The sequence below is a fragment of the Capsicum annuum genome, chromosome 2, assembly GCF_002878395.1.
Source record: "Capsicum annuum cultivar UCD-10X-F1 chromosome 2, UCD10Xv1.1, whole genome shotgun sequence".
Taxonomy (NCBI): Eukaryota; Viridiplantae; Streptophyta; class Magnoliopsida; order Solanales; family Solanaceae; genus Capsicum; species Capsicum annuum.
The window spans coordinates 125,494,283-125,558,076 of record NC_061112.1 but is presented as its reverse complement, the minus strand read 5'-3'; the positions used below and the strand labels follow the sequence as shown (position 1 = coordinate 125,558,076).

Genomic DNA, 63,794 nt, shown 5'->3' with positions numbered 1-63,794 from the left:
TTTTTTTTTTCATTTTTTACTTCTTCTTTTTTCAGATTTTTATTTTTTATATTTTTACTCTTCTATCTCTATTTTTTATTTTTAAAAGATAAATATCTATATCACATATACATATTCAAAAAATATACAAAATAAAAATAAGTACAGATCTCTATATGTATTTACGATAAAAAACATACATATATATCTTCATATGTACTCCTCCATCCCAAATTCCGTCCCAAATTGATATGACACATTGATTAAGAAAAATAATTAATAACATGGCTAGTTTACTATAGTGCCCTATTAAATGATGTTTACATTTTAATTTGAAGAAAAAGTAATTAATGCAAAGAGTAAAACATGAAAAAAAAATTATCTCTTCTCGATTAATGAAAAAGGACAAGTAAAATGGAAAATCAAATTAGAAAATTTAGGACGGAGGGAGTATTTACAAAAATACATATCTGACTCACATGTATATATAAACACATAGGATATGTATCATGCATTTTTTTATTACCTATATGTATATGTATACAGTTATCCTTTTGTTATATAGAGATTTTGTGTCCTATATATTTATATATACATATGAGTGAGATATGTATTTTCGTAAATACATATGCAGATACATATGTATGTTTTGTACTGTAAATATATATCAGATCTGTATGGCGATGTATTTTTTATATTTTTTGAATATGTGTATATGATATACATATTTGTCTTTTCAAAATAAAAGTTAGAGATAAAAGAGTAAAAAAAACGAAAAAAACAAGAATTGAAAAACAAAAAAAACAAAAAAAGAGAAGTGAAAAAGAAAAAAAAATTGAATTTGAGCAGCTTGAAAAATCGATTTTGATCACTATATTGTTCGATCAGTTCAATTTACTATTGTATTACTTTTTTTCGAAATTCGTTTACAAAATATTCAAAAACAATTTAACAAAATAAATTATTGAATTGTACAACGTAACAGAAAATTAATTTTGATCACTTTAACAAAAAATCATTATTGGCTCAAAATATTCAAAAATAATTTAACGAAAAATTGATTTTGATCACTATATTTGAACGAAACATTAGTAATGGCTAAAAAAAATTGAACGAAATAACAGTAATGATTAAAAAACAATTCAGAACAATTTTTTTTTTGAATAATTTCAAATAACTGATGAAATTCATATAAGAAAACAATATTACGATTAAATACCTTCAACAAAAATAGTTGTTTAATTTGAATTTTCGAAGACAAAAGAAGTTTCAGTTGAATTTGATTTTGAGAAATTTGAATTTTGATTTCAGTTGGTAACAAATAACGGTTATCATGTTAATTCAGAGGTTTTAATGGAAAAGAAATCTCCACATTTAATTCATAGTTAATTATACCATATTTAACTCAACTGATTTGAGTTAAATATGGACTGTAAAATGGTTTGTATATGTATTTTTATAGTAACGGTTTGTTCAAATATAAAATACAAGTTATTAGATTAAGTAATTATAAAAGTATTGTTATGAATCTCATAATTATGGTCTTAGTTTAAGAAAAAATTACTTTCTATGTTTAAAAAACATTTTATCATTTATTATAATTTTTTTTGTTTATTATTTTAAAAAATAAATTATGTATGCAATTTAGACGTATTATAAGTATTTTAAAATATACTATATTTATTATATTAGAAATCTAGTAAATCATGTATTTAAAAAGAATTATGAGTGCAATATAAATTTATTATAAATAAATATTACTATATCTAAGAAAAATAATTTTACATAGATGGTAATGTTTTTTATTTAATTTTTGAGTTAATACATAAAAATGACTCTAAACTCAACACCAAATTATAACTTTGACCTTAAACTTTAATAGTGCACAAATAGGACCTTTAACTATTCAAAACCTGAATAAATATGGCCACCGATTTTGCAACCCTATGCGTGAGTCTCACTCGCGCCTACGTGGAAAGGTAATCCAATCACACGGTACCACGTCGTTAAAAGGGCTGACTTGGAGAGAGGTCATATTTGTGCAGTTTTGAATAGTTAAAGGTACATATTTGTGTACTGTTAAAGTTTTGTTTTTTATATTAAAACGACGTCGTTTTTATTATTATTATTGTTGTTGTTGTTGTTATCATTATTATAATAATTTTTTTATTTATTTCTATAGTAGCAGCACCTAACTTTTTTTAAATTTTAAAAAATTATTCTTATTATTTATTTATTTATTTATTTATTTATTTCTATAGCAGCAACATCTAGCTTTTTTTAATTAAAAAAAACAGCCACTAGCAGGGATCGAACTCGCATAGTAGACTGAAATAAGCGCCCAAGAAGAGCAAATAGCACCTCTAGGCTATCTAAGTGCCTTGTTTCATAAGGTTAACATTAATATACGTACATAAATATACATTTTCTATCTTATATATATACAATGTAATTTTTTTACCGAGGGGGTTCGGGTGAACCCCATGGCAACCACGTAGGTCCGCCCCTCGTTAATTTAATAACATTTTAATAACGTTAATTTAATAACATTTTAATTACGTTAATTTGAAAAACGTTAGTTTAATATACTACTACTACTATCCTTAATAACATTAATTTAATAACGTTTTATTAAAATTATAATTTTTTTTATTATTAGTATAGTTTCCTCTTTAATTTAATATTTAAATAAATAATATTTAGATATATTATATAACTTAAATTCGTCCTCTTCTTTATAATATATATACATACCCCGCTTGATTTTTTCGTATGAGGCTAACCCGCCTAATTAATAAATCTTCAATATTGCTCATTTTATGCAGTGACAAAAAAAATTAGATATCATTTTCATTTTTGAGCCAAAAGTAATGAAAAATAATAGTGAAGAGTCATTTCAATGTTATATTTGTGCAATTTTAAATAGTTAAAGGTCATATTTGTGCACTGTCAAAGTTTTAGATTATGTATTATGTCCTTAGATTTTAAGCTGGACGCGCCCAATTTTGTGTGTTGATTATGTATTATGTCCTTAGATTTTAAGCTGGACGCGCCTAATTTTGTGTGTTGAATACGCATTTTGCCCCATAGAATTGAAGGTTATATTTGTGCAATTTTAAATAATTAAAGATCATATTTGTGTACTGTCAAAACTTAAATCAAATTATAATTTAGTGTAAGTTTTAGATCATTTTTATATATTAGCTTTAATTTTTCCTTTCCTTAATGCCCGCTGATCATGGATTGATCTGTCGCGCCATCAGTGTCCAAGTCAACAAGCAGGTCCTCCATTTCTCTCTCTCTCACACACACAGAAACAAAGATAAATTGAGCATTTTGTGTATGATTATATTGTAATTGGGTGCTGTAACTTTGTCTGTTTAGTGTATTTGTTAGATTTATTTTACAGGTTTAAATGGTAATTAATTAGTTTCCGTTAAGAGTTATTGTATCTTCTCATTGCGTTGTTGCGAATATGTGTTGTGCGTCTGTTTAATATTTGAATGTTATACAAGGTGTAAAAGAGCTTGTTTAATTACTTTAGGCATATTATCAAACACCTTAGCTACATCAATGTAAGTAAAAGAGGCTGAATTAGACTTCAGATGTAAGTTTGAGCATTTGACATTTTAAAAGAGGCTGAAAGTATCGAGAGATGAGCATTTGAGTAGATTAAGCGAAGTTCTAAAAAATAACAAGAGATGGATGAATTTTAGCTCATCAAAGTTTGATTTATATAGACTTCAGATGAGTATTTAGGCAAAATATCTGATAAAAAAGTAGCATATCTTAGGTCAAAATGAGTACGGGAGTCTAGCCTAGTTTAATTGACTAAATTAGTGCGCTATACCAGTTCATCCGCTTGATGGACAGTACAGCGCACTAGTTTAATGCATTCAGTAGTAGAAAAACAGATGAACTGGTATAGCGCACTAATTTAATACATTAACGTTAGAAAATGAGAACTTAATTAGATACGAGACTCCCTAATAAAAGATTCATAGTCCCTTTGTAATTTAAAACTTTGTAATTGTCAGTGTAGGCACTGAATGTGCAGTTGTCAATTTCATTAAGGGGACTTTGCTATACAGAAACTTGACAAGGGTTCACTATTTGTTTGGCATTGCAGAATGGGTACAATAGCAGCACGACTCAGTCCTGTACGTTCCTCTAAAGTCTAAAACTCAAACTGTCCATATTCCTCAAATTATGAGTATCATCAATTCACATTCTTCATTTAGCAATATCTGTTGTTTTCATTTGTTAATGGACTTGTGTAATAATGTTAATGTAGTATCTATGGAGGCGAACGCCTATAAATTTACAACACCGGCGTTTTTCTACTTCCAGCTTTGGGAGAGGTAACAATTATTTGATTTTTCTACTTCTTCAATGAGAGTGATTTTCTTAAAGATCTTTTAGATGTTATTAATTACTGAGATAAATAAATGAGCAGTTTAGAAGAGATATCAGGAAAAAATGTTATTCCTGATTTATTCTATAAATTGGGAATCTTATTACTTCTTTAGTGTTTCTCTATCTGTTACTAGTTTTTTTTTTTTAATTTTTGGTTTCAATTTGTACAATGAAGTTGTGGAGGACGCAGATTAGGGTAGAAGGCTAGTGGGTAGGAGTTCGTCCGTAACAGCAGGGAAGAGTGCTTTGTCTGCGTCTGGAGTTTCTTGTTCGTGGTGTTTTGGTGTCTATGATTTCGAATAGATAGTTTATAGTATTATCTTGTGATTGTCTTGTTTCCTGTATTAGCTAGCAATGTGTTATCTCATTTTATCGTGTGTTTTTATGTTTTTTGTTTGTTATACTGTTATTTGTCCTAAGCCGGGGGTCTATCGGAAACAGTCTCTCTACTTCATCTGAGGTAGTGGTATGGACTGTGTACACATTACCCTCCCCAGACACCACATAGTGGGAATACACTGTTGTTGTTGTAATTTGTACAATTATCTTTTAAGGGAACTTGCTATTCCCTCTTGTGGTTTCATAACACTGGAATGCTTTGATATTTATTTTTATGTGATTTTCTAGATGAACAGTCAATAGAACAAGAGGCTGAAAGAAAAGTAGGATGGCTCTTAAAATTAATTTTTGCTGGGACTGCTACTGTTATTGGGTATCAAATTTTCCCATACATGGGTAAGGTCTCATTTTTATGGTTACAAGAATAAACTGCACCATATTTGATTTCCTGCCTCGTCTGATTTTGCGTTGGCATATTAATGTCTGATTTAAATAGGAGACAATCTGATGCAGCAGTCTGTCTCACTTCTAGAAGTCAAGGATCCCTTATTTAAAAGAATGGGTGCGTCCAGATTAGCTCGTTTTGCTATAGATGGTAAGCTTGTGTCACAGTACTTGGAAATTGAGTTGTTCTGTATATGCAATTCTTTAATGGGTTGAAGTATATGTTGGCAATTCGGTGCACAATGTCAGGAATTTGGTGTTATTAGTTATGTGTGTGAATATCTTTGTTTTAAGAGCAGTAAGGAGCAATCACTATATGTTTTAAGGCTGGTGGAAAGATATAAGCAGCAAAGAAGAACTATAGTTGGTATCTGAAAGCCAAAATAACAATTCTGTGAGTTATGAATCCAGTGAACCTAGGTTGATCACCCTTTTTATAATATTAGCAGCTCATTTAAATTTAATTGATAATGTTAACCTCCTGCGCGTTCTCTTTTATATTAATAATCTACACATTGGAGAACTATGTGGAGCCGAGTCTCTTGCATCTGGACGCCTTCCCAATTCTTTGTGATTTATTTACTGCATAACATTCCTTTGAAACTTTAGCCAATGGAACTCCGTACTGATTACTTGTACAAAATAAGGAAATACGTTTCATTGTCCTAATATAAGATGAGACTACTCACGTACCTTAGATTTTAGTATCATAGTTAACCTGTACTTTGATTGTTGTTCCTTTTCCTGGTACTATGACGAGGCAGCTGTATTTCTTGAATAGAATTTTTTTGGTCTTTATATATCTGAAACATTATACAGCTAAATAGGTGTCTTATAGATTTGACCATGTCATAGATTATTTGTATAACAGGTGTTCATACAGTTCTTGTTCGCCCCTGCTGTTTTGGGGCATGACATAACTGACTAACAACATAGTTTACAGTTTTTGCTCTAAGTGCAATAGTTGAAGTTTGTAGTCAAAACACGACAGTTGTTTGAACTAATCATGAGACTTTAAGATTCTTATTGGTGAATCTTTTTCACTTTGATTTTTTGTTTCCTAGATGAAAGAAGGATGAAAATAGTTGAGATTGGTGGGGCTCAAAAGCTTCTGAACATGTTAGAGTCTGCCAGAGATGATCGCACGAGGAAGGAATCCTTGAAGGCTCTTTTTGCAATATCAAAATCAGGTCAGGACTCAAATTTATCTGCAAATTAAATCCATGAGGATTCCCCTTTGATTCTGCACATCCAGCCTCCTCCCTCCGTCCGAGGCCTGCAGGTCATTTTTTGCCCCCGAATCACTACTCCATGGATGCATTTTTCTGAAATGTGTTATTTATGTTATTTGGATGTAAGTCTCTTTGGAGAGCATTGTTAGGCTATCAGGGAAGCCAAATATCACAAAGAGTTGTCCACATTTATGAGATTGAACTTCCTTTCTGTTGTGTTTTAAATCAATCATTCATTTCTTTAACACCATATAGGCAAATGAATTATACTGTGCATGCATCATCCCGGCGAAGAGGGTAATTAATATTTGTGTTACATCTTCAAATTCAAGAGAGGGCTTTCCTCTTATCTCTAAAATTATAGACATCGAAGCAATCGAGAAAATAAGAGTTTATATCATACCACCAGCTTGGTGCTATTTTCCTGAACGTAGCTACAGCTTTAATAGACATAAATCATCTAGCTGTTCGAGAATGTTACCCTACTTCACATTGTAAAGATATGTTAACAAGAGTAGTCTGCTTACTGGTTGAACTTCTCAGTAGTTCTTCTACCTATTGGCTAGACCCAAGAATTCTGTGATTGAACAATCTCTGGGCATTTCCACAACCACACATGCTTCTGTGCTATACTCTAATTTATGCTTGATGTTTACTTGGAAAAACATCGTCTTAAATGCCTTTAATTATACCGCCAAACTGTTGAAGCACAAAGTAAATAGACAAAATCAGCTGGACAAGAAATCTTCTGTAATTTTGAGTACTTGGCAGGTCCTCCTTTTATCAGTGAAGCTCTTAGGATAGATAAATTAGGAACTACTTTTGTCAGACAAACCTCGGATACTGCTTGGATTAGTTACATAGTGTCCGTGACTGACTATCCTGTATTTTATTGAGACACAGTGATTAATATTTCTAGCCTTCCTGAGTCAAAAAATAAGAGCTTCTTTTGCAATAGGTTTGTAAGTATACAAGATAGCAGTAAGCTTCTTGTTTATTCAACAATGGAGGAAGTACAGAGTTTGATAGTGTTTGTAGAAGAAGGGAAGGAAGAGAACTGAGAGAAGAAGAAGATGAGAGAGAAGAGTAACTGCTTGTATTGAATGAATAGAACAATGTACATTGTTATGTATATATACTAGCTTGTGATATGCCTAACTAACTCAACTAGCCGTTAACTACTTTGTAACTAACTATTAGAACAGTTATAACTGAAAGCTGGAACCAAGTCTACTTTGTTTTCTGTTTGAGTTCACTACTTCTTCAATGTCTTCAACACTCCCCCTCAAGCTAGGAAGGTGTGAAGATGTCACAGATTCCTAGCTTGATATTGAGATGAGTTTGTTGACCTCTTGTCAGTTCTTTAGTTAGCATGTGTGCAGGTTGATCTTGAGTAGCAATGTAGTGTGTCTTGATCATTCCTTGGACTATTTTTTCCCTTATAAAGAAACAGTCAATATCAATATGCTTTGACCTCTCATGATATATTGGATTAGCAGCTATTTGTAGTGCAGACTTGCTATCACTGAACACATCCATAGGTAGCATTGCTTCACTTCCAATTTCCTTCATCAGACCTAGAATCCATTCCAGTTCAGTTGTCACTGCTGCAAGACTTCTGAACTCTGCCTCAGCTGAGCTCTTAGAGACGTTGTTTTGTTTCTTTGATTTCTATCCTGACTCTCCAATCTTCACAAAGTAACCAGTTACAGACCTTCTAGTTTGAGGACAAACTGCCCAGTCTACATCACAGTAGGCACTCACTTTATTATCTGAACCACTAGACAACAACACACCTGGATTTGGTTGTCCTTTCACATACTTTACTACTCTGAGTGTTGCCTCCATGTGTGATCTTTTAGGATCTTGAAGAAACTGACTGAGTGTTTGAACACAAAAGGCTATGTCTGTCCTTGTCATAGTTAGGTACAACAGCTTTCCAATCCATTTTTGATAAACACCTTGGTTTGCTAGTGGATCCTTAGCAGTCTGTCCATGCTTAACATGCTCATCAAACTGTCTAGATGTTAGCTTGGTGTTGTAGTCCATAAGAGTGGCTGCAGGCTTGGCTGCTGTTAAGCCTAGCTCAGATAGTAACTCTAAAGCATATTTTCTCTGATGCATCAGTATTCCTTTGTCAGTCCTTGCAAATTCTATTCCTAGGAAGTATCTCAGCTCACCTAGATCCTTCATCTTGAAGTTTTGGTGTAAAATTGTCTTGGTCTCTTTTATCAGCTTTAGACTATCTCCTGTGATCAATATGTCTTCAACATATACTAGTACAAGAATGATGCCTTCTGTTGTCTTCCTGATATACAAAGATGGATCATACTGACTCTGAATGAAGTGAGATCTTACCAAAATCTCTGATAGCTTGGTGTTCCATTGCCTTGGTGCTTGTTTAAGACCATATAAGGATTTGAGTAGTCTACATACTGCATTCTCCCCCTGACTAGCAAATCTCTGAGGTAGATCCATGTACACTTCATCATAAAGATCACCATTTAGGAAAGCATTGTAGACATCCATTTGTTGGACACACCAGTGATTTCTAGCTGCTTCAGCAAGTACAGTTCTTACTGTCTTCATTTTCACTGCTGGAGAAAATGTTTCTTGGTAATCAATGCCTTCTCTTTGTCTATAAACCCTTTGCTACTAGTCTTGCTTTAAACCTCTCAACTTCACCTTAGGCCTTATACTTCACTTTATATATTCATTTGCAACCAATAGCCTTCTTTCCTTCAGGCAAGGTAACAACCTTCCAGGTGTTGTTAGAATTCAATGTTTCTATTTTATTCTTCATTGCTTACACCCATCTAGGGTCTTTGCAGGCTTCAGAATAGCTTGTAGGTTCAGCAACACATGAAGTCTTCATCACATAGCTCTTGTATGACTGAGAAAGCCTATCATAAGACACATGATTTGCAAGAGCATGAGGTACCTTCTTTGTGTTTTTGGAAACAAAGTCATTCACTTTCTTTCTCTAGTTGACTTTCTTTGATCCTGAGATGCAACTGCTTGAGATGCAGCTTGTGTAGTGGTAGGAATGCTCTGGAGTTGTTGCTCTTGTTGAGTAGCCCCTTGACTTCTACTTGACCTCCTTTAGTATACCTTTGTTATGGATTGTCTAAGAGTAGGTTCCCTTGGTGGTAGTTGCTCTTGCTGACTGTCTGAGGTAGTAGTCCTTTGGGATGAGACCTGTATAGGAATCTGCGTGACCTCAGTAGTTACTGGATACTGATCTTCTAAAGGGAACACATGTTGAGGTGCCTGAGGCTGCTTCTTGAGTTCCTTAAAAGGAAATATATCTTCCCTCTCTACATATAGAAAAAATGTTAGTAGATAAATCATATAGGACCTATCCCTTCTGAGTGCTAGAGTACCCCATCATGATGCATGTCCTTGTTCTAGACATGAGCTTATCATGTTCATTCAGTACTTTGACATAGCTCAGGCATCCCACTACTCTGAGATGATCACAATTTGGTTGCTTACCATACAATTTTTCATAAGAACTCACAAACTGAATGACTAGACTAGGCAACCTATTGATGATATATACTGCAGTTAGAACACAATAACCCCAGAACCTTATTGGAATTTCAGCCTGAAATCTGATAGCTCTTGTCACTTCTAGGATATGTCTGTGTTTTCTCTCAGCAACACCATTTTGCTGAGGAGAATATGGACATGTAGTTTGATGAACTATGCCATGTTCCTGGAACAACTCTTTACATATTGAGTTTACAAACTCAGTACCATTATCAGTCCTCACTACTTTGATAGCCTTGTCAAGCTGAGTTTTGACATATACAAGAAAGTGTTGAATCTGAACACGCACATCAGACTTAAGTTTTAACAGAAATATCCAAGTGTACCTTGAAAAATCATCAACCACTGTTACAAAATATCTATTTCGATTCATAGTTGGTACTTTGTAAGGTCCCCAAACATCCATGTGTACAAGATCAAAACAACATGTATTTTGACTGTTAGTAGATAGAAAACGTAACCTAGTTTGTTTAGCACTAGGACAGATACTACATTGCTTTATTCTATCTTCTATTACTTGAACTTCTTGAGATATAATCTTTTCTGCACACTGGTTGATGCATGTCCCAACCTTTGATGCCACAGATCTACTTCAGTTTTAGTTCTTTCCACAGCTAGTTTACTAGATGCTTTAGTTGCTACTGCAACCTCTTTCCTTGGCTGATCTCTAAGCACATATAGTCCTCCATCAAGCTTACCAATCCCCCTCACCTTTCCAGTACAAAGATCCTGGAAAACACAGAAATCAGGAAAGAACTTCACTGAGCAATTCCACTCCTTAGTTACTTGTGACACTGATAGAAGGTTACATGTAAACTGTGGAATGTGATAGACATTTGTGATGTTATTTCCTTCTGACAGGCAACTAGTTCCCACATGAGTGTCCATTGTAGTGTCACCATTTGGTAGATATACCTTCTTTGGTTTTGCCAACTCTGTAACACTCTTGTTAAGTAACAGGTTTGAGTTTCCAACCATATGGTTAGTAGCACTAGTATCTATAATCCCTTTTCTGAGAATCAAAAGAGGCTAGACAAGCAGAAATACCTGCACTTGTTACATTTGCAGACTCACAAGGTGTGTTAACAGAGTTGTTTTTGTTGATCATTTGCAAGATTTGACCATATTGTTCCTTGGTGAATGCAACATTTCCCATCTGACTCAACTGCTCTAGCCGACTATCAGACACCAGAGACTGTCCTACGTCCTTACTAGACCACTTCTGCATAGAATGAGAGTACTGACCTGCACACTGATCATAGCCACCCTGATCCATTAAAGACACATTGTAAGTTGTGTTTTTCCCTTTATGTTTGAACTTCTTCTTAGCCTTGTAATCTTGAGGATAGCCTACTATCTTCTAGCAGTTTTCCTTAGAGTGCCCCTTCAGTTTGCAGAAATCACATTGCAGATTGAAATTTTTCTTGAACTTCTGATTGTTGTTTCCACCTGGACCATTTCTTGCATACATGGCTATCTTAAGGTTCTTGGCATTAACTGCAGGATTCATTCCCAAGATTCCAGCCTGACTTGCAACAGATTTTTGACTTTCATCACTTATGATCATTGCATAAGCTTGGTTCACATTTGGGAGAGGGGTCATAAGCAAGATTTGACTTCTTGCTTGTGTGTAGGTCTCATTCAGACCCATAAGAAACTGAAATAGTTTCAGTTTCTGCAGATGCAGTACATATTCTTTTGATTTCTCACATTCACACCCAGGTACAGGCACAAGAGCCTCAAATTCTTCCCACAAATCCTTTAGTTTTGAAAAATACACAGACACTGAGGCAGTTCCTTGAGACAATGTGATATCTGTGTGCAGATTAAAGGTTCTTGCCCCATCAACTTTGTTAAACCTTTCAGATAGCTCATTCCAAACTACCCTAGCTACAGATGCATACATGATTCCACCAAGTAACTCTTTATAAACTGAATTCATGATCCAAGAAAGTACAATTGCATTCTCTTTCCTAGTGACTACTCAACTCATTTGAGAACTTATCTTTAGAGCATGTTCCATCTACCATGCCCAACTTATTTCTCCCTAGTAAGGCTATATGCATGGATCTAAACCAGACTGAATAGTTCTCAATTCCTGTCAATTGAAAAGAGATGATTTGTATGCCATGTACATCAGAAGGGCTTAGAAAGAGAGGATGATTGTAGTCCAATAAATTGGGAGTAACTCTGGATGCTTCAGCAGCATCAACAACAACATTTTGATTCACCATTATTGCAGATTTGTAAACCCTGATTCAAGACTTCTTGATCTTGATTCAATATGCTAGAATCGATCTTGCTCTACTAGTTTTCTAGTGAGTAAAGCTTTGATACCATGTAATTATACAAGATAGCAGTAAGCTTCTTGTTTATTCAACAATGGAGAAAGTACAGAGTTTGATAGTGTTTGTAGAAGAAGGGAGGAAGAGAACTGAGAGAAGAAGAAGATGAGAGAGAAGAGTAACTGCTTGTATTGAATGAATAGAACAATGTACATTGTTATGTATATATACTAGCTTGTGATATGCCTAACTAACTCAACTAGCCGTTAACTACTTTGTAACTAACTATTAGAACAGTTATAACTGAAAGCTGGAACCAAGTTTACTTTGTTTTCTGTTTGAGTTCATTACTTCTTCAATGTCTTCAACAAGGTTGGATAATCCAACCTGCTTTACTTTCTACTTTGTCTAATGAGCTTTGAAGCTTGAAAAAGTAGATTCAGTATACTTAGACAAGGCATGGATCATGATGACTTTGACACACAGGTGACCATTGTCACAGCTTCTGCCGTGTCACATAATTTTCGCGGGAATACCAAAGAAGTGATGAAAGATTCACGAAATATAACACGATGACACGGTTTGCCAATGACACTGACTAACGACCGACTCAAAGTGAAAATGTTATTTCGTTTTCTCTATCATCTAATCGGAAAATGCATGCCCGACGTGATGACATAGTTCGATGAATAAATGTTAAGAGTTTTTACAAAAACCTTTTGTTATGAATTATGATTTGCTCATTTAGTAAAATTGCAAGAATTGGGAAATTTTTCATTGTTTTCACAAATCGTGGGATTTTCTTGTTCGTGAGAATAAGTGTACAATTTTTGAGATCCAAATTGCATGTCCAAACAAAATTTCAACTTCAAATCAACCTGATTCCAAATCATGTCCAAACGTGCCCTCAATGTTGCTAGGGCCAGGGACTGATGTTTTCTAGCGTACAGGTTAGCTCGACACATTCCATTATTGTCGGTTGTTACAAGAACACCTTGCCGAGGCACTTGTTATCCGTGCTTGCCTATTTGATTGAATGGATGTAGTTTTTAGTGCTTTTTCTTATACTGCAGATGAGGCTGCCGCGGTCTTACATCAGGCTGGAGCCATATCAATCATCAGGTCCACCCCTGAGTCTGCTGAGGATGCTGAAGTTGGGAAATACAAGTCAAATTTGCTGAGTAGATTTCAAGTTTTGTCATATGATATTAGGTCTTGAGATTACTATTATCAGGTCTGAGATTCCTGTCCTTTCTTAAAAGTTGGCCATAACGTCTTTACGTAGATGTTTTATTAGATTGCGGACCTTTTAGAATTTTTTTCCTGAAAAAAGTTGAGAGAATCCTTACCTTCTTAAAAGCAGGATAGTTGAGAGGATCCTTACATGGTATTACATGTCATTCGTGTTACATGTCCACTAAAAAAGCCATGGGTTATGCTTCTTGAGAGAACCATGTCGTTTTGTCGGTTCTTACTTTTTGGTATACTTCTTGTATGCGGCCGTTTTTGGCCTTCTGATTAATATAATTCGTTTACCTAATCAAAAGAGGGGGGGAAAAGGCCGAGGTTACATAAGCTATCTTGCTCGGACTCTTAAAAAATGTTCACGGGTGTTTGTCAGATCCTTCAAAAGTAGTACATTTTTGAAGGATCGTCACGGGTGCGACATCATTTTTAGAGAGTCCAATCTACATAGGTGCCAACTGAAAGCTCCTTGTCTTAGTGGGATCTTAAACATTGCTATAATGTTGTAAAATCTTAAAGGGACATCAGAATGGAAAAAATAATCCGGATGCCCCATGCAAAGGTTCCATTGACACACAAGATCCTGTTGTTTTTCTATGAATCTTCATGGTTCTATGACGTGTGAGGAACAGACAAGCACAGAAGTTACGGCCATTTGTATTTTTTTGGTTCCTAAACGGATTGGTAAATGTTGATTTGTATTTAAGCTTTAAATCCAGTCCTTAATGACCTGAATTCAGGACAATTGTCTGTCAGAATCAATCTACTTTAGAAGATGCACTTGGCCAGAGTATGGTGCACCTTTCTCTTTATTGTCACTGTGCTATTGATATATAGTTTTAGCAAAATTTGTGTGATCTTGAACTCCACTGGTTTCAAATGGCTAGAATTCTATATCACCGAACACGAAACAAATGAGGGTCATTAGATTTGCTTTCAGATGTCTGGACAAGTATCAACAGGACGTGTTTTGGATTCTTTCTAGTCCAGCAATGTAAATAAGTACTCGATAACCATGTTTTCTGGACTTGTTCTTTCGGTAAATTTGGCTAAGATGTTGTAGGATCAATGTTTCCTAGAAGAGGTGCTCAATGTTGTGCGACGCAGAACAACTCAAAAAGTGAAAGAATAACCTCATTTGCCCATGGGAGGAAGCATTGGTCCTCACACTACAGCCTATGCATGCTATCTCAGAAAAGTTATTCTGTTAGAAGAGTAGATAAAATCAAAGCTATACAGAGAGTTGCGTGGATGCGAAGATTGTAAGAGTAAGAGGTTTTGCTGGGAGAATGTATGAATTATGAGGCTATAAGCAGTAGGGACACTTAGACACGAAGCATTTTCTGAAAGGAATAAAAAACTGCATCCAACTAAATTTCAATGTTAGGAAAGATTGTTAATAACTTAGTTTATATTTATATGTTCAAAGACACACTTTTGTGTGTCAATTTGGTTGAAATAGTAGGGATAAATAGTTTTGGGGTAAAATGTCCCATGTTTGGTGTGAGGCATTAATTAATACTGAGATTATTTATTCCATTATTTACACCATAGTGATGAGATAAATTATCCCATATGCATGGTGGGATAACTAATCCGGGATTAGTTATCTCGAGATAATTCTTTCCCAACCGAACGACTCCTTTGGGGTCATATGATAGGAGGGGTGAGGGATAACTAATCCCAGGATTAATTTGAAGATGAACTTGTCCCATGTTTGGTTGGAATGAAATTCATGAAATAACTCATTCCATGATTAGTTATCCTGGATGAGATAGCTAATCCCGGAATAACTTGTTTCCCAACCGAGCGACCCCTTTTAAGTTTTGCAAATTTAAATACCGATTTGCATGTGAATGTACTTTCCCCTAGTGGTGCGCTCTCCAACTGAGAGTCATACAATTTGATACCTTTGGCTTCCCTAATTATGTTTTGGGAGTCAGATTATTATGAATGATTCCTGCAGCATCCATGTTTTTTTTTTTTTAATTTGATTTTGATTGTAGGTTATATACGTTAATGTCCGATCTTTAAACAAACCTTTTCAACGAAGTAACACGGCGATTCCGCATAAAAGGTTGTGGCAAAATGAAAAAGGGAATGAAAAGCAGAACCATGAGAAGTGTACAACTCAAAATTTATGAACATTCTGTTTTATAGACTTAAACGTTTAACGAAATTGATGTTGAAAGTCTGCAACATATATATACAATTTTCATCGAAGAACTAATCCTCGTTCTAATATTCCACCAGGAATGTAAAGAATCAATTAGCAGAAGACCTGCATTCTACTAGCCGTGACAAGATTTCCTCACAACTAGGCCGTTCATCTGGTTCTGCCCAGCAATCTACAACACAGGGAAAAAATATAACGAGATCACAATATAATAGCTTATTATACACATAGGGTGTGTTTGGTATGATGGAAAATATTTTTCATGGAAAATGTTTTCCTGAAAAATAAGTTGGTTTTCTACTTATTTTCTCATGTTTGGTTGGTGAGTGGAAAATATTTTCCGAAAAATATTTTATGATGTTTGGTTGGTGAGTGGAGACTATTTTTTAGAAAAATATTTTCTAATGTTTGATTGGAGTGAAAAAATATTTTTTAGAAAAATACTACTAAACTGTTAACTAGTATATTGGTGCCTCTAGCAACTCAACAATTTGTAAGAACTAATTTAGGCATAACAAATAATATCAATATCGAATACTAAAATATTACGATCACTAAATTTAAGCAACTATTAATTAGCAAATATAGGAGACACTTTTCAATATTTTGTCAAGACAATCTCAAGATACTACAATCAATAGAAATATAACAGAACGACAAGCTTATTCAACCTCGTGAAACAAGTTACATCGATGACAAAATGAAATATGCAATTAGCAAAAGTAACGTAGGTAAGTCCTCCTCTATGCATATGAAAATAACAATACATTCAACGAACATTGAAAATGGGAAAAATTCGGGCTTTACTATTTTTTATTTCAAGCAGTGAGAAATTGAAGTAAAGTACAGTGAAAAATATTTCTGAGTACTGTAAATTTTTGAGAAATATGAATTTTTTGAGTCATATGAATATGAGTTGAGTCATATGAATATGAGTGTTGTTGGGTGGAGAAGAGGGGTAGGAGTGAGTCATAAGTCACATTTGTTATTTTCTGGAAAATGACTTCCCTTGCCCATGAGGGAAGTCATTTTCCCTCAAATTGAGGAAAATGAGTTGTTGTGGAAAATATTTTTTAAACATTTTATTGCAACCAAACAAAGGAAAATAGGAAAACATTTTCCATCATACCAAACACACCCATAATGTAAAAGAATCAGGTATAACCTGCTAACTTACGATGAATAAAAACTACTTCACACTATCAGTAAAGTAACAATGCGTCCACAATGTAGAGTAAGATATTCTAATGAAAATTACCTGCAATTAGCTTTCCTAGAGGACCTTCAGGAAGTTCTAGCCGTTTTCCATCATTCGCAACAGCATATACGACCTGAATTTTGAGTTTCCACTATATGAACATTGCAATTGAAGATGAAAGGAACTGTAGTTCTCTCCTGTTTCTTCTAGCGGAGGAGCTTACAAGAAATGTCATGTAGAAATTACCTGGATAGCTGGAACACCTTCCCATGGTCTTTTAAGTGTGTATAGTTCCCATATTATGACCCCAAGACTAAAAATGTCACATTTTTCGCTGAAAGGTTCGTTACGGATAAGCTCTGGGGCCATCCATTCTGGTGTACCTGCTGAGGAAGAATCTTGCACGGGTGTTGGAGTCAGTGATCGGGACAGCCCAAAATCACAGATCTTGACTTTGTAGTGTTTATTTACGAGGCAGTTTCCACTCTTTAGATCGCGATGCACAATTTTCATCCTATGTATACACATCAGCCCCCTAAATAATCACAGAGAAGCAGATGTTAAATAGTAGAGAGCAGAGCTATAGCACACAAAAAAACTACTAGATTTTCTCTTTACTGGGAACTAAGCAAAGATCATATCAGAGTACAATTTCAGTATGTACCCCAACATTCAATTTACAAAGTGTGCCTTGCCTGATTATGTACTGTCTACATTCCTTTTGATCAAGGAGACATGACAAGTAAACTGACTGGACATGAATCAAGAAATCTGTGTATCTCTTTTGCCGTATGCCTATTGAATACTCCGGTCTCTTCCATTCAATATAGACATTTCACCTTATGTAAAGACCAGCTCTAATTCTGATCTCACCAAAAGCTATGTTACAAATATCCTTCATTAGACTTGTCATACCCATGTCTAATAGATGTGATATGGGTATGGACTTGATTCTACAGAACTTTAGAAATTGGCACAAAAGCTGCACATATTCATACCAAAAACTTCTAACTTGTATTTGAGACGTAATGGTATATCAACAACCACTATTAGATTCATGAAGTGTCAACAGATTTTAATCACATTTGTCCAAAGACATGGAGTTTACTGCAGATAATGAAAATTTGATTTAGCAAAAAGTGGACAGGCTCAACAACTTGGATGGCTCCAACACCATGGAAGGTCCTGTTGCTCCCTTCTTCATTCAGCTTTACAAATTAAAACTACAACCTTGTACTCAAGGGGAGTATTTTATTAAATAAAACTATTTCTTTCATTGGTTAAACAAATGATAACAGCATGAGTAGATTCACTAAACATTCATTTGTAGAATGATTTACTCATGTAACCCAGGTGATCTTGCATCAGCTATGAAGAAAAATCATGCAGTCGTTAACAATGGTGCGTAAGTTCCCCAACCTAACACAGCTATGAATTTACTAATTCTAAGAATAATATTTAGCTACAACTTGACTTGTTATTTTATTTACTTTTGTCTAAGGATCTTAACAGGACTCATTTACAACTTCAAAGAGCCATATAAATTTCCAAAGGCTATCCAATTTATTAAGAAAGTTGATGGAATTTTGAAATTCAATGGCATGTGTCCAGTCATATGGACAGTAGCCTTTATCAGACACAATTTGTAACATTTCTAGGCGTTATGCCAAAATCTTGTGAACCCCGCAAAAGAAAATTATTGATAAGGTAGTTGAAATAAAAAAATTAGTAGCAAAAGAACTATGACCCTCTTCAAAAATAGAACTCCGAAACAGAATCTGAGTACCAGAGCTTATGTTAGAAATACCTGCATATATCACAAAGCATTTTCAATCTCCTTTGCCAGCTGAGGTTATTCTTCTGTCCACTTACATGGATCAGATGATATAGGGATCCCATCTCCATGAATTCAGTAACCACGGACAAACGAGGTGGAGTTGTGCAAGCACCGAGGAACAAGATAACTGAAAGGAAAAATGTGTTTGGCATACAACTACAGAACTTTTCCTTCACAAAAAGTGTATTCTTTGATTTTTGGTAACATAACATAAATCTGAAATGTATTTCATATTTCCAGTGGAATCTCAAGGATCAAGTGCCTTCTACAGCTTTTAATAGCACACTCAAGGAAGTGGGTACAAGCACTATGTCACCACAAACATAGATTCAGGGAAGAGCAGAAAAATTACCATTTGGGTGGCGAATGCGGCTGCATAAAGGGAAAAGAGATACAAGGTTAAGCTAGATAAATAAGCATAACTGATTTGGTTTATACTCTATAGGATGTTCCTGAGATAAAAAGGACAAAAATGATTTGCTTTAAACGACTTACCTAAGGATGGATATTTCATTGGCAAAATCTTCAATGTTCTCTTCAGTCAAGTCCTGTTCTAGGAAAACTTTAACTGCTACCTCTGTTCCATTCCAAATACCGCGGAAGACTTCTCCAAAAAAACCTTCAAATCATAACAATCGGTCAGCAAGATTTATTCTATATGACTAACAATTATATGAACACAAGTTACATGATCACAAGGACTAAACTGATGATGTTTCCATCTCCACCGTTATAGAAAAGAACTAATGAAATATAGAATAGCTAGAAACTCAAACTTAGTTATTATATGTCCGCTTTCTACCAAATAATATTCATAAATAAAGAATTGAGAATAAATGTCGAGTTTACCTCTTGACAGAACTAAATGTTGTGAACAAGTAAGAGAAAGAAGAAAAACAGCAAAGGAAAGAAACTATGAAGTGTATCTTATGGAATTTTTATATACGGAAATTTATGACCAATCTTGTTCTTTGAACCAGTCAACTATCTAGGACTTGGACAATATGGATATCATCTTGACATGGACTTTTGTCAATTGTAAACTCAGAGCCAATACATGCTCAACAGATCCAATAGGAAAGACGCTATGTTGCTTATTCAATTAGCTCTATGAGAATTTTATACCCAAGAAAGTGTGATTTTTACAAGAGTGAAGTTCTAAGTAATCCACAAAGAAGGAAATTTATGACCAATCTTGTTCTTTGAACCAGTAACGGTCAAGGACTTGGAGAATATGAATATCATCTTGATATGGACTTTTGTCACTTGTAAACTCAGCCAATACATGCTCAACAGATCCAATAGGAAAGACGCTATGTTGCTTATCAACTAGCTCTATAAGAGATTTATACCCAAGAAAGTGTGATTTTCATAAGAGTGAAGTTTTAAGTATCTTACTGAGAAGGAAATATTTGTCTCCATCTCTTTCTTTCTCTTTTACTCTTAAGAATCTGTGAAGGAATGTATCCTAGCACAGCTACATCATGGCCGATAGTCATTGTCCATATTTTGCGCTAATATCCCTTGCTAACTCCGCCTATGGGGTGAAGTTGGAAATAAAAAGAACTATCATTGGAGTTCTTGGATGAATTATGTCATCCCAGAGACGAAAGAGGGACTGGAGTTATGAGAATGAAAAATATCAATGCCACATGCATTATGAAGAAAACATGGATATTCAGGACTCAACCATCACTGCGGGCAGCTTTTCTCAGTGCTTAACACTGTACCAGAGCCCACCCAATCAGTAAGAAATTTAGAAACTCTCAGGCATGGAAAGGTTTGATGCAGATTAAACTCAAGACTGAGAAGCACATATTTTGGATAATTATTCAGGGGAATGCAGTTTTTGGTGGTACACTTGGACCCTTAAAAAAGGAATATTAGCTATCCAATGGCCTGGTTCTGGAAGATCTGCTAAACTAAGAGTCAAAGATTTCGTGGAGCGTGGTAGCTGGAATGTAAATAATCTGGAAAGAATGGTTCCTGAGCACCTGGTCAGATATGGAAGAGGTACATTCCTTTTAAAATCTCTTTCTTGACATGGAGTCTAATTACCTGTTGATGATATAATTACTAAGTTTGGAAATCAGATTGTGTTTAAATGCTCGTGTTGCAATAACCACAATGTGAAGCTTTATATCATGTACTCGTTGAAAGTGACACTACAGTTCACTTGTCGATTTTCTTTTTGGAAATTCCATGGGCATACAACATCACTTAGGCGTATCTGAAATGTCTTGAGTAGTTGGTGGCAGCTTAAGACTCGGAATATAGTCGACAACTACTTATTACAGATTGTGCCAACTGCTATTGTTGGGACAAAAGAAATCTTCTGCTCCTAGCATGCAGTATCATATTATGTGGAACATTAAAGCTGCACTACAAAAAGCTTTCCCTAAGATGGAGACTCATATGAATAGGCCAACAATCTGTGCGAAGGTTGAGAGTCTGAAACCAGTTCCTATGTGGAAGCAGGTGCAGGTGCAGCGGACTTAACCACCCAGTGGCATGGTGGAAGGTAACACAAATGACATCTTCATCAGAGAAGGGATGAGCATGTGGCTCGTTTCCCAACTAAATTTTAAGAATCACCTTCATTTCATGTTTATCTGTTCATCGGAGGCATTTCTGGCAAGTTAAACGAACTTTCAGACCTGCTATCCGATTAAAGGTTAACAGTCTGCTACAACCCACACTGGTTAAATAATGTAATTATGTCACTCAATGAAGAATGGACATTACAGACTTCTGGGGGCAACAGGTACACAACCTATTGGCGAATCATTGTAATTTGCGTTAATTTTCTGAATGCCAGTGATGATTTCCTTATTAGTTGGCATGTTTTCTTCACTTCTGTATTTTCTTTTCATAACTTCTTTGATTTGCTGCACTTGAGCCTAGGTTTCAGAAACAGCCTCTCTGCCGGAGGTAGGGGTAAGGTCTGCGTACATCTACCCTTCCCACCCTCCCCAGACCCCACCTATGGGATTACGACTAGTTATGACGTTGTTGTTGTTGTATAGCTATTTGTGTTCAAAGAATCAAATATGGCAAGAGAAATAAATGCAGATGGTCCCTAACATGTGAAACGAGCAATGTCCACTGACCAAACCACCTGTATTCCCACCCATAGGAAAGCATTTAGTTAACTGCTAGTGAATGCACGACTCAATAAGCACGTGGAGCTTCAAATAGCACGTGGGTTAATTAGTTGTCATATTGTAGTATATAAGTAGAATGTTTACCAATTCCAACACGTGCTCCAATGGAGATTTCAGAAAAATCAATGTTCCATTCATCAAATGGTAACAATGGTTTGTTGAGGATCCTTGATGATTCTATCACTTTGTCCAATCTTGACAACATATCAGGACTGCCAAAAATTCCTGCTGTCTTGCCTCTACCATAGCTCCAGCGTGGAGATGAAGGCAGGGATATTGCTTTGTCAGATGTCAAGGACTTCCTGTGAAAATGCTGTGGTTGACCTTTTTCACCATTCAGTACCTGGAAAGTGGTGAATTGATTAATGTCACTATTGAGTTGAGCAAATTCCATGACTTTGATTCAATCAGTTAATCCAACTGACTCACAAACAAGTTAAAAAGCATAGAAAATGAGGTCTACCAAGTTAGAGAACCGGTTGGAAGTAGCTATGAGAAGTAGAATGCAAAAAATACTAAGCACAAATTATTGAAAAACACTATCACAAATCAAAGACACTAGGACAAATATTTAACAATCACGGCATTGCTTATTGAAGTGGAACAACAACAACAATAACATACCCAGTGTATTCCCACCTAGTGGGGTCTGGGGAGGGTAGAGTGTACGCAGACCATACCACTACCTCAGTAGAGAGGCTGTTTTCGATAGATCCCCGGCTTAGGACCGATACTCATATACCAACCCAAATATAAGTGTGTATAACTAGTATGGTACACAAGACAAACTAACAGAATACCAAACACAAAAGATAAGTACATATATAAACTAGTACGGTAAGCAAAATAAACTAACACCGCTGGCCACGAACAAAAAACTCCAGCCCCCGAGGAGCGCACCCCTACTATTAACGACGCCCTCCCACCCCTAACCCTCTACCCTAATCCGCTTCCTCCACACCTTCCTATCAAGGATCATGTCCTCCGTTAGCTGTAACTGCTCCATATCATGCCTGATCACCTACCTCCAATATTTTTTTTGGTCTACCTCTACCCCGCCTAAAACCATACATAGCCAGTGTCTTACACCTCCGCACAGGAGCATCTAAGCCCCTCTTCATCACGTGCCCGAACCAACGTAACCTTACTTCTCGCATCTTGTCCTCCACCGAGGCAACTCCCACCTTCTCTCGAATAATCTCATTCCTTACCCTATCTTTCTTGGTATGCCCACACATCCACCGCAACATTCTCATCTCCGCCACCTTCAACTTTTGGATGTGGGAGTTCTTAACTAGCCAACGCTCCGCTCCATACACCATAGCCGGCCGGACTACCACTTTATAGAACTTACCTTTAAGCTTCAGAGACACCTTCTTATCACACATAGAACTCCCGAAGCGAGCCTCCATTTCAACCATCCTGCCCCAATATGATGCGTGATGTCCTCGTCAATCTCACCATTGCCCTGAATCATAGACCCAGATACTTGAAACTCTCTCTCTTCTGAATGGCCTGAGAATCCAGTTTCACAACCACTCCAGCCTCCTGCGACACATCACTTAACTTACACTCCAAGTACTCCGTCTTGGTTCTACTTAACCGAAATTCTTTAGACTCAAGCGTCTGCCTCCACATTTCCAACTTATCATTAACTCCACCCCGAGTCTCGTCAATCAGAACCACATCATCTGTGAATAACATACACCAAGGCACCTCCCCTTGAATATGTCGCGTCAAAACATCCATCACCAAGACAAATAAAAACGGGCTAAGAGTCGATCCCTAATGCAACCCTATCACGACTGGAAAGTGCTCTGAATCTCCACCTACCGTCCTCACCCGAGTCTTCGCCCCATCATACATATCCTGAATTGCCCTAGTGTACGCCACGGGCACCCCTCTAGCCTCCAAGCACCTCCACAGAAATCGTCACGATCCTTCTCATCCTCACCTCTACCACCCTTTCCCAAACCTTCATAGTATGACTCAACAACTTAATACCTCTATAGTTATTGCAACTCTGGATGTCTCCCTTGTTCTTATACACTGGAATCATCGTACTCCATCTCCACGCTTCAGGCATCTTTGCTGTCCTAAAAATACTATTAAACAACCTTGTCAACCACTCCAAACCTGCCCCGCTAGTGCTTTTCCAAAAATCCACTGGAATCTCGTCTGGCCCCGTCGCCCTACCCCGCCTCATCCTGCGAATAGCTCCCTTGACCTCCTCAACCTTGATACGCCTACAATACCCATAATCTCGACGCTCCTCAGAATTCTCCAAGTCTCCCAACACGAAACCTTTGTCCCCCTCATCGTCCAAAAGTTTATGGAAGTAGGACTGCCACCTCTCCCCAATGAGAGCATCTTCCACCAACACTGTACCATCCTCTCCTTTGATTAACTTCACCTGGTCAAGGTCACGAGCCCTCCGCTCCCTGGCCTTAGCCAGCCTATACAACTTGTTATCTCCGCCTTTCTCTTCTAAAGCCGCAGGCGCTCAAAAGCTGCAGTCTTAGCCGCCGTAACCGCTAACTTAGCCTCTCTCTTAGCTACCTTATACTCCTCCCTATTCTTTTGTCTTTCCTCCTCATCCTTGCTCGCAACCAACTTAGCATAAGCCCCCTTCTTATATTCCACCTTTCGCTTAACCTCTTCATTCCACCACCAGTCTCCCCGATGTTTTCCAGATTGACCTCTCGAGACACCCAACACCTCTCTAGTGGTCTCCCTAATACAACTAGCAGTCGTCTCCCACATACTATCCGCACCTCCTCTACTCTCCCAAGCCCCCCTACTCTTCAACTTCTCTATTTCCAAAGCACTAGGCCAAAGTGGAAGAATGTTAGAATTTTTTTTCCTAAAAATAAAAATATACGCATATGTCCTCAGCATGTTTAAGATTTTCTATTTCTTTTTATGATAATGGTGTCTGGATCAACTTCTTTGTGCCTCAACTAATCTACCCAGAAACTTGCTGCACCCAACAAGCACAGGGCTGGGTAATCCTTCCCATCATGGTTGGAGCAGATGAGCATACACTGAATGTTGTTGTCGTGATTCGATACTGGGATGTAAAATTGTTACTCCTCTGCCTCAACCTCCTCAATCAACCCTTTCTGACCATGTTTAAGCTCATTTAAGAAGCATAGACACATTTTGTCTTTCATAACAAATTAATAACTCCCAAAGGTAGCTTTGGCTGCAGTAAATTTGGATTTAGTTGGAGGAAGTTTTGTTTATTTGAGATAATATTTAGGTAAATTTGTAAACAGGAGTAACTGCACCAGATTAGACCCAGTTTAAGCTTAATGTGGATTGGGTTCTATCCATGGGGAGGTTGATTGTAGTAGCTGTCATACTATTTATTCCATCTTTTCAACAAATTAGAGCTTGAGGCTAATCCTATTAACTGTAGTAAGCATCTGCCTGTCCAATTGGAATTTACTCTCCTTTACTTGATTGCAAAAGATGTATTCAATCAAAAACATATTTTATCTAATTTAAACTAAAATACGTCTGGATAATAACTTCCACCTTTAGAGTAGCCCTTCAAAAGGTTCTTGGAAGCTAGTATTTGCAGATAATGCTATGAAAGACAGCTAGATACCTGTGTATCCTTTAACATACAAGGAGTTCAAGAGAACAAACACTCACTTGATGACCAGAATTATCTTCCCTTTTGCTTGTAGACAAATCAAATGTTGCTTGTTCCCCTGACAGATGATTTTTCTTCATAGTTGCATTCATTTCCCGAACAACCCTACATTCAAGGTCAGACAAATGCTTACGAGATATGCAGAAAGTTGGTGTAACCTAGAAAGAAATAGGTCTAGTTTATGTATATTTCTCGCATAAGAATAGAGCTGGATGGGCTCATTCAGCTAAATGGAGTAAATGGGGGTGCCTCTGTACTACTTATAAATTTTGCTAGAAGATTCTGCAACCTCGCGTGCATTTATTGCTGGTGCCAAAAACTACAACTATTAAAGAGATTGAAGTGGTTGTCAGTTTTTTCAAAGGTAGTTATCAATTTATAGTCATTTCATTTCTCAAGCTATAATGGTCAAAATTCTGACTTCTCTTTTGTCGTGCCATTCCATGAGTTGTCAAAACTAGTTGTACAGCTCATGGTGGGACTACAAGATGTCAAAACAATTTGATCAAGTTACATCCTCATTTGGAAAAATCTTAGTATACATAAAAATGATGATAAGCCTCTGCTGTAACTATTATTCCGCATAAGTTACATAAGCAACATACAATAGCTACTCCCTCAAGTCCATTTTTTTACTTGTCCACTACACTAAATATAGATGTTCATTTCTTTTGAAAATTTAGACAGGGGGAGTACTATATACACTTTTTGGAGCTAAGTATTGGAAGTTGTCTTCTTTTTAAAAGAATGTGAAACTATTTTGCTAGGAGGAAAAAGGAAACTAAGAAGAAGAAAGGAGATGTCTGAGAGCTAAAAGTAATACGAGGTTTAGTTAGAGGCAAAGGGACATGGTCAACCTTACAATGTCATCACCAATCTCCGGAATCATGCTAATGGATCTCCGTCTTCTTCTACGAGCGTGTACAGGTGATGCACCAGCAGACCTGCAGTCAGTTCAATTCATGTGTCGTGTCATGATGCTAAGCCATGAGATGCGGACATATCCAGAGAACTTCTGCCAGTCCTCCCCGAAAGAGACAGGAGAACACACAATGACAGAGAAGCATAAAGTTAAGAAATTACCCTGAGCGGAATAAGAACGTTGAATCATTTTTTGAACAAGAACATTGGATTGTTTCTGTAGTTCCTCATGAAATAACAGAGAAGATTATCATGCATTTCAGAGATCAGGAATAATCGATAAGAAGAAAAATCTCCATGCTCTTGACACAGTTCAAAGAGTAAGAACCCGAAGTGTATAAGGTCCACCTTTTTTATACATTGCAGCCAATTAACTATAACAAAACACCTCAAATACATATGAGCTCCTAGTTCTCTAAGGAAACATAAAACAGCTCCACCAGTCAATGGATCATGCCTCAATATTAGTTCTAGTTTCAAAAAGGATCTGTCTGGTTGAATATATTAAGCAACCAGGCTACAGCCTGAAAATAAAAAAACTGCACCTTTTAGATACATACCACATCCAAGTAACCATAACGCACCTCAAATATATTATACATATGAAACCTTCAATTTCACTGGGAAAATCTAAAACAGCTACCCCCCCCCAATGCAAACAATTCACAGATAATGTATACATATGACTTCTTGGTTCAAGCATGATTTGTATGGCTGAGAATATTATGCTACCAACACAGCTACCTTATATCTAATGACAAATTTGACTAAATAGAGAATCGGAGATTAGAAAATCTATTCTACAGCCTGATTGTAACATTAGAAAGCAAAATTCTATATTTGATGCAATTTGATACCTTATATCTAATGACAAATTTGACTAAATAGAGAATCGGAGATTAGAAAATCTATTCTACAGCCTGATTGTAACATTAGAAAGCAAAATTCTATATTTGATGCAATTTGATAGTTTATACTCCCTCCGTCCCATATTACTTGAGCACTTTTCATTCTGCACGGTGCTTAAGAAATCATAATTGGAATGATCAATTTTACTAACCTTTTGTCCATATTGATGAACTTTTTGAAAAAAGAAATTTTTGGAACTTCTAAAGTAGTTTAAGCTTCTATAGAGTATTCCATATTGATGAACTTTTTGAAAAAAGAAATTTTTGGAACTTCTTAAGTAGTTTAAGCTTCCAAAGAGTATATTAATTGATTTAGTAAGTGATCAAATAATTTGGGACATATATATTTAGATGCTGATCTTTAAACCATAATAAGGCTAATGAAAGGGATAAACAATAGATAGACAGACACAAGATCTTTTAACATTACTGACTGATTAATACTTTCAGAAGAAAAAAACATTACTGACATATATACGTGGTATCAAAATGGAAAGGGAGGTTATGATATAAAAGTGATGTAGCACCTATAATGAAGCAGAGAGAAAGGCCAGGGAAAGAAATGAGAAAGGCAAAGAGAGAGAGAGAGATAAAGAAAGAAGAGAGACTGAGCAAGAGAAAAGTAAGACAGAGAAAAATAAGGGAGAAGGAATTAGAAGATAGAGAGAAATTTTAACCAAATCAATTTATCCAAACAAAAATATAAGGGTATAGGATAAGGAGTTTAACAAAGTAGAACCCTTGAAATTACTAAACCTCTATCTTTAACTAGAAAAAGAAGACCTTTTATTCAACTAAAAGATAAATATTTCTCTAATAGTTAAAAAGAAATTATTTTGATAAGATAAAAATTAAAAATCAAAAATATATATAGTGTAATCTTTCATTTTGTTAAGCTATATAATTCTCCACGAATTGCAGTAACGCTCAATCCCGATGAGTGAAATTATTGGTGCAACTTCCAAAGGACCTTCTTGAAATACTAACTGAAGAAGACGAACATATCCATCAACTAATGGCAGGAATAGCAATGATAGATGCTAAAATGTACAGTAGTGTGATGAATCAAACTTGATCAATGACAGATGCTAAGAGTATAGTAGTGTGATGAATAAATTTTGAAACCTGAGTTCTGATATCAAATTGATGTATTACCAAAAAAGAGAAAAGGGAGCACAAAATCAATGTACCAGCAAGAAGGAAGAGAAAAAAGGCAGGAGGTGGAAACGAGAAACAGGTGACAGCTATGAGAATAAGAGGAACAGGAAGAAAGGGAGAAAGATTGGATGAGAGGAGAAATAGAAAGAAGGGAGAACTGAGAAGCGAGCATGAAGAAGAGGATAATAGAGAGACAAATTGTAATGCGACATCAATTTAGCAAACCATAATTGGAGCCTGCAACACAAAGTTCATAGGGATCCTAGTTTTAGGCTATGAATTCTAAACAAATCAGGACTTTTGAAAAGTAAAACTCTATATCTAGCTAAGAAGATAAGGTAACATAATACTGTATCTGTAACTAAATATAACATCTAAGTAAAACATGCAGATAAGTAAAATAGTTGTTGAGAGAACTAAAATTTGGAGAAATCGTTCGGATGGAACTTGTGTGTGATAATCAAGCGGCCCATCATATCGCATCAAATCCAGTGTTTCACGAGAGGACTAAGCACATTGAAATTGATTGCCACTTTGTCAAAGAAAAGATACTCTCGGGAGATATTGTTACAAAATTTGTGAAGTCTCGGGAGATAGAGCTTGTGAAGATTCTTAAGAGGAGGAGGATTAATATTGCGTGTGTTCAGGAGACTAAGTGGGTAGGGTTCAAGGCTAGGGATGTGGATGGGTATAAGCTGTGGTACTCAGGGAGTGACAGGCGTCGGAATGGAGTGATATATATATATATATATATAATGGGGTGGTGTCAATTGTTGTCATTATACGTAATTTGTTATTTGAAAGTGCTCGGATAAGTCTTGTCTTATGGAAAAAGTTATAAAACATTTCATAAATCAAGACATAATATGGTAGTGTCAGCTCATGGGGCCTGACTTATTGTTTGCTAGTCTTTAGACTAAGTCCTGCCTCTAATGTAATAGTTATAGAATATCTCATAAACAAAGTAGTGTCAGCTCTTGCCCATGCGACGTAATTTATTGTTTGAAAGTCATTGGGCTAAGTCTTGCCTCTAACGTAAGAGTTATAAAACATCTTTTAAACAAAACACAATATGGTAGTGTCAACTCTTGTCTATGAGGCGTAACTTATTATCTGAAAGTCCTTGGATTATGTCTTGCATCTAAGTCAAGAGTTATAAAGTATCTCATAAATTAAAGTCTAATGAGGTATTGTTAACTCTTGCTCACGGGGCCTAAGTTGTTGTCTGAAAGTTTTTGGGCTAAATCTTGCCTTTAAGACACGAGTCATAGAATATCTTATAAATGAAAACACAATGTGGTAATGTTAACTCTTGTCCCTGCGGCGTAACTTCTTGTTTGAAAATTCCTGGTCTAAGTCTTGACTCTAAGACAAGAGTTATATGACATCTCATAAATCAAGACACAATATGGTAGTATCTATTCTTGACCATGGAGCGTAACTTATTATTTGAAGGTCTTTGGGATAAGTTTAGCCTCTAAAGTAAAAGTAATAAAACATCAATGCTAGAAACTGGAGCTTGCTAAATGCTGGAAATTGACAGTGAGCAATGTAGGGAGAAGCATTTAGCATGAACCAAATCTGGACCAACAATACTGTTTTTCGAATTGAGACTGTTTCCATGTTTCTGGTGTACTCAATGAAACGATAAGCTAAGCTGTTGTAATTATACTAGCATTTGTCCACCGCCCCTAGCATGTTAAAGAAAATTTCAATGCCAAACCTCTGTGGTCACCAAGAAAGAGCTAGATGTATAAGTAGGGGTCCCGACGATATGCATGGAGGTTTTGGTGATAGAAATGATGAGGGAGCTGGTCTGTTGGATTTTGCGAGGGCCTTTGGGCTGGTGGTGGTGAATTTGAGCTTTTCGGAGAAGAAGGATCACGTGATTACCTTCCGAAGCGCGATAGCCAAAACTCAGATTAACTTTCTGATGCTTAGGAAGGGGGATAGTGTTTTATGTAAGGACTGTAAAGTCATTCCGAGTGAGCATCTTTCGACCCAGCACAGGTTTCTGGTGATGGACTTGATAATCAAGAAGAGCAAGAAGAGAAGAATCGGGTAGGGTCGGCCTAGAATTAAGTGGGGTGGCTTGACACCAGGTAGTGCGATGGAGATAGAAAAGAAGGTGGCGGGATTTGAGGTGTGGGAGTGCAGGGGAGACGTGGATGCTATGTGGGATAAAGCTGCTAGTTGCATCACGGAGACTGCTAGAGAAGTGTTGGGTGTTTCGAGGGGTCGAGCAGGATGGCATAAGGGAGACTGGTGGTGGAATGAAGAAGTTGAGAAGAAAGTGGAGATTAAGAAGATGATTGAGAGTAAAGATACAGAGGAGAAGCGGGTGAATAGGGAGGTCTACAAAGTAGCAAGGAAGGAGGCTAAGCTAGCAGTTACGGCTGCTAAGACAACAACGTTTGAGAGCCTGTATGCAGGGTTAGAGGAGAAAGGTGGGGAAAAGAGGTTGTTTAGGCTTGCTAAGGCTAGGGAGCAGAAGGGTCGGGACCTCGATCAAGTGAAGTGCATTACGAGGGAGGATGGTAGAGTTTTGGTGGAGAATGTTCATATTAAAAAGAGATGGCAGGAGTATTTTCATAGGTTTTTGAACGAGGAGAGGGATAGAGGCATTGAGTTTGGGGAGCTGGAGCACTCGGAGAAGAGCCGTGATTTCAGTTATTGTAGACATTTTAAGGTTGAGGAGGTCAAAGAGGCTATTCGTAGGATGCGAAGGGGAAGGGCGATAGGGCCTGGCGAGATTCCGGTGGATTTTTGGAAGTTTATAGGTGGGGCAGGTTTAAGGTGGTTGACTGATTTGTTTAACGACATTTTCAAGACGGCGAGAATGTCTGAGGCTTGGAGGTGGAGTACGATGATTCCGTTATATAAAAACAAAGGTGACATTCTGAGTTGCAATAACTATAAGGGTATCAAGCTGTTGAGTCATACTATGAAGATTTGGGAGAGGATGGTTGAGCGGAGATTGAGGAGGATCGTGTCTATTTCGGAGAACCAGTTTGGTTTTATGCCTGGTCGCTCGACGACAGAGGCAATCCACCTGGTGAAGAGATTGGTGGAGCAGTATAGGGAAAGAAAGAGGGATTTGCACATGGTGTTCATCGACCTGGAGAAGGCGTATGACAAAGTCCCTAGGGAGGTTCTTTGGAGATGCTTAGAGGTGAGATGGGTCCCAGTGGCGTACATCAGAGCTATTAAGGACATGTACGATGGAGGGAAGATTCGGGTGAGAACAACGGGGGGACTCAGAGCATTTTCCGATCGAGACAAGGTTGCATCAGGGTTCGACGCTTAGTCCGTTCCTGTTTGCATTGATGATGGACGTGTTGACGCGGAGTATTCAAGGGGAGGTGCCTTAGTGTATGTTGTTTGCAGATGATGTCGTGCTGATTGATGAGACGCGAGGGGTGTGAATGATAAGTTGGAGGCTTGGAGGCAAACCCTTGAATCTAAGGGGTTCAGGTTGAATAGGTCCAAGACGGAGTCTATGGAATGCAAGTTTAGTGACTTGAGGCAGGAGGACGATATGGTGGTGAGGTTGGATTCCCAGGATGTTTGTAAGAGGGATAGTTTCATGTATCTTGACTCTATGATTCAGGAGAATGGCGAGATTGATGAGGATGTCTCTAACCATATTGGAGCAGGTTGGATGAAGTGGAGGCTCGCTTCGGGAGTGTTGTGTGATAAGAAGGTGCCCCTTAAGCTTAAAGGCAAATTCTACAGAGTAGCAATCCGTCCAGCCATGTTGTATAGAGCAGAGCGTTGGCCAGTCAAGAACTCCTACATTCAAAAAGTGAAGGTGGCGGAAATGAGAATGTTGCGTTGGATGTGTGGACTTACTAGGGGGATTGAGTTAGGAATGAGATTATCCGGGAGAAGGTGGGAGTGACTTCGGTAGAGGACAAGATGCTGGAAGGAAGGCTGAGATGGTTTGGGCATGTGATGAGGAGGGGCACGGTTGCCCCAGTTCGTAGGTGTGAGAGGCTAGCGTTGGATCGCTTCAGGAGGAGGAGAGGAAGGCCGAAGAAATACTGGAGGAAAGTGATTAGACATGACATGGAGCAGCTTCAGCTTACCAAGGACATGACCCTAGATAGAAAGGTGTGGAGGTTGCCGATAAGGGTAGAAGACTAGGATGAGTGCGTGGGTTGTAGCTAGTAGTTTGAAGAGCTCATGTATATCCGAGTTAGCAATCCTAGGACTGTGTCCATAGGTAGGAGCCCCTAGACAGGAGGGTTTGGGGTGGTGGGTGCCTTTGGTCTGTGAGTGTATGTTACTACTAGGTGGTTGTCCGATTCCAGATGTCCTTTTCTTATCTCTTATTTCATATTGCGCTTATTTATCTTATTTCGTATTGCTCTGATTTCTATTTTATTATGTCTTATTCCTTATTTATGTTATGCTATACATCCTACTTCATGTTTCATTACGCTTTTGTTTACTATCCTTTATCTTGAGCCGGGTGTTTATCGAAAACAGCCTCTCCACTTCTTCGGAGGTAGCGGTATGGACTGCGTACATTTTACCCTCCCCAGACCCCACTTTGTGGAAATACACTGTGTTTGTTGTTGTTGTTGTTGTTGAAGTGATCAACTTGCAAATATCTTCACCAAGTACCTCACCAGTCCTCGTATTTATTACATCTGTAAACAAGCTAGGTACATATGACTTATATGCACCGACTTGAGAGGGAGTGTCAAAATTGGGGTAGGAGGAACACGAATAGTAAATAGAATTCCTTTTTTTTTTTTTGACTTGCACCAGGTGTCCGAGACTTTTCGAGTCCCGACTAATCCCGGGGGTGCACAGGCCCTCGGCAAGGAGTTTCCCGCAAGTGCACCACGGGTAATAGTAAATAGAATTCTACTTGAAAAAGGATTGCAATGTAGTGTTCTAGTTGAAAAAGGATTGCAACATAGTATCCTAGTTGGAAAAGGAATAAAGTGTAGTAGTCATAGTATCCTAGTTGGAAAAGGAATAAAGTGTAGTGTCTATAAATAGGGTCTCAATCTAATAATGTAGATATAACAATTCAATAATATTCTTCTATATTTCTCACGAAAACAAAAAGATTTTTCGTGTAATTGTTTCTTCATGAGCTACTTAACTGATTATTGCAACCATTTAGATTAAGCAAATCTGGAACTGGATATCTTTAAGACCAACTAGCAGACTCCCACTAGAAGCCATTAAATGACAGAGAAAATGTAACTATAACAATTTCAGATAACCTTTAATCTAAAGATATAAGAAATGGTAGAATTAGAACCTTGAAGAAGTAACATCATAGCTGCAGTCCTTGAAAGACTTTGCACGACCACCAAGAATGGATCTCCCAGGTCCTCTGAAGAAAGGATGCTCTGGACTGAAAAAAGGATTTCACGTTTAAGTATCAAGAAAACCTGAAACTCTAACAACCAACATAATTCATGTAACTGTCAACTGTCAAGTAAGAATGATTGCCTTAAAACAAAATCTGGAAAGGCTTAAACATCCTGAGATATAAAATAAACATCTCTGCTTTTACGAACTCACAACAGCCTTATGATAAAATGTGAGAACATGTTGAAACTTGTGGTAAGGTCTGCATACACTCTAACCTCCCCAAACCCCACTTGTGGGATTACACTGGGTACGTTTAGAAAATGTTGAAACATGCAAATAACAAACAGCAATTCTGACAAATCAGATGTATGAAATAGAACTATGTTTGTATGATAGATTTACATGGTTACTATAAATTGGCTGATCCACTTTTGCCCACGGATTATTGAACCTGCTATACAACATGGAGAAATACAACCAGCTTTCAGACTAAAATATAGGGTGAACCGAGACAGAGTGACTCCACATATAAATATTTTATTTTTGTGATAGTGAATATTATAAAAAAACAATTCAAGGCAGTGATGACTCTATGTTCTCTCAAGAAAAAGAATACAGAAAGAATTATGTAATTGGCCAATACTACATAAACCTATCTCTAGGTATATAAGAAGGTAATCATCTAGCAGTGTATCAGTAGGTTGCAACTAAATATGCAACTTTTAGTGACCTACGTCTCCTGGTCCAGCCCTATAAATTATAAATTCCAAGCCGGAATGAAGAAATGTCTTCTTCTAATTATTATTTATTTATTTGGTATAACTGACCAACAAATACTACTAGAAAAATTAGCACAAAGGGAACAAGTCATAAGAAATGAGAACAGAAAAGGAAAAGGCCAAATCCCATCTGGAGCTTAAAAGCTGCATGGAGTTCCTAACCCAAAAAACTTATAGTTCCTAACCTTTATAAGTAAAAGCATTACTAAGAACTAAATAAAATAAATATCAATCAACTTAACTGACTATCTCTCATAAGAATACTTTAACTGTCATTCAGTTTAAATTAATTAAACGTTTCACTGAATAGGTTCTTTTTGTGCTTATTTGTACTTGCATATTGGATCAAATTAATCAAAGGATTAGCTGCAGAGACTCATCTCATAGAAATAAGTGCCTTTAACTAATTCCATAACCAAATTAAGTTTCAAGTGGTAAGACCCTCTGCTCATATTACTTAGTGTATCTCTCAGGAAACATGAAATAAATCATCCTCTAAAGAAGAGGATAATGATTACTTGGCATGCAAGAACAATTACATCAGAAAGCAACTGGGAGTTGAATCTCTAACTTCAGTTAATCTGGAAAGGTTAGGATTCTTTGTATCTTAAGTCCTGGAAGGCTACAAGACAAACTGAACCTTGAACTTGAGGCCCTCTGTTCAGATACAACTTTGTTCCTTCCATGCCAAAGTGAACTTTTGACATCGGGCTGACTGCGTGATAAGCTGAAGAAAGTGAATAACACATCAGCAAACACAATGCAGTACTCAAAGGGATAAAGTGAATAATTTGTTCCTTGTAAAATATAGGAAAATTAAGGAAGATGAAGAAGACTGGACAGAATATGGAGATGTTTATCTGTACAGAGTTTTGAAAGACAAATGCATTAATTACATTGTCCAATTGCAGCAATATGCTTGTCGCAGATGGGCCAAATGAAGTTGTTGGTTCATCCAGCTTATGCTGATACAAAGACTGGCTTTTCACACGCATAAGTGAAACGAAATCAAAATTCTCTTCTTTTTTTTAAGTGAAAAAGTTCTATTTTATTGTCCGCGGCTCTGCCCAACTTACTGTGTCTTAATTCAAATGTGCTATGACTTTGATGGTAAAAATTGACAAACTTTAGACTGATACTTGATCCCTGGGTGCCAAATTGTCTATGGCTGAAACTTAATGCTATGCATGTGTTAAATCACCTAGCTTAGATGCCAAAGACTGAAATTGTTTAGAAGTCTATTGGTCAATAACTTAAAACATGAAAGACAGAATAGAACAGTTAGTTGATTCTGAATGGATTATCAACAATACGACAAGATCTTGAGTGCTGTCCTATCAAAAGTCAAGAGAATCATAAAATGAATTGTCTACAAAATGAATTCTTAACAGCTATGGTATAGTAATTTGAAATCACCAGAATCAGGAAACTCTCCTTATTTTACACTAGGTGTGCTTGTGGGATTACACTAGGTATGATGTTGTTGTTGTCCTAATTTTAGTAACTCAAACTTCTATATAATAGCTCTCTTATCTGTTGTTAACCATCAACTTTAACAAGAGTTTCTTTTACTTCTCATGCAAGAGTTTTAGTTCATCTACAATCTTGGTAGGGATTAAGTAGCTTTTGCTTACCAGTAGGCTGTCTAACACCATCTACCCTAAAAAAAATTATGTCTTCCCATTGTTCCCTATTCTTGCCTCTTATAGATGATAATAACTTCGACAACAGTGAACCTCTTCAATGATTGTTATAGCGATACAAAGCCTCTTTTTTTTTTGGGATAACCGTGGTGTCCTGGCCAGCTTTCGCATAACTCGACTAAATCCACGGGATTCCAGCCACCTCCCACCAGCAACAAATACCAGGTAACTTTGTCCACCGAGGCTGGGACAGATGGGAAAAATCATCTAGTGTTTTTTGCCTCTGCGGGGATTTGAACCTGAATCCTCAGGTTCTCAACACACTTTGTTGACCACTAAGCACACCCTTGGGTGCGATAGAGAGCCTCTTTTTGGTGACTGGCTCGACGTATCTGCCCATCTTTCCAAAGATACGCTCTGGCAGAATTGTGCCTATTCTGCCAGAATTATGGTCATTCTTCTAGAAAGTTGTCATGCTCCCATGTGTGCACCGATAACGAAAAGACCAAGGTGGCGTTTATGAAGTAAACGCACCCACTTTTCCTAGGATGAACATGAAACTCTGCCAGTAATCTCTCCAGTGACAGGCTCCTTGACTATCTGAGATTTGGAGACAAGCCAGCACTGACAAATTGAGAAGTCAGTTATCTTCATGCATATAATTTAGTTTACAATCCTATAACTCTCCTAATTACATAATTATTTCGGGAGCCTTTCCATGTTTGCAATATAGATATCCTCACCATATTTATGAATTCGTAACAGTTCACGGAGAATATAATAGAGAAAAGTAGTAACAAAATTTTACTTTTAATGGAAGTGGACAAGGACAAGTACAACTGTGATAGGCCTAGAACTATCTTTCTAGACTGAACGATAACTAAAACTTTAGATGGTGCCCTCATTACATTAATTTGATTTTCACCAGCATAAAACATTAACTTTGCCATACTTTTTCCTATTAACATTAGATAATATAAATGTCACTTTATTTAAAATGGTTACTGCGACACACACACACAAACACATACATACAATCAGAACAAATTTGAAAGGAAGGAATAAAAAGTTTGAATTCTAAGCAAATATCATACCAACTATCTTCCCAAGCTTGATATCCTTACCTTCCAGTGGCGCTGTAGTCGGAACTGAAACAGGTAGGACTAATGGGATCCATTGGTGAGTTACATGAATCCGTGTCTACAGAGTCACTCTCACCAAAAAAATGTGAGCGATGTCGCTGCTTCATTGAACAAGGAAACAGCTTGCCAGGATAATGCATAAGGTCAACCAGTAGTTCTATGGAATCCAGAATGACTGTGACACAGATGTTCTTATACAAATCTGTGCACTCCAGTGCTCCTCCTCTTGGGAAACCCTAATATAAGTTAGAAGATAAAATGGAGGGAATTGGGAGGAAAAGAAAAGGAGGGGAGGGCAGAGTGAAGAAGAGCTGGAATGATTGTGCATTGACTTATGCATTATCCACATTGAAAAGAGTCTTTTTGCCAATAAGTAAAGCAGACTAACATCAAATCCTGTTGAAGAGAAATAAAAAGCTCACCACAATCAGCTTGCACTCAAGGCCCACAGTATCAGCAAGAACTTTGAATAAGATTGCTCGAGAATGGCAGGAACCATCCTTTATTTGGCACAGCATGTGGATTCCTTGACTACCCAAAGCATGTGAGACCTCCTCAAGTGTACCACTCACATGAGTGGACTTGTACTTGGGATGTTTATAGAAATCGCAAACCTAACCATAGTGATATACTGTCAGATTAAAAACCACACAAACACGGGAAAACAGATTTTTCGGTGATTAACTCCTGCGGCTAAGGCATCTTTTTATTTTGAAAACTTGATCACAGTTTCACAATAAACATATGTCATGCAGAATTATGGGTCATATCAAGACTGGTACATGATAGTCCTAGATGACTACATGCATTAAAGGACTACCAAACTCACATGATGCCTTTAGAAAAGTGAAATGCACAAAAACTGAACCAAAAATGATTAGTCGGCGAAAAATCATCAAGATAGCAAATCTTAGGCTCGGCTTTTTCTTTTTCTTTTTCTTTTTTTTTTTTTTTTTGGTCTAAAAATGACATAAAACCGGTATCACATAGTTCCACAAAATTATATGGAAATTAAAATTGAGAAACCTTCCATGTGGAAATTATTATTTCCAGAGGAATAATATGTTCAAGAAATTAGGAGAGCTTTTGAAAAAAGAAATTAAGAACATGGAAATTTCATACTTCCTTAGAAAAACTTTGTTGAGAACTTTTAAGTTTGTTGACCTCTTACACTTGAGAAACCTTAATTTGTACTCGAGAGAATGGTTATGCAGTTTCAGTTTCCTTACTGGTTATATAGTTTCCGTTTCCTTTTCAACTCTTCAAAATATAATAAATATTATACATATATTCAAATTACAGATTAATCTTCAAAAGGGCAGTCCGGTGCACTAAAGCTCCCGCTATGCGCAGGGTCCGAGGAATGGCCCCACCACAAGGGTGTATTGTACGCAGCCTTACCTTGCATTTCTGCCAGAGGCTGTTTCCAAGGCTTGAACCCATGACCTCCTGGTCACATGGCAACAACTTTACTAGTTATTCCAAGGCCCCCCTTCGAATTACAGCTTAAATCTTATTTAGTAATATTCTGATTACAGCTTAATCTTATTTATGCATTATGGTTTCCAACATACCGGAAAATGTAAAAGGAAAGCTACCATTGCCTTCTCCTAATCAGGTATTAAGTTTTTGTTAGATGGTAAATAACTAGCAATCCAGGCCAAAAAGCATTAGGTACAATGACGGATATATTAAATATGTGTTGACTCTAGCATTAACATAATGCACCACATGTAAACCAAACGCAAAACAACAACAACAACAACAACAAACCCAGTGTATTCCCACCAGGGTAGAGTGTACGCAGTCCATACCGCTACCTCCAGAGAAGTAGAGAGAGGTTGTTTTCGAAAGACCCCCGGCTCAAGATAAAGAATAGTAGACCAAAGCGTAATTAAATAAGAAGCAAGATGGATGGCATAACATGACAAGGAATAAGACACATAAAAATAGAAGTCAAAGCAATAAAAATAAAATAAATAAGCGCAATAGGAGAAAGAGACCCACGCCCGCCTGACCGGGCTCCTATCTTGGGACCCAATCCTAGGTTTACTAGCCCGACTCAACCTGAGCTCTTCTAAATACTTACTAAATCCACGCACACAACCTAGCCTTCTACCTTTATCCGCGACCTCCACACCTTCCTATCTAGGGTCATGTCCTCAGTAAGTAGAAGCTGCTCTATATCATGTCTAATCACTTCCCTCCAGTACTTCTTCGGCCTACCTCTCCTTCTTCTGAAGCCATCTAACGCTAACCTCTCGCACCTACGAACTGGGGCATCCGTTCCCCTCCTCATCACATGCCCAAACCATCTCAACCTTCCTTCGCGCATCTTATCCTCCAATAAAGCCACTCCGACCTTCTCCCGAACGGTCACATTCCTGACTCTATCCCCTCTGGTAAGTCCACACATCCAACGCAACATTCCTATTTCCGCTACCTTCATTTTTTGAATATGGGAGTTCTTGACTGGCCAACACTCTACTCCATATAGCATAGAAGGACGGACTGCCGCTCTGTAGAATTTACCTTTAAGCTTTAGTGACACCTTCTTGTCACACAACACTCTCGAGGCGAGCCTCCATTTCATCCAACCAGCTCCAATACGGTTAGAGACATCCTCATCAATCTCGCCATTCCCCTGAATCATAGACCCAAGATACCTAAAACCATCCCTCTTTCGGACCTCCCGGGAATCCAACCTTACCACGACATCATCCTCCTGCCTCACCTCACTAAACTTACATTCCATATATTCCGTCTTGGACCTACTCAACCTGAACCACTTAGATTCAAGGGTTTGCCTTCAAACCTCCAATTCTTCATTCACACCCGCCCGCGTCTCATCAATCAGCACTACATCGTCAGTGAACAACATACACCATGGCACCTCCCCTTGAATACTCCGTATCAACACGTCTATCACCAATGCAAACAGGAACGGACTAAGAGTCGAACCCTAGTGCAACCCTGCCTCGACCGAAAAATGCTCTGAGTCTCCTCCCGCCGTTCTCACCCGAGTCTTTCCTCCATCGTACATGTCCTTAATAGCTCTGATGTACGCCACCGAGACCCCGTTGGCCTCTAAACATCTCCACAGAACCTCCTCAAAACTTTGTCATAAGCCTTCTCCAAGTCGATGAACACCATATGCAAATCCTTCTTCCTTTCCTTATACTGCTCCACCAATCTCCTCACCAGGTGGATTGCCTCTGTCGTCGAGCGACCAGGCATAAAACCAAACTGATTCTCCGAAATAGACACGATCCTCCTCAATCTCAGCTCAACTAACCTCTCCCAAATCTTCATAGTATGACTCAACAGCTTGATACCTCTATAATTAGTGCAACTCTGGATGTCTCCCTTATTTTTATATAATGGAATCATCGTACTCCACCTCCAAGCCTCCGACATCCTTGCCGTCTTGAAAATGCCGTTAAACAAATCAGTCAACCACCTTAAACCAACCTTACCTATAAACTTCCAAAAATCCACCGGAATCTCATCGGGCCTCGTTGTCCTTCCCTTTCGCATTCTACGAATAGCTTCTCTGACTTTCTCCACCCTAAAACGCCTACAATAACTGAAATCACGTCTCACCTCCGAGTGTTCCAGCTCTCCTAACTCGATGCCTCTATCCCCCTCCTCGTTCAAAAGCCTATGGAAATACTCCTGCCATCTCTTCTTAATGTGGACATCTTCCACCAAAACAGTACCATCCTCCCCTTTAATGCACTTCACTTGGTCTAAGTCCCGACCTTCCTCTCCCTAGCCTTCGCAAGCCGATATAACCTCTTTTCCCCGCCTTTCGCATCTAACCCCGCATACAAGCTCTCAAACGCTACAGTCTTAGCTGCCGTGACTGCAAGCTTAGCTTCCTTTCTAGCAACTTTGTAGGCCTCCCTATTCACCCGTTTCTCCTCTGCATCATTACTCTCAATCAACTTAACATAAGCCCCTTTCTTAGTCTTCACCTTCTTCTTAACTTCTTCATTCCACCACCAGCCCTTATGTCGACCTGCCCGACCCCTTGAAACACCTAAAACTTCTCTAGCAGCTTCCGTGATGCAACTGGCAGCCCTATCCCACAGTCTCCACGTCCCCCCTGCACCTCCACACCCCCAAACCTGCCACCTTCTCCTCAATCTCTAACGCACTACCCGATGTCAAGCCACCCCACCTAATTCTAGGCCGACCCTCTTCGGCCCTTCTCTTCTTGCCCTTCTTGATAGTCAAGTCCATCATCAGAAGTCTGTGTTGGGTCATGCTCACTCGGAATGACTTTACAGTCCTTACAAAGAGCCCTATCCTCCTTCCTAAGCAACAGAAAGTCGATCTGAGTCTTGGCTATCGCGCTTCGGAAGGTAATTAGGTGATCCTCCTTCTTCGGGAAGCTCGAATTCACCACCACCAAACTCAAAAGCAGATGGAAAAAAAGAACCAAGCTAACAACCAGTCAGAACTAAATCCCAGTATAGACAACAGAATAATAAATGACGCACCAACCCTGCAATCTTCTTCACCACTACAGCTGGAGTTGAACTCAATCCTTTCACTAGAGTGAGGGTTAGCTGTTTTAACATGGAAAGCTTTTTATCCTTATGCATATTTACAAGAATAACATTAGGTCGAAGACCCTCCGTCTCCAAAGCATAAAGTTCATCCAAAGATGGAATTGTGTCGAATAGCTCCTTGAATCTTCTTTCCTGCACAAATTCAAAGAATTAGAACAATATTGATTTGACAAGATTCCATCCGGAAAAGAAGCAAAGCAAACAAAAGGTACATATTAAGAATGTTGTGTTAGCAACATAATTGACACACAAAAAAAAAAGCAGCATGCACTACACTAAAAACACATGATTCAATTTCTTGTCTTGCCATATTACTATAACGGGCTCTGGAGAGAAATCATCCAAGTGAAAAATAATCCAAGACCGCACAAAACTATGTTATACTCACTGGAACAACAAAGTAGAAACCATCAGGAATAGGTTCTGCAAGTTCCCCCGTGTCCCACAGAATCTGAGATGCCCTCTTTGATGCTAGACCGTCTGGCTCCTGCTTGCTGCTCAGTGTAGAGTTTGCTTTATCTTCTGAAGAAACCAAATTGATCAACTGTAGTTTGTCAGAAATATCTGCTGGCCACCAAGGAGAATCAGGAGGCAGAGCCTCTGCTGGTCCCACATCATTTCCTGTCTTCTCCATCTCCTCAAAGATTCAAAATTCTATAGCATGTTCAGCAGATTTTGACCCGTAAATGATAATTGTATACGAAGCCAATAGCTCCAACAAAATTTCAGGCGAGCTCTATGAGATGTCCTGGTAAAAACACAACAACAAAATGTAGTCAATTTCACAGTTAATGAAGTGCACGCCTTGTTTTCTAAAAAGATGCTGAAGCAAATTACTAGAACTTGATTTGGTGTGCATTGCACTTACATTTAATAGAGCTTACACGTCACTGAGAAGAGGCTGAATCTGTAAGATCCCGCATCAATTGGGGATTTTCAAGGGATACGTACCAACATGTACAGTTCGGCCATTAGTTTACAAAACATGTACAAAAATGACCGAAGTATACACAACATAGACACTGGTTGTGTACAAGTACGTATATTATATGTATAGGTATAGGTATGTATCTTATATGTATAGTATAGGTATACACAACCTATACATTGTGTACTTGTAAACTAGATCACCCAAAGACATTGAGTTGTAATTTTCCCATTTAAAAATGGGTCTCTTAACGGTCTTGGGCAATCCTCTACTCATGAGCTAGCTTTTGGGGATGAGTTACGCCCAAGATTCTCTTATCATGGTACCACAGTCAAGAACCTTAACTGATCTATTCGATGTTGGGTCCCTGTATTATATTGTTCATGCTCCCCTGTCCAATACTGGGCGTCCAGGAGTGTTTAGTCCCATATCAGTAGGAACGTTGTGGTCTTGGCAACCTTGGCTCATTAGCTAACTTTAAGGGGCGAGATAGACTCGAGGTACATTTCTTATCAATTAAAATGGGTCCATCTTCACCTCATGAGCTAGCCTTTGTGATTGAGTTAAGCCAAAGGTCCATTCTTATCATGGTATCCGAGCCCAGGTTTATCCAATATTCTTGGTTTATCCAATGTTTCTCCATATTATATTGTCCATGCTTCAAATATCCCGTCCTAGGCATGCGGGGGGGTGTTAGTTCCCACGTCATTAAGGAATAAAAGATGAGTCTCCTCATAAGATCTTGGGCAATCCTATCCTCATGAACTATCTTTTGGTTGAGATAAGCCCAAGGACCATTTTTTATCAATATCAAGGGATGGAACTGGATGCTGAGTCTGATTTTTAATTTTTGATGAAGTTCAGTGTCAAGTTTTTATATCCAATAACATGCATACCTATTCGGCTGACAAATAAGTGCATCATTCACAAATAACTTGGTATGCGAGCAAACCTACAACAACAACAACAACATACCCAGTGTATTCCCACATAGTAGGGTCTGGGGAAGGTAGAGTGTACGCAGACCATACCACTACCTCATATGAAGTAGAGAGGCTGTTTCCGATAGACCCCCGGGTTAGGACCGATAGTAGTATAACAAATACAAAACAGAAATGCATATAAACTAGTACAATCTGCCAAATAAAATAACGCCACTAGCTATAAGCCACAAGATAAAACTAAAAACTATCTATCCGAAACCATAGACAACACTCAACACCACAAACAAGAAACTTCAGACACAAAAAAACAACGCTCCTCTATTGTTACCGACGCACTCTCACCCCCTAACTCTCTATCATAATCTGAGTTCTCCACACCTACCTATCAAGGGTCATGTCTTCCGTAAGCTGTAACTGCTATATATCATACCTAATCACCTCCTTCTAATATTTCTTTGGCCTACCTCTACCCCGCCTAAAACCATCCATAGCCAGTGTCTCACACCTCCTCACTGGAGCATCAGAGCCCCTCCTCATCACGTGCTCGAACCAACTAACCTTACTTCTCGCATCTTGTCCTCCGCCGAGACCACTCCCACCTTCTCCCGAATACTCTCTTCCTTATCCTATCTTTCCTGGTATGGCCACACATCTATCGCAACATCCTCATCTCCGTCACCTTCAATTTTTGGATGTGAGAGCTCTTAACTGGCCAATACTCCGCTCCATACAACATAGCCGGTCGGACTACCACACTATAGAACTTTTCTTTAAGCTTCGGGGGCACCTTCTTATCACATAAAACTCCCGAAGCGAGCCTTCATTTCAACCACCCCGCCCCAATACGATGCTTGACATCCTCGTTAATCTCCCCATTGCCTAAATCATAGACCCTAAATACTTGAAACTCTCCCTCTTTTGAATGGCCTAGGAGTCTAGCTTCACAACCACGTCAGCCTCCTGTGACACCTCACTAACTTATACTCCAAATACTCTGTCTTGGTACTACTTAATCGAAATCCTTTAGACTCAAGGGTCTGTCTCCAAATCTCCAACTTATCATTAACTCCTTCCCGAGTCTCGTCAATCAGTACCACATCATCCGCAAATAACATACACCAAGACACTTCCCCTTGAATATGTCGCGTCAAAACATCCATCACCAAAGCAAATAAAAAAGGGCTAAGAGTCGATCCCTGATGCAACCGTATCAAAATCGAAAAGTGCTCTGAATCTCCACCTACCATCCACACCCGAGTTTTCGCGCCATCATCATGTCCTGAATCGACCTAATATACGCCACGCGCACCCCTCTAGCCACCAAGCACCTCCACAGAATCTCTTTGGGAACTCTGCCATATGTCTTCTCAAGATCAATAAACACCATGTGCAAATCCTTCCTTTCCCAAAACAGCTCCACTAGTCTCCTCACGAGGTGAATGGCCTCAGTAGTCGAGCGACCTAACAAGAAACTGAACTGATTCTCAGAGATAGTCACGCTCCTTCTCAGCCTCAACTCTACCATTCTTTCCCAAACCTTCATAGTATGACTCAACAATTTAATACCTCTATAGTTGTTGCAATTCTGGATGTCTTTCTTGTTCTTATACAAAAGAATCATCGTACTCCACCTCCACGCTTCAAGTATCTTAGCCGCCCTAAAAATGATGTTAAATAACCTTGTCAATCACTCCAAACCTGCCCCACCAGTGCTCTTCCAAAAATCCACTGGAATCTCGTCTGGCCTCATCGCTCTACCCCGACTTACCCTGCGAATAGCCCCCTTGACCTCTTCAACCTTGATACGCCTACAATAACCATAGTCGCTACACTCCTTGGATTTCTCCAAATCCCCCAACACGAAACCTTTGTCCCCCTCGTCATTCAAAAGTTTATGAAAATAGGACTGCCACCCCTTCTTAATGAGGGCATCCTCAACCAACACAGTACCATCCTCTCCCTTAATGCACTTCACTTGGTCAAGGTCATGAGCCTTGACCTTGGCAAGCCTATACAACTTTTTATCCCCGTTTTTCTCCTCTAAAGCCGCATACAAGCTCTCAAAAGTTGTTGACCTAGCTGCCGTAACTGCTAACTTAGCCTCTCTCTTAGCAACCTTATACTCCTCCTCATTCGTCCGTCGCTCCTCATCATCCTTGCTCTCAAGCAACTTAGAAAAAGCCACCTTCTTAGACTCCACCTTCCTCTTAACCTCTTCGTTCCACCACCAGTCCCCTCGAAGCTTGTCAGAACGACCTCTCGAGACACCCAACACCTATCTAGCGGTCTCCCTAATACAACTAGCAGTCGTCTCCCACATTCTATCCACATCCCCTCTACTCTCCCAAGCCCCCCTGCTCCTCAACTTCTCCCCCATCTCCAAAGCAATAGCCAAAGTCAAACTACCCCACTTAATCCTGGGCCGAGCCTCCACCCTCCTCTTCTTTCTGCCCTTATTAATAACCAAGTCCATCACCAACAGCCTATGCTGAGTCGAAAGATTCTCACTAGGTATGACTTTACAGTCTTTACATAGCGCTCTGTCATCCTTCCTAAGGAGCAAAAAGTCTGAGTCTTGGCCACGATATAACGAAAAGTAATAAGGTGATCTTCCTTCTTTGGAAAGCTCGAATTCACTATCCACAACCCAAACGCCCTAGAAAAATCCAAAAGAGAAGCTTCTCTTTCATTCCTCTCCCCAAAACCAAACCCGCCATGCACATCATCATAACTTCTCGACAAAGACCCCATGTGCCCATTAAAGTCTCCTCCCACGAAAAGTTTCTCAGTGCTCGGAATGCCCCTCACCACCTCATCAAACACCTCCCAAAATCCCTTCTTCTCCTCCTCATCCAAACCTACTTGCGGAGCATATGCACTAATGACATTCACCGTAGACCCTCCCATGACCAACTTAATAGACATCAACCCATCACTGACTCTCTTAACCTCTACCACCTGCTCCCGAAGTTCTTCGTTTACTAAGATACCTAGCACATTTCTATGTCTCAAGCTACCCGAGTACCACAACTTATATCCATCCGCATCTCTCGCCTTAGTGTCTACCCATTTAATTTCCTGGACACACGCTATACAAACCCTCCTCTTTCTAAGAATCTTCATCAGCTCTATAGACTTACCTTGCAGCATCCCTATGTTCCAGGACCCAACCCTCAACCTAGGAGCACCCTTATCCCACCTCGTCCTACTATCCCTCGCCCCCAACCCCAAACTCGGACCTAGACCCGACCCCAACCTATGACATGGCCCTAGTCCACCATCTATCACCCCAGCCACCACTCAAAAGGATATGATAGAAGAAAAAGAAGAAGAAGAACTTGACCCAGAGAGTCAAATTAAATGCACTAGCAGACTGATCGTGTTGGCTAGGTTTTTTGGTTCCTCTTTCAAGTTAACTATGACTTTCCAGACTACTTGAGACACCAGTAGAAATCAAAATAGTAAGAAACTGCGCCATATTGGGCAAAAACAATGGAACGAGCATACAATTGAATCTGGGTCAATTGTACTGTTCTAGCTTTAAGAAAAGGAGACATTTCAAACAAGACAGCACCTAACTAGGTAAGAATGAAGCATTGTGCTTAAATTGACAACAATTTTCTCTATGGTCAAAATATTACAAGTCTAAATTTACAACAAACATTTCTATCTTTTTTTCCAGTAAAAAGGTAAATTACGTTCTTATTCCCTTCCTCAATTGTTATGTGAGGATCAGGCCTCCCTCGCTAAGAAGATATTCCACTGAAATTTGGGCAAAAAAATACATAAGGGGAGAGAATATATTAGAGTTCTTATTACAGAATTTTGTGTTTTCATTTTCGGGTAACCTCTGTTCCTGGCTAATCGTGCATAGCTCTTGCAGCTTGCAAGCCTCTTTTCAATGAGATCAACATCCGAAACCAGATAGTAGACTAAAAGGTCATTGAAATGTGCTGATAGATTTCCAGCAACTGAAATCTGATTATTTAAGATGTCGATGCAATCATTCCTATGGGAAGGTCCTGATACTGGCACATGGAAACAAAAGTGGATTGTGAGGATGTGTGTCCATGACAAAGGGGCTAGTTTAACTTCTTTAAAATTATTATGAAGAAATATGAATATTTTGAGCAAAAGATACTTTCACGGGTTAACAAAAATCTCTGGCCAGTAACCATCGCTCAGGACTGCTGATGGATTTAGGAAGTATTTGAACTCATTTCTACAGCAAATAATTTGATAAAAACCAAGAAATGAAAATGGTTGTTGAGCTCGACTTTGGTTTAAGCCCAATTATCCTCATCCCCACATATGTGAATTTCTAGGGCAAGTGCTTGAGTTCAACTAGGAAATTTACCAGTGATGCAATTGACATTGTTATTTTTAACAGCTAAACAACTGCAGCCTCAAGTAGAAGTTGAACAGCGACTTATTTGAAAGGGTCCACCAGTTTAATTTTCTTTATTCTGACACAAACGCTCTAAACTCTGATTTATATGATCGAGGGCAGTATCAAATTCCTTAAGAGTTGACTGTTTTTCTCTTTCTACTCATGCTACCATCTCAAGTGACACATGTTTCTATCAATCCTAAAATGAGAATGTCCCGCTACTTTAATCTTCTCTTCTTCATTTTTTTTTTAAAAAAAGGAAAGAAAAAAGATTAATTGTGTACGGCCACTTTAATCTTTCCATCAGCAGACTACTCATAATTCAGACTTTCAGTATCCCAGTATGAAACACTGTATCAAAATTTACTTTTACATCACCATGCTTTTTCTGAAAATTGTAATGTTGTATTCCTCAGCATTAAGGATATGTTGGAGACCTTCAAAAAGGGATCACAGAGAGTAGTAAATCTAATTACAAGGATCCTAGCATATCTTCTAGTTGTTCTACCTCCTCATTACCTTCCTCTTTACACCAAATATACAAACATACAATATATCTCTCCTTTACTTTCTGAATAGAATTAGATTTGTTCTTAAAGCATCTTCCATTCCTTTCCTTCCATATTGACCACCATATGCAAGCTGGAGTCATGGTGACTTTTACATCACCATGTTGACCACATCTCTAATTTTTTTTGACCATTAAGTTTCACCTTTTTAAAGTAACAACACATTAGAACCCCATATTTCATTCAACAAATCAATCTTTTCAGTCCTAAAATCAGCCTGAGAAATTCAACTGCCTTAATGAGTGATTCCATCGTCCTGATGCAGTAAGGATCTGAACTTTACAAGTGCAGCTGTCTTGAGCTAAGACACCATGTCTTTCATCTCATTCCAAGTCTAACTAGAGCAAAAGCAGCCATAGATATAAAATCTGCAAGGATAACTCGAGCAATATAATAAAAGCTTCGACTCTAATACTGCATTTCCTAAATAGAAAAATGAGCCTAACCCTCCCTCACACAGAATGTCCATCAAGGGAAGATTGGTAATCACAAAAAAAAAAAAAAAATATTCCTATGACACAGCTAATCCAATTGAAAAGAACTCAGCTTGTAAAGATTTGATGGCATACCAAATTACACAATCACCCTTCTATTCTTCCAACAACAACATTCTCAGTGTACTCCCACAGAGTGACGTCTGATGCGGGTACTTATATGCAGACCTTACCTCTACCGTGAAAGTGAGCAAAGAGGTTCTTTCCAATAGACCCCAGGCACATATCACCTAAGTTGTGCGGCTCTTCACTTTCGATGGCGCTCTCCAAAAATACACTAGGTTTGGCGAATCTGACACGCACCCATCAACATTTTGGAAGAGTCCGAGCAACATAGCATCTCACCCTTTTATTCCCAACAATCACAAAATCATCGAAATCTATTACCCTAACAAAAGGATTAGTATTAAAATTGCACTAATACAGAAACATCAACTATGAATCTCACCACATAGCTAAAACTTGATCATATAAAACCCCAATGCCGCAAATTAGGTAATGCCCAATTAAGAAAATCAATTACATTACTTCAAAAACCCATAACAACAACAACAACAACAAATCCAGTATTCCCATCAAGTGGGGTCTGGGAGGGTAAAATGTACGCAATCCATACCGATACTTCCGAAGAGGTAGAGAGGTTGTTTCCGATAGACCCGGCTCAAAAAAACCATAACATTGCACACAATTTCACCAAAATAAACGCGCAAGCAAATCGCCCATATAAAAATACAGCAAGATTTTTTCTTTATTACCTAAAATTGAAGGACGACAAGTATCGAAGGGCTGTTGAAATCATACCAATACCATCAGAATCTGAATGGCGCTGACTTTGCTTTTGTATTCCTTTGTTTATTAATTTGTGATTCTGAATCTGAATCTGTATGATGATAATTATAATAAAATAGGAGTAAATGTTTAATAGTATAATTATATTAAAATGTGTTCTACTACTTCACTTTTTCCTCCTTTTGGGATCTCGTTATAACGGTCACCCATTCCATCTCATTTTTTTAATTTATTTCATCATATCCAATTAAAGTATGTTTAACTTTTAATTGCTTCGAATTTGAACTTGTCATCCATTTGCACGTGAATAATAATCACATTATTTCTATAGCCGTACTAGTTTATTCAATCATTTACCCTCTCTGTTTATAATAATGTATCCTAATTATGGTAATGATGAATTTCATGTTGGATGAAGTACATTGTTTTTATTGTTGTATAATGTTATATATATTGTAGAATGGTCTTCGCAAAAAAAAAAAAAAGGTGTAATATAAAATTATTATAAGAAAAATGAGATAAAGAATAAAATAAGATTATTAAATATTAAGTAAAGATAAAATAAGGAAAAAAAGAAAGAAAGATAACAACACGATGATACTAAATTAGTTGTTAAACAAAATGTGACTTTTCGTTGTTATTTAATTGTGAATTTATTTAATTGTAAATTTAATTATACGATGTGATAAAATTTAAATAACAAATAAAAATAAATATTATATGTAAACAACAACATAATATGCACCACCATCCAAACGAGCTTAATTGTCGATGCATTATGTTAAAATTATTTCATAATCTAAATATAATTATGATTTCATAATCTAAATATAATTATGTACATAATCTGCATATAATATACTTTTTACATCAAGGAGATTAAAATTACACGTTTTAATTAATTAAAAATCAAATATGCTAAGAAAGAACAAAATCTATCGGTGAATAAATGATCAAAAGTCATCTTTTTTAGAATTTATTTTACTTCACCAAAAATTATCCCATTATAGGAAAACAGTATTGGAGTCATTTGTTACGTAGATTAAATTATTCTAAAATTATAGTCATGGGATTATAATTTCTAAACTAATTTGTATCATATGAGAGATGGCACAAAGCAATCTCATGTTGGATGGGATAAGATGGATATCTCAAAACAAAGTTTGATATTAAATATATATCATATTTGATTGAAGATATAAATTAGTCTCGAGATAAATTTATATCATTAACCAAATATGATATAAATCTAGTATCAAACCTAACCATGCAATATCTCACCTCATACCGCATACCAAACAATCAGTGGCGGATCCAGAATTCAATCAACAAATAGGTAAATGCTATAATATCAATAGTATAAATAGCGTTCAACAAACAAATAATATTTTTGTTGCTCTTTTATTGCGTTTTTTTTTAATAATATAATATCAAATATGATTTATTTTTTTTTAAAAAAAAAGAACTTGGTTTTTCTTTTTATTTAATAAAGATGGGAAAAATTAGAAATGTTCAAATTTAAGTTATATATTCAATTAAAATAGATGCATGTTTTGGCTAAAAATTATAAAATAAAATAAAAAAAGTGTCAAAGTTCAATTAATAAAACTTAAATTTTATTTGAAGTAAAATAGATTTTAGATTTTTATTGAATTTGAGTAAAAAAATAAAATATGCAAATTGAAATAGAAAAAGAGAAAAAAAAAATACAAGTGATAAATTAGTAGTTACATTTCACTAGCACCTAATAATTAGGTCAAACACATCGATAGAGCCCTCAACTTGGCACCATCTTTCACTTTGGCACCTCAAGTAGTCATAAAGTATGTCACTTTGAAACCTTTTGCTGATTCAGCAAAGGGAGTATTCTACACTTGCGATTTGGTGTGTAATAGCGATATTTTAGCTCATTTTTTATTTAATTTTACCATCTTCTTCCTCATTTTTTATTCAAATAATTATAAAATTATTAATTTAAATAAAAATAATAATCAAACCCCTTCATCCACCCACTCCACCCAAAACATATCTTCTCTAAACACTCCAGCCCCCCTGGCCATTCACCTACCCAAATCATCTTCTCCAAACAGCCCCCCAACCAAATCTCCTTCTCCGAATACCTCAGCACCCCGCCCCCACCCCACCTAAGAATCATTCTCCAAAACACCCCAGTGTCTTCTTGTTTTAACCACTCTTTAGTCCGCAAGTATACATAATCCTCAGCATCTATTTTATGGAGCTGTAAATTTTGTGTTAAAAAGTATTTTTCTCACCCCAACTCTCTTGCTCATCGATTTTAACATATCTCCAGACATGTAAGAAGCTCAATCAAATTGAGCTCTTTCAGAGTGTGAGATTTATGCTTCTTGTGAGCCCTGTTCGATGTGTTTTGGTGCGATCCATCAACCACGCATCAAGGTTCACATTCGTGCCTTAATTCAAAAAACTTGAGTTCCTAATTCAAAAACAAAGAGTAAAATATTGTATTAATATGATAATTAACTCTTCAAGAATTTGAAAAATTCTACCTTCATTAATGGAGGTTCACCCTCCACTAAGCTTAAAAAAGTTAGGTGGGGAAGATATTATGCCGGATTTTCTTGTAATTATTTAATGAGAAAATACATAAAGACACCCTTGATTTTGTTTGAATTTTTCAAAAAGACACCTAAATTTTACTTTCGACCTATTACCCCACAATTCTTTGTTAATCCGTTGTAAATACATCATTTTTCGCTGAATTTCAGTCACAACAAAGAGGGTAAATGCACGCACTTAGATGTTGCCACGTGTAAATACATTTAATTTCATATTTTGTTTATATTTTTTAATAAAATTTACCTTTTTATTTTATTTATCACCCTACCCCCCCCCCCACCTTCATCCCCCGTCCAGCATCTCCCCCACCCCCGCAACACCCCCCACCCCACCCACACAAAATACCATTGTCTTTTTCAACAGCTCCATTAAAGCTTTTTTTATAATCGTTGAACTATTTTTTAATCGTTGAACTATTTTTATTAAGAATTATAAAACTCTATTAAAGTTTCATTAATGGAGTTTTATGATTCAATTAGAATGGTGTTGAAGAAGACAATGGAGCTTTAATGGTGTTTCAAAGCTCCATTTTTGAAACACCATTAAAGCTCCACTGTCTTCTTCAGCGCCATTCTACTTGAATCATAAAACTCCATTAATGGAGCTTCAATGGAATTTTATGATTCTTAATAAAAATAGTTCAATGATTATTTAAAACAAAAAATCTTTAATGGAGGTGTTGAAGAAGACAATGGTCCATTCTACTTGAATCATAAAACTCCATTAATGAAGCTTTAATGGAGTTTTATAATTCTTAATAAAAATAGTTCAATGATTATTTAAAAAAAAAAAATTGAGGAAGGGTGTTGAAGAGGACAATTGGGGGGGGGGGGGGGGGGGGGGGGGTTGGGGGGGGGGGAGAGGGAGTATGAAATAATTTTAAAAAGTAAATAAATATTTATTTAAAAAAAGATAAATTTTATATCAAATTATTTACACGTGGCAGCTTTTAATTGGTCAATAAAAGTCAATTTTGAGTCTTTCACACGCCTGTTATCCGTGTATATACGCAGAGGATCAAAATAGTGTATTTGCAACGATTTAAGTAAGATTCGTGGGGTAATTAGGTCTAAAGTATAGTTTAGGTGTCTTTTTAAAAAAGTCGGACAAGGGGAGTCTTTATGTATTTTCTCTTATTTAGTTAAAAAACACGTGTCATTAATTTATTAGACACTTTGCCATATATTTTGATCCTTTTTATGTTTTTAAAAAAATTATGAGGGTATATAATGATGTGGCAATTTAAAATGAGTTGGCACAAATTAATTGGCTGTTTAATCCATGTCGGAAGCGCGTGTAATTCACGCACCAGAGTTGGTGTCGAAAGGTGTTAAAGTGACACACTTTATGGCTACTTGAGGTGTCAAAAGTGAACAACGTCTACTTGAGATGCCAAAGTGAAAGATAATGCCAAGTTGAGGAATCTGTCGATATGTTTGACCTAATAATTAATATGATCTATTGCATATACGAGGTGTCATGAACATTATACACTAAACATTTGCTAGCAATGGGAGTGTGGATTTTAAGTAGAGTAATGAATCTCATGATACTATTAAATTGAAATGAATAATGAGAGTTACTATTTTCACGAGGAAGTAAACAATGTGAAATATTTTTATTTTTCTCTGAAATTAGTAATTTTTTATTTCTACACCAAATACATTGTTTGAATGAAAATAACAATCGGTGAGAATTTATTTTATGTTATAAATGTACCATATATAGTGAATGTTTACTTTACCATATATAGTGAATACTTATTTTACCATATATTGTGTATGTCTATTTATGGAAAAGTTACAAACCCCAAGGTTAGTTTTCCCCTATAAATAAAGGGTTTTCCTTCATTGTAATTCACTCCATCAAGAGATCCCAAGAGAAATAAGAATTACTCTCTCTTCTCCTTCTATTCTTCTTCTTCTTTGCTTTATATTTCATAACACGTTATTAGCACAAGGCTCTGCCAAACAAGGTCAGATTATAAATCTAATGGTAATTTTAAGGTTAGTAATTCCTTATGTTATTGTCTTTTGCTACTACTAATATAATTATTGTTGAATTTGAGGAAAAATAATTGGTTTGGAACGATTTATGTTTTAAATCTATTCCTCAAGAATAGTATTATCAAAAGGATGATAATATGTTGGGTTTAAGTCCTATCGAGTTATTGCATAAGACGTCTTTATATAGATAAGATATTGAATTTGATTCTCAATACACCATATTGATGATATTATGATGGCTAAGGCAAAATAATGAGTATTTGGTGAAACATGTCCCATTAAATATGCTTCATTCCTTGAATTGAATGAGGTAGCAATAAATCATATGTATGCCTCAATTTGCTTTTGTAGTAGCTATCATAATTTGATAATACGCTTAAGGCACGATTGTATTCTATTCCTGGGAATGAGAATTTCGATTGTTTCAATACAAGTGTGCACTTGATTGTGGTGGTATTATAACTCACCTCCGAAAGAGGTAACATAGTTGAGAAGAGTTATTCTGTAATCTACTTTCCAAGTAGTAAATATGAAATCTATTCACATCATAGCAAATCTGAAATTTACTAAAGAGAAAAATACACATCATGATAAACTTGGAGTTTACTAGTATAAAAGTTCATAAGTTGACATGAACGATCGCGACATCCCAAAGATGTACATATGAAGTATTAAATACATATTGAAGAATTTGAAATTTCTTCATGAGCTTTTAATGTTGCTTGTTCTCATGATAAGTTGGTTGGATCAACTAATGTTGGGGTTGGATCGTTAAGTTCCTCAAAATCTGAAAAATATAAAAGGTGAATATGGGCTCGTTCACCTTTCATGTGATCTATTAAGATGCATCAATATAAGATGATCACATGTGAGTTTATTGTCAACCTATAATTTGACATTCATAAAGTTGTTTGCTCAATAAAATTGAGTCAAGAGCATAATTTTCAGATTGTGTAATCAAGACAATTCATCTTGATGATGATGGTTTGGCATTGAATGTCTTCGATAAATATCTAAGCCATTGCTAATGAGAACAAAACTTCATGTGTTGGTCCGAAATATGATATGTTACATACAATAATACTTGTATGCATTAGACAAATAAATTATGATTATTTCTTCCCTCTCAATTGATTCAAGGTCAGGAACCAACTATTTCATCTAATAGTTTTGATGTGCGGTATACGATTAATGAATATACCATAATGCAAAAAGATGGAGGATGTATGTTAGTTTTCCTAACATAAGGGAGAGATTATAAGCAGTTATAAAATATGCTAGGAACTATCATCAGATACTCATTCAAAATATAATTCAAGTGGAATGCCGAACGCATCTCATATTTAAGTTGCAAGTGCTCTTATTTTGTGTCCCTAAAGGACAAACTCTATGCATGCGTAAAGCGTGGTAGACCAATAGGTTCCAAATGAAATAATCCTTAAAAGGATAAGGAGCAAATAATCATAATAAGAAGGCGATGTGCTCTTGAAGAGCTTACGACATAACACTTCATGAAATCTTATGAGAGGTTCAGGTACCTGAAAATAATAAAGTGATGAGATCTCAAAATGTTATGTCACATTGTGAACCGATATAAAATGATATATCATCAATAATATCTTTGATACAACATTGGCACAATATTGTATAAGATTACGAGGATCTAAATTTTAGGTTTATTTAAGTATGTTGACGTAGAAACATTTATCAAGTGACATAAAAGGATGCATCTTGATAAGCGTAAAATTTATTTGATTTGTAGTCCAGACACTTGAAGATGTCACACATGAAATGTTGAATATTATCACTTGACAGAATTTATATGAAAAACTTCTTTAAGGATTCAAAATATGAAAGTTCTTGGAAAACTTATTGATAATCCTTATATTGTATAAGCTTATAGCTTGAAAATTATTGAAACTCTTGGAGAGTTTTCAAAGCAATAGATTATTTGCTGAAATGGGAAATACACTGAATTAGATTGGTTATGAAGTACCATATCCTAGTGCAAGTGGTGTACTCATGTATCTTGCAAATACTACAAGGTCTGATATAGCTTTTTAAGTCAATTTGTTAGCAAGGTATATTTCTGCTCTTACTAAAGATTGCAGTCCCGATCTTATTGGTCATACTGATGCCTGATGCTGGGTACTTATCTGAACCGCATAAAGCTCGGTCTCAAACAGACATGTGTTCATATGTGGTGGTACTGTCATATCCTGGAGATGTACAAAGCAGTCTATCATAGCCACTTCATCAAAGCAAACCGAGAGTGTGTGTGGTTGAGGTCTATAATACATCTTATTCGAGAAAAATGTGGTTTGAAATGTGACAATGTACCCATAATTTTATACAGAGATAATGCAGTATGCATAGTACATCTTAATAAAGGATTCATAAAAGAAGATAAAACAAAGCACACTTCATCAAAGCTTTTCTACATACATGAGCTATAAAAGAATGGTGATATTAACGTGCAACAGATTCGTTTAAGTGGCAATGGGACTGATTTATTCATCAAGTTTCTCCCAACTGCAACTTTCAAGAAGTTGATGCACAAAATCGAGATGCAAAGGTTCGAGGATGTTCTCATTAGGAGGAGTTAATACACGCTGTACTCTTTTTTCCTTTCAAGGTTTTGTCCCACCGGTTTTTCTTTGTAAGATTTTTAATGAGGCAGTCAAAATGCGTATTGGTAGAGATGTATACTCTTTTTCCTTTACTAGATTTTTTTCACTGGATTTTTTCTAGTAAGGTTTTAACGAGGCACATTATTTATCAATTAAACATTCAAGGGAGAGTGTTATAAATGTACCATACATAGTGAATGTCTACTTTACCATATATAGTGAATACCTACTTTACCATATATTGTGCATGTCTATTTATGGAAAAGTTACAAACCCCAAGTTAGTTTTCGCCACTGGATAAAGGGGTTTTTCTTCATTATAATTCACCCCATCAAGAGATCCCAAGAGAAATAAGAATTACTCTCTCTCTTTCTATTTTTCTTCTTTACTCTATATTTCATAACATTTTAGTTAAATTAGTATGTTTATTTTAGGTCTTACACTTTTCTAGCAATCGTTTAGCTTTACTAAAATAAGAGGAATTAGAAAAGTACAAAGACTTGCTACTTGTACATGTTATTTTTATTGTGTAAAATATTGATTTGAAATGAATTGAAATAGAAGACTTGACTACATTTTGACGACATCGAAAATTTAGAACACTAATAAGCTCTGCTCAAGTTTGAATTTCAAATCTAAAGTGAAAATGACATTTGAATATGATAAAATTGTGAGATGTTGCTAGTCTCGAAACTGCTTTTTTGCCTCTTCGAAAAAACTTTGGGCGAAAAGACCATCATTCCCAAGAACTCCAAGCTTTGAATTTGAAAGAGTTCCATAACATGGACATTTGAAGGTCGAAAAACGTGATAAAAAATTGCTTCACAATATGAAATCGTTGCTTATTTATTGAAGTGAAATCAGCTGGTTTGATTATTTATTTGACTTTAGCGGGGTGGCTAAAGGATGAAGCTAGTAAAACTTTTGTTTTAGACTCTCAAAATTTTTAAACCTCACAAAATTTTAGTTGTTAATTTTATAAAAAAAATTGACAATATAGAATATAATAATAATAATAAAAAATTATCACCATTCAATAGAAATATTTTGAAAATGTGAACTAAACTACTCAAATCTTTATAATAATAAATAATATTTTTACCAATAACATCCAGATAATGTATTGAAAATTCATGGTTAACACATTATTAACTTGAATCAATTTTTACTATGATAAATAATACTCCCTCCATCTCAAATTATCCGTCTCAAATTTTTCAATTTGATTTTTTCATTTTACTTGTCTTTTTTCATTAATCAAGAAAACATAATTTTTTTTCCATGTTTTACCATTTGCATTAATTACTTTTTCTTCAAATTAAAATGTAAACATCATTTAATAGAGGTATTATGGTAAACTAGACATGTTATTAATTATTTTTCTTAATCAATATGTCATCTCAATTTGGGACGGGTAATTTGGAATGTAGAGAATAATAGGAAAAATTATCCGGATTAGTCATTATTGAACTTTATTACTACTTAAAGCCTAAATTTCAATTAATTACATTTCATAGCCCCCTCTTACCTATTAATTATTCCTAATTACAATTTATAGTTTTTCTGATGTATTTTCTCTCTTTTTCTATTTTCTATTATTTTCTTCTTTCTTTCTTTTTTTCTTTTTTTTTTCTTCAATTTTTCTTTTACTTTATTTGTTGTTTTCTCTTTATTTTTTCTTTTTTCACTTTTTTCTTTTTATTTTTATTCATTTTTTTTCTTTTCATTTTTCTCCTTTTTTTTTTCTTCTTTTTTTATATTTTTTCTCCTTCATTTTTTTCTCTCATTTCTCTCCTTTTTTTTTTTTCTTTTCAATTTCTCTCATTTTTATTTGTGCGAACTAGCAAACACAAATACAAGTGTGAACTATAAAATACAAATATAAATGCAAACTATAACATACAAATACAAGTTCGAACTATAAAATATAAATTCAAATGCGAATTAAAACATATAAATACAAGTGTGAACTATAAAATACAAATACAATGTGAACTATAACATATAAATACAAGTGTGAACTATCATTTATATTTTTTAATTATTGAAAAGGAATAGTTGATTTTCTTTCAACGAATACTTATTTGTATTTATTGATACTAATTGTATTTATTTATATAAATAAATACAACTCAAATTTTTATACAAATACAATATATACAAATACATATTGTATTTGTATTTGTAAAATCATTAGTTTCATTTGTTTGTCATTGTATTTTTATCAAGTGATATTTGTTTATTTACAAATATGAATGATAATTTTGATATACAAATACAAAACGGTACATTTGTATCAAATGATACATTACATATTTATATATTTTAGAATCACGAAAATACAATTAATGCACTTACTTGTTTGTATACAAATGATAAATTGTACATAGTCACGACTAAATACAATATGCAATCAACTTACAAATACAAATACAAATAATTTCTTAAAAATTTAAAGGCAATGAAGAAAATAGAATACAAATACAAGTATAATTCAAATATAATCTAAATATACAAACAAAATAAAATCATAATATAAATATAATCCAATATAATATGCAATACAAATTCAAAATAGTTCTTTAAAATACAAGTGTGAATTATATAAAATATAAATGATGGAGCGAACTAACAAATACAAATATACAAATGCGAACTATTAAAAACAAATACAAATGCGAAATATAAAATATAAATAGGCATAATACCCACATAAATACCTGAACTTTGACCAAATTTTCAATGGAGCATACTAAACTTTGCGGGGGTTCAATTACCCCCCAGATTTTTTTTTTTGTATTTTAATGGCATATATCGGACAACTTTTACACATGCGTGTGTTCACCGACCTTGGGCGCGTGAGAGTGATTAAAAAAACGTTATAAACCTATTTTTTTGACATGTAACTCTATATTTTGGGTTAGATTCATTTATTCCTTTAATTTAACCAATTTAAGGAGAGGTAAATCTCCTTCTTCTTCTCTACTCCCTTTTCCTCTCAATTCTTGAAGATATGCAGTTATTTTCTTTGTTTGCTTTGGTAAATTTCTGACTATTTTCTAACTTCTTCTCACTATTTTCACTAATTTTTAATTTGTGATTTTTGAAATTAGGGTTAGCTATGGAAGATATAAAATTGGATTTGAATAGGATTTGTTTAGACAAGGAAGATCCAATATTGAATGCAGAGGTGCGATGCAATCATGGTCTCTTACTCCATTTGAAAACTTCTTGGTCCAATAATAGTCCGGGAAGAAGATTTTGGTCTTGCCCTTATTATAGATCAAACAAGTGTAACTTTTTTCTTTGGAGAGATGGTGTGGTTGATGAACGATCTAAGTTCATTATTCCAAAGTTGGTGAAGAAAGTGAAGGACATGAATGAATTGTTGAAGATAATAAAAACGAAGGAAGAATTGATTGGTGCTTACAGTGATAGGAAAATAATGAAGATGGAAGCTGAATCTGCATTCACTCAAATAGAAGAACAATGTAGCTCATTTGTTAAAATGAAAGACGAGGTGAAAAATACACCACAGAAGACGATTGAAGTGAAGAAGATAGAGAGCTTTAGTAGTATTTTCATGGTGTGTATCTTCATAATGTGTATTGTTATATGGTTCAAAATAGCCGGTTGAAGTATTTTGTGTAGTATTATGATATGAATTTATCGTTGGTAGTGTTTTTTGTATGGTATGGTAGTTTGAACTTGATTCTCCTATGACAGTGTTTCTTGTATGGTGGTTGAAGTTGATTTTGTTGAATGAAATCTCTTATTTCAAATTGATTGTTGGTTTTGAGTACTTGTATGTTTTATTCATTTTGTTGAACTAAATTCATTATACGTGTTTGTTTTGCTCATTTTGTTGAGCTAAATTCATTATTCCAAAATTGATAAAAAGGAAAGAATACAACCACAAAAGGATAGATACAAATTTATATATCCCAATATTCAATACAGTAGAATAAAATCAGTGCATAACTGTTAGAGATACAACTTGAACTTTCAAGTGCAATATATACTACAAAATAACTGCACAAATGTCTGAGATGCAACATTCAAGTGCATCATAGAACCTTCACAAAAAATGATCTTGTCAAAATAACCTACCCCAATTTATACTACAACATCAGTTTTAGTGTCAAAAACTATCAACATTTTAAAACTACTTTCATTGTTGCTTGGATTGTAATGAAGTCATTTTCTGTCTTTTGTTCATTCTCATCTCATCTCTTATCACTTTAAGCTGGTTTTCAGTCATTGTTTTTTTGCCCCTCCACCTTACTCCTATTTTTGGATTATAACCAAGGTCTCCAGTAATATCAGCAGATCTTATAGGATGTGCAGAACCAGTATGTAGTATCCTACTGTTTGGCAACCCGGGCTGCAGACAAAGAAAGAAAGAAAGAAAATTATACACAGATAAACATCTAAAGACAAATTAAACTTAAATTAAATCAATTAGCACTTACATTATATGCTGTGAAACCATTTTCAGTAATCAAAACACCCATTTCGACTGTCTTTGACCTTTTACCAGTTGAACCATGTGAATTTGGTAGAGTATGAATAGGTGAAACAAATGGATTTGGTGGAGCATAAACAGGTGAAGCGGGTGGATTTGGTGGAGCATAACTGGTTTGATTTTCAAACCACTCATGCAAAGGTGTCCTCCTTGCCACTCCTATGTCACCAAGAGGAGTTTTTCTTGGCCTTCCCCTGCCTCTTCCAGCTACTGCAGCTGCTGCAGCATGTTCAACACCCCTTTCCCTTCCTCTTGCAGATGTTGCAGTATGTTCAACACCTCTTCCCCTTTCTTTTGCAGCTGCTACAACATGTTCAACACCCCTTCCCCTTCCTCTTGCAGCTGCTGCAGCATGTTCAATACTCCTTTTCCTTCCTCTTGCAGCTGCTACAGCATGTTCAACACTTCTTTCCCTTCCTTTTGTAGTTGCTGCAACATATTCAATACCCCTTCTCCTTCCTCTTATAGCTGTTGTAACATGTTCAACATAGTCAACACCCCTTCCCCTTTCTCTTGTAGCTGCTGCAACATGTTTAACACCCCTTCTCCTTCCTTTTGTAGCTGCTGCAACATGTTCAACATTTGCAGCCGGTGCAGCTTATCCAGCAGGTTTTGTCTTTCTAGGCCTTTCCCTAGGTCTAGGAGATGCATTAGAATTATCACTTATTTTTCTTGGCCTTCCCCTAGGTCTAGGAGGTGCATCATTAGTAGTAGGAGAAGTGTTTCTTGGCCTCCCCTAGGTCTTAAAGTACTTGGTACATCACTTGGTCCAACATTAAGAATACTTGATCCAACAGAATCCTACAAAAATAGTTGAAGCAGTCACATATTTAAAAATAATTAAGCTACAAATAAATAATAGAAGTAATTTAAAGTTACACACCTTAAAAGAACAACCTCTTTTGTTGTGATTTTGTCCATGACAGATGCTACAAGTAATGTAAACCCCTTTTTTCTTAACATCTTTCCACACTTTTTGGTCTCATAAAACTGTCTATTCCTTTTCTTCTTTGGCCTGCCAGGCATAGAAACAACAACTGGAGGCTGCACATGAGGATTTATTAACTCTGGCCACATGTTCATGCTGGTCACTGGTTGAATGTAGTGACAATAAGTCTTGAGATAAGTCTCCTTACTGTAACATCTATCAACAAAATCAATTGGGTCCAATTTCTTGTAGAGTATGGCTGCAATCCCATGTAGACATGGTATTCCCTTGAGCATCCAAGATTTACAACTGCATGTTTAATCCCTCAAATCCACATTATGTATATATGGTCCATCTGATATTTCAAAACCTCTCTCTCCATTGAAGTCAATATTACATGTCATTGAATTCTCAGTGTTTTTTTCTAACACTCTCAAAGCCATTGGAGATATTTCAATCACCCATATTTCTGGAAAGTTTGGGAATTCACCTAGTCTAGTCATTACCTTCACCCTTATCTCTTCTAGCATAGTAATAATTATTTTATGCCTTGTTCCTAAGATCCAAGCACTAAAACTCTCAACCATGTTATTATCTATGCTATCACACTTGATGTCAGTTCTAAAGTACATTTTACACCAACTTTGTACCTTGTAATGAAGTAAATCTAGAACAATATCTTCACCACCTAGCATGGCCAATTGGTTTAGATTTTTCTTCATTTCAGCTTCAAAGGTGCTTCTTGCACATTTTCAGCACTGGTTTCTTCTTTGAAGACCTCTCCATTTTTTCCCCAATTGGCAAGGATGTGTATTGCACACATCCTATGCTCCACCTCTGGTAAAAGCTCCATCAATGTTGCTTTAAGACCCTGAAAATTAGATCATAACAAATTACATATTCATAACTACACATAATATTCATCACACATAACTAAATGAAGATAAAAGTATACCTTTTGCATATCTGAAATGATTGTGTAATCTTTGTCATCTGTTAA

At 36.5% G+C, this 63,794-nt stretch overlaps 2 protein-coding genes across 19 annotated transcripts; one reads left to right on the top strand and one right to left on the bottom strand.

Moving 5' to 3' along the window:
* The first annotated feature begins 3,125 nt into the window (after positions 1-3,125).
* Positions 3,126-15,850, top strand: LOC107859274. Of its 12 annotated transcripts, none has more exons than XM_047406877.1 (8): positions 3,139-3,261; positions 4,109-4,139; positions 4,274-4,340; positions 5,023-5,130; positions 5,231-5,329; positions 6,243-6,368; positions 13,321-13,481; positions 15,746-15,850. In XM_047406877.1, exons 2-7 carry the CDS (start codon positions 4,110-4,112, stop codon positions 13,464-13,466), a joined length of 576 nt encoding a protein of 191 aa, XP_047262833.1. In that variant the 5' UTR covers positions 3,139-3,261; position 4,109; the 3' UTR covers positions 13,467-13,481; positions 15,746-15,850. The 12 variants fall into 12 exon arrangements, with proteins under 12 accessions (XP_016559717.1, XP_047262837.1, XP_047262835.1 ...); XM_047406876.1 differs by lacking the exon at positions 15,746-15,850 and adding an exon at positions 15,499-15,621; XM_047406875.1 differs by lacking the exon at positions 15,746-15,850 and adding an exon at positions 14,556-15,040.
* Positions 15,611-50,384, bottom strand: LOC107858119 (serine/threonine-protein kinase EDR1). Of its 7 annotated transcripts, XM_047406867.1 has the most exons (17): positions 50,074-50,372; positions 49,394-49,706; positions 42,382-42,741; positions 41,922-42,125; positions 37,839-38,030; positions 37,399-37,652; positions 35,272-35,358; positions 33,797-33,892; positions 26,386-26,472; positions 25,528-25,633; positions 21,952-22,210; positions 19,199-19,322; positions 19,056-19,075; positions 18,674-18,830; positions 17,113-17,401; positions 16,927-16,999; positions 15,611-15,840 (listed from the first exon to the last, which is right to left on the bottom strand). In XM_047406867.1, the coding sequence occupies exons 3-17, from the start codon at positions 42,625-42,627 to the stop codon at positions 15,758-15,760; spliced, it is 2,277 nt and encodes a 758-aa protein (XP_047262823.1). In that variant the 5' UTR covers positions 42,628-42,741; positions 49,394-49,706; positions 50,074-50,372; the 3' UTR covers positions 15,611-15,757. The 7 variants fall into 7 exon arrangements, with proteins under 7 accessions (XP_047262823.1, XP_047262821.1, XP_047262822.1 ...); XM_047406865.1 differs by lacking the exon at positions 49,394-49,706; XM_047406866.1 differs by lacking the exon at positions 49,394-49,706 and having other exon boundaries at positions 50,120-50,372.
* Between the last annotated feature and the right edge of the window lie 13,410 nt (positions 50,385-63,794).

What these genes read in the sequence shown, in the direction of transcription:
- LOC107859274 (XM_047406877.1), top strand. Translation starts at nt 4,110, where the DNA reads ATGGGTACAATAGCAGCACGACTCAGTCCT. An exon ending in TAGCAGCACGACTCAGTCCT is followed by an intron (nt 4,140 to 4,273) that starts GTACGTTCCTCT and finishes ATGTTAATGTAG; the next exon opens with TATCTATGGAGGCGAACGCC. An exon ending in AGCTCGTTTTGCTATAGATG is followed by an intron (nt 5,330 to 6,242) that starts GTAAGCTTGTGT and finishes TTTGTTTCCTAG; the next exon opens with ATGAAAGAAGGATGAAAATA.
- LOC107858119 (XM_047406867.1), bottom strand. Translation starts at nt 42,627, where the DNA reads ATGGAGAAGACAGGAAATGATGTGGGACCAGCAGAGGCTCTGCCTCCT. An exon ending in GTTTCTACTTTGTTGTTCCA is followed by an intron (nt 42,126 to 42,381) that starts GTGAGTATAACA and finishes GAATTTGTGCAG; the next exon opens with GAAAGAAGATTCAAGGAGCT. An exon ending in AAGATAATTCTGGTCATCAA is followed by an intron (nt 22,211 to 25,527) that starts GTGAGTGTTTGT and finishes ACCACTTTCCAG; the next exon opens with GTACTGAATGGTGAAAAAGG.